Raw genomic sequence first — 72089 nt, 5'->3', positions numbered from 1 at the left:
CCAAGGTATTTACAATTGGCATCAAGGGAATTCATTTTTAACTACCTCCTAAGCATCTTCGCCCCTTAGTGAGTAGACCCCTGACTTTTGCCAATTTATAGTTAAACTAGACAATTCTTGAAATTGAGATAGGAGGTCTTTAAAGTCGGCTGCTTCTTCTCTAGTAGCCCTACCCAGAAGAAGGACATCATCTACAAACATAAGATGGGTAACGGGTGGGGCCTCCCTTCCTATTTTGATACTTAGGAATTTGCCATCTATGTTTGCTTTCAAGTTTAGCCTAGAGAGGCCCTCTATGGCAATAACAAACTAGTAGGGAGATAGGGGATTTCTTTGTCTTAATCCCCTAGTAGGAGTGAAAAGACCTTCCGCAGTCCCATTAATAAGAGCAGAGAATTGAACTGAGGAAATACAAATTTTGACCGAACCACACCAACTTTCTGAGAAGCCCAAGGATAGGAGGACCCACTCAAGGTAATTCCATTCCAAGGAGTCAAACGCCTTTGATATATCTAGCTTGAATGCCATGTGGTTTTTCCTTGACCTCTTGGTTTTTAGATTGTGAAAAAATTCTTGTGCCAGAATAATATTATCTTGATCTTAAATAAGGCCCCCTTTAACAAACGTAGCTTGGTGGGGGTTTCAAGCAGAGGCTTCATTCTATTGGCCAATAGCTTTGAAATTATTTTGTAAATTATATTATAGAGACTGATTAGCCTATAATGATTGACTTTAAAGGGAGATTTAGTTTTGGGAATAAGGGCTATGAATGTGTGATTTATACAATCAACAAACCTTTTGTTTTGGAAGAAGTCATAGATAAACCCATAGGTTTCTTTTCCCATAATGTCCCAAAACCTTTGATAGATAATGGCTAGGAATCCGTCTAGACCCAGAGCTTTTAGACTTCCTAATGAGAAGACTACCTCTTTGACCATACTCATTGTTGGAAAAGCAAGGAAAGCAACATTTTCCTCATTTGTGGTTATTTTTTCAAAAAGACCCTCTAGTTTAGTGAAATAATTTTGCCTCCTGCTTTGATAATGCTTTTCAAAAAATTCCACATAAGCTTTAGCAATCCCTTCTTGGTTTGATACCCAAACTTCATATCTCTTTGTATCCAAGAAATTTGATTCATTTGTCTTCTAAAGTTCATAGCTTTGTGAAAGTAGCTTGTGTTTTTGTCTCATTCTTTAAGCCAAATTTGTCTAGATTTTTGTCTCTAGAAGGATTCCTACTAAGGTTGTCCACGGTTCGGTTAACCGAACCATGGCCTTTTTTTTTGTAAACTGAACTGGTGGTATCAGTTTTTCTATTTTTCCAAACTAATACCACCAGTTAATCAGTCCGTCAATTTTGGTTTTTGAACGATTCAGTTCTTCGGTTTTTCGGTTTTTTATATTTATAATATATATTATATAAATATATGTATAATGTTATATTAAAAATAATAAATGATATATAATATATTATAAATATTTTAAAAATATATAATATATTTATTAGTAGATCATTATAAATATAATATAAGTATATATTTATATATATAATGAGTATATATTTATATATAAAATATAGAAAATATAATACGTGACATATATATAAAATATACATATAAATATATATACCAGTTGGTTCGGTTAACCGCCAATTTTTTTGTAGGTTAACCAAAAGCCGAACCGATCCTTTGATTTTTCAAAAATTCTGAACCGAAATCAAATCAATCGATTCGGTTAATCGCATTTTGCAGTTCGGTTTGAGTTTTTTGATTTTTCGGTTTTTCATGGACACCCCTAATTCTTGTTGGGCAAGAAGTTATTCCCGAGTTACGACTAAAGCTTTTATTTGGTGGGCTAAGTCATCATTTTCAGGTTTAGCTTCTAGTGATTTGATTCTCTCATTTAAATCCTTCACCCTTTTTACTCACATCTCCAAAGATTTGTCTATTCCAAACCCTTAGTTTCCCTTTGATTTTGTTGAGCTTCCTAGTTATTCTAAAACTAGCATAACCAGTAGTGGGTTAAGACCATTCCTTTTGGACTATGCTATTGCATTCTGACTCCATCAACTACCCTTTGAAAAATTTGAATGGTTTCAATTTTTGAATTGATTCAAGATTGAAAATGACCTAAATGGGCTTGTGGTTTGACCCCCATTTAGGGCATGTTTGGCCTTTTATATTCTTGAGCATGCTAATACATTCTATTGAGACAAATAAACAATCAAGTTTCTTTTCCCTTCTACCCAAACCTCATTGACTGTTTGACCTAATTTTGTTTCCTCTAGCAATGTTAACTTCCTGAAGTTGAAAATAGTATATGAAGTTAACAAAACTTTTGGCCTGATTTCAACCTACTAAAGCTAAGTTGGTAATATCTTCATTATTGCAATCATAATCCAAATCTAAGTTGAAGTCTCCAACTATAGCTATAGGGGTTGTGTCTTTAGCAAGCTTGAAAAGTTTTACTTTAAGAGAGGACCGGAATTCAGCTTTTTAGATGTTTGGCTCTCCGTAGAGGAAACAAATTATCCACGGGCAATCTGGGGGATATGACTTGATATAGGATAAGATAAATCCGTTGAACTTTTTCAGAATTTCAACACTTATATTATCTTTCCAAAAGAGGGCTAATCCCCCTGTCAACCCCTCAACTTTAATAAAACAAGAATTGGGGTATCCTTTTTTTTTTTTGGAGAAAGGTGATTTTTTTTCATTTTGAACTTTTGTTTCAGACAAGAAAATCATATCAGAAGCATTCTTTTTAACAAAATCCACAAAATAGTCTAAAGGATTTTTTACATATACCACAATAATTCTAGATAAAGATCTTGAAACCATTTTTCAAAAAAAAGTTTTAAAGTACCTCATCAAAGTCCCTCTGAGTACTAGGTCCTACTATGCCTTCCATGATTACAAATTTAACAACATCTTCAACATTATTGTGTTCTTCAATGTTTTGTCTGGCAGCTGAAAGGGGGATTTGTTCTTCCATTAAGTCAAAAGGGACAAGAGCACTCGAGGAGGGGGAACCCTGGATTTGAAGGTAGAGAAATCCTCTTCTAAAATTCATGTGGGTCTTTTGTAACCTAAATTCGAACTGCACTACGACTAGGAGCACTTTGAGAAGAAATTAGGTCTGCACTTTCTAGAAAGGGCTAATTCAGGTTTTTGGGCTAGTCACTTGCTAATATGGTTAAGGGCCCCAACCTTATGCCACCCATAGCCCTCTTGAAACGCTTGAGGATTCATTGAGCCTAAGCAAAAGGGGAGTCATGATTAGCAATTGTCACAATAGAACTATTCATATTCAGACTTCTAAATCTTTATGAGTGAACAAATTGGTTCTTAGAACCTACCCTCCTCAGACTACTATCAACTCTACTACTAGAGGAGTCTTTTGAACCCAAGGACTCCCCTCTCTCCCAACATTTGTTACCCCATTCATCTCTAGGGTGGTTAAGGACTCTATTCCTAGCTTCTTCCTCCTGTTGACGTCTAACCTTCTCTTGCCTAATGAATTCGCTGAAGTCTGGCAGTTTCCATTCCGTTTGCATAGGGGCCTCTTCTCTAAGCCAGGGTTCCGGGAAACTCATAGGATGAGCACTGTGGAAGTTTTCAAGTCTAGCAAGTTGATAGGGAGAATACGTGCATCTACACTGCCCAAGACCCACCCAACCATAGAGATAGCACACTCTCGGCAGACTCTCATATCAACAAATGGCCTAGATTGTGGGACTCACAAAGCAACCAACCTTTTGGGGTTTGTTAGTGTCTATTATCACTATAAGACGGAGAAAGCTTCCATGGGTCTCAACAGTTTTATAGGCTAAAAAGGATTTACCTATTTGCTGACCTCTATCCATGTTCACCATTTTGAAAGGAAGATTATGAACTTGTAACCAAATCTCAGCATGGGTTATGGTGGATTCCCTTCGGTCCCTACCCTCTCTCCATTCAATCAATAGAATCCATTAATCGAAAACATACCAAGGTCCATTATTCTAGACATTATCATAGTTATTTTGATACCTAAATTGGAATTTGTAATAACCTCTATTGAGAGGTCAAACAAGCAAATTGTTTTCATTCACTCCCTAGCTTCCATAGACTCGACTAATCAAGTCTTGCATGGGTATGGTGGCCCTAGGAAAAACTCTCCCTATCAAACAAAGTTTCCATATTGATCTTGTTTCCTTAGAGGTGTTACTTGTGAAATCGAATATGTCCACGTTTAGATTGTCATTATATTGGAGAAGCTGGGTGAAAGCTATACCTAAATCCTGATGTTCTTCCTAATCTTCTTCTTCTTGACGATTTTGATCTTCAGAACTTATCCTAGAAGGAAAAAAAAGGAGATAAGAAACCCTCAAAGGAGGTTAAAGCCCCAAGAAAATGGGTGAATAAAGACTTACCCGAAAGACTCAAGATGCAAAGAAGGTGAAGAGAGAATCCAAGGTAGGAAGAAAAAACTCAAGACATGTGAGGAAACCACTCTAGAAACAACTAAGAGGGTGACACCAAATCTAACAAGCGAAATGCTAAACTAACGTAGATACGACTTAAGGATAGCCTCCATTAGTGAAGTGCAAAAAGCAGAGAAAGAGGAAATCTAAAGCATTCCAAATAAGTAACAAAGAAAAGGCCAAAGCTTATTACGACATAAAGATTAATAGGAGAGTGAAGATGCTTCCCTTTGGTGTTTAGATCCATGTATATTTCATGCCTCCTCCATTTCTTGTTGTCGTCGTCTTACAATGGGGAGGTGAAGACATTAGACACTGCATTCCAAAATCTCTTTTTTTAGGGGTCATTTACTAAAGTACCACCTATAGTTTCACATACTTACTAAAGCTACCCTATAGATTGCATTTTAATTAAACACCCCCTAAAATTTACAACCAATTTACCTAATAGACCTTTTGTTAAGTGTGAACAACTATTTCTATTGCCATTTGGATATGGTTACATGACCACTTCAACCTTAACCAAGTAGAAAATGTTTAAGGGCATTGACTCATGGTTTTTATACCAAAAATACCCCTACCACTTCATATCAAGTTTGTAGAAAGAAAACAAGAGAATTGGTTGGAGATGTTAAGTGCATCTAATTGATGCTTCACCTTTTAGGTTGGTGCCCAATTTTTAGCCCAATATTTTGTCTAGTAATAATAGATTTAGAGTGTGACTAATGTTACAACCTAATTTAAGATGAAGGGATGTCTTTTTCTTTTTTTTTTTTTAGGTCTCAAAGAACAAGAGATATCAATTATGGTGATTTTATCCTTCACATGGTACATGTTTACAAGCTGAAGTTGTTTTGCATCAATTGGATCTGTAATCTTGTTGTGACGATGGACATCTATTTTGCATATTTTTATTGATGTGGTAAGAGAGTTTGGGCATATTTTACCAAAGGGCAAGAACAGCATTTTCATTTGATTAAATTTGTTCAAACAGACATTGGAATTAAAATTATAATTTTCTACTTAAGCAAACCAATTTCAAACTATAAGGGTGTTATAATAAATGACCTTTCTTTTTAATGTTTTTCGAGCATTTTTTAGCCTTAATCTTCTATCTAGCATAATGTATAATTGGGTATAGATTTGTAATTTGTGTTATTTTCTTCATTTTTTAGGATTTTCTATTTTTTTATAAATTCTCTATGTGTTTCTTTGTTTTTTATAATTTATATTATTTTCTTCATTTTATGTGTTTTTTCATAATTATTTTGCAATAACATATATATAATGGGAAAAATAGAAAGTTGAGGGTAAAGTTGGAAAGTAAAATTAGAGTGTTTTTACCAAACCAATTGCACCATTCTCATTTTTCAATATGATTTATAAGTTTCTATGAATTTTTACATTTTTTTGTAAATTTTCAATGTATTTCTTTGTTTTTTGTAATTTATATTGTTTTCTTCATTGTATGTTTTTCATAATTATTTTGTAGTGACAATATATAATGGAAAAAATAGAAAGTTGAGGGTAAAGTTGGAAAGTAAAATTAGAGTGTTTTTACCAAACCAATTGCACCATTCTCATTTTTCAATATGATTTATAAGTTTCTATGAATTTTTACATTTTTTTTGTAAATTTTCAATGTATTTCTTTGTTTTTTGTAATTTATATTGTTTTCTTCATTGTATGTTTTTCATAATTATTTTGTAGTGACAATATATAATGGAAAAAATAGAAAGTTGAGGGTAAAGTTGGAAAGTAAAACCAGGGTGTTTTGACCAAACCAATTGCAACATTCTCATTTTTTAGTATATAAGATATACATGGTATATAAATTTTTATGATTTTCTATATTTTTTTGTAAATTTTTTGTGTATTTCGCATTCTTATTTTTTAGCATGGTATAGAAAATTTTATTATTTTCTTTTTTATTTGTAAATGCTTGTGTATTTCTTTGTTTTTTTTTGTTATTTATATTATTTTCTTTATTTTGAGGAGAAAAGTGCATAGGATAAAGAGAAACCATTTCTATTTCCTCCTTCCTATTGTGAAGTAGGGGGATTGGATAAGATATACACTATACAAAGAGGGGTTTAAAGGAGAGAAATGGGGTTTTAGAATTTATTTCTTCGCTTCATGTGTGAATGATAATATTTGGCATTTTGCCTCATGTTGTTCTGCTTGTCAATGGTAGGGTTGTTATTTGCATAACTAATAGCTAGCATTTGAATATAGGTTTATCTTGATTCGTTTATATTCGGATTTGAATTGAACATCCGTCCGATTTTTGTAGAAGAGTCTGGATCTCCTACGAACAAAACACATTCCAAACCCCTACAACCCTACCAAGTACCAAACCCCTACAGTATTACGTTGGTAGGGTGTTAGATTATTGGACTGGCTTGATGATCGTCGAGAACAAAACACCCTAAAACAAATCTATATAATGAACATGAAAGCATTTCTCGATCCAATACAACTTATTATGTTAACGGAGACAATCAAAATAGAGGGGAAATGGGAAAAATACCTGAAAAAAATAGGGAGAAAACCAAAAAAGGCTTCATTTAATCATCTAATTGATTGTTCGATGATGAAAATAGAGAGGTCAAAAAAATCCATTCCTCCCTTCAATTTGAATTCATGGGTTTTGGGCAAACCATCCGATACTTGACACATGTTAGCTCTAATCAATGAAGAGGTTCATCGGGTAGGCCTAACGGGAGTAGGCCTACCAATGATACCCGAAAATCTGAGGCCTAATTCGACATCCAATCTGATTATCTTGGATTCATATTATGTATTTATGTAAACATATCAAATTCGAATGTTACAATCTACATCCAATTAATAATCAAATCGGATTTGGATTTGACCCAACATGATTTGATTAAAATTTGAATATGATTATATTATATTAGTTATTAATTTTAATATATAAATTCTATATAATTATATTAAAATTTATAAAAATATATTTTAAATATTATATTATATTATATATGAATTTATATATAATAAATTTATTATGTTATATTTTATATTAATTTATTAATATAAAAGTTAAAAATAAATAATTTTTTAATTTTACTTGTATTTTAGGGAATTTAAAGTAGAGTCGGATTAAACCTGAATCCGATATGAGTTTGTTAGGATTCAAATTCGAATCCAAGTCTTTAAATCAAATCAAATTTTGGATCAAATTTGAATGTAGGCTCTTAATATTCGAATCGGATGCGGATTTTGCTACATCCAATCAGAATCTGATCCGATTGCAGCTCTATTGGGGAAAAGATCAAATAAGGCCTAAGGGGAGAGAGAGGAGTAGGTTCCATAGCGGTTTTATTATTATTTTATTTGTTACAAGCGTGAACTGTTGATTGAATAAAAATGGAAAAATAAAAAAAAACTATTATTATTTTATTTGTTTTATCAAATTACAAGTGTTAACTGTTAATTAAATAAGATTAGAAAACTAAAGAGGTAAAAATGAAAATTGAAAATCAAGCTTTTTCACAAAACATTGTCACCATCCTCATTTTTATAAATGGTACAGATAGACAACATTCTCATTTTTTAGTAATGTATAGAAATTTTTATGATTTTTTATATTTTTGTAATTTTTTTTTGCATATTTATTTGTTTTTTTTTTTGTAATTTATATTGTTGTCTTCATTTTGAGGAAAAATGTACATAGGATAAGAGAGAGATGCCATTTTTGCTTCCTCCTTCCTACTATAAAGTAAGGGGAGTGGATAAGATATACACTATTGTAACGTAGGATAAGAGATATTGTTTTCTTCATTTTTGCTTCCTCCTCCGAGCCATGCCTTCCTAATTTCCAAGGGGTGGCTTGGAGCACCGTTTTCTATGGAAAAACGGCTCCAAACAGATGGTTGTTTCTTGGAGCATTGTTTTTTCTTACATGGTGCTTATGTGGCACCATTTTCTGGAGCAACAACAACAATTCCAAACAGACGCACAATGAACCTAAGAGCATTTCCTGATCCAATACAACTTATTACATTAAGAGAGACAATTGAAAAAAAAAATAGGGAGAAAACATAAAAAAGAGCTTCATTTAATCATTTGATTGTTCCTTGATGAAAAGAGAGATGTTGAAAAAATCTATTCTTCCCTTCAATTCACATTTGTGGTTTGGGCAAACCATCCGATACTTGACATGTGTTAGCTCTAATCAATGAAGATGTTCATTAATTAATTAGGTGCTTCAGGAGAATATCAGATAAGGCGAGAAATAGGTTCCAGAGTAGTCTTATTGTTATTTTATTTGTTTTATCCAATTACAAGTGTTAACCGTTAATTAAATAAAATTGAAAAGTAAAAAACATATCAAAGAGTAAAAATGGAAAATGAAAATCAAGCTTTAAAATAAAAAACGTGATAAAGGGTAAAAATAGAAAATGAAAATTAGGCTTTTTAACAAAACATTGTCACCATCCTCATTTTTATAAATGTTGAGATACAGAGATTATCCAATTATAAGTGTTAATTGTTAATTAAATAAAATTAGAAAAATAAAAAACATAATAAAGGGTAAAAATGAAAAGTGAAAATCATGATTTAAAATAAAAAACATGATAAAGGGTAAAAATGAAAAGTAAAAAATCAGGCTTTTTGACGGAACATTGTCACCATCCTTATTTTTATAAATGGTACAGATATAGATATATTTATATTATATATTGTATAAATAAATAAATAAGGGTGTTGGAAATATAAAATCAACATTTTAAGAGGGGATAGGATTGAAAACATGAAATCAAAGAGGAATAGAATTGAAAATGTAAAATCAGGGTGTTGGATGTAGGACGCTCATCCATCTCTGTTTTTATAATTGGGTAAGATATAGGCTTGTAACTACAAGCATTTAGCATTGTTTGGATTCTACAAGAGTCCCGATCACCTGTCAATAAAACACGTTCCAACTCTTTTATTAACATAATCTTACACCACATATCTCATATATGATAGATCCCAATTTTATAGTAAGTCTCAGTCAGATGCTGAAATATAAATGTTACGTTAAGTTGGTAGAAGGTTGGAATGAATTCATCAATTCGTTCTATAACTATATTTGTGGTGGAAGCTGTAAGAAAGCTTGTCTCAACTGTTAGTTAAATGTGATTGGTTTTACCAAATTTATAGTACTTAGTGAAGTGATATGTGTCCATTCCAGTTAACAAAACAGGTTTAATTAGGGAAGGATTAAAGAATTTTGTTGGGAGGGTTGGAATGAAGATGAAATTGACAAGGCACCTAAATTTGATGCTTCCACGTGGGCCTTGTGTCGGTCGCCTTTACTCACTCTTCCTTTTTCTGCCTGCTAGCCTAAGGGATGGAGTATGGAACATGGGACTATTACCATCATCATTTGTCCGTATTGATATCATCGTGTCATCGGCTTATAAGCTTCTAACTTCTAACCAGCTACTATTATTTAATCCACTTCCATTATTATTTATACAAGGTCAACCGTAGAGGATTAATTATTGTTTTATGTCTAATATAAGTACCATGCTAATCTCTCATGATCATGATCTTGTATGAAAAATTATTATCATTTTTTTTCATCGCAAAATTTATGATGCATCCATCTTATCTTGTACAAAGGATATGATTAATTAGTTGAAATAAAAATATGTTTTATAAAACATGAATCAATAAAATATAAACATAGAATTTAATATAATTGATTGAGATCTAGAATTAAGACATAAGATACAAACAATATTAGTAAATAATGCAATGTAATTAAGTTAAACTCTTTTTGTTGTTGTTCATAGTTGTAGGCAACATCTCTGTTAGTTTAGTTATGTGGAAGTTTAGTCACTCATGGCACATGACTTACAATACTTGAAATTAGTGGAAGTTTGTTTTCTCTAATATTTATATAAATTTTCAAGTATTTTACACATCCTTTCATATACATATTATTCCTAATGATGATATAATATTTATGGGTTGTGTGATTTCCTATCTAATTAAATTAAAACCTTTTATATCAATTATTACACCCTAAAAGACTGAGCCATCTCTAAATTTTTCTTTTTCTTTGTTTGGTAATTCTACTAAAATTCATCAATTCGAGTAAAAAAATACAACTTAGCAAATTTCATTTTAAAATTATCTGCCCATTTACAATTTTTTTTATTTAATTTCATCATTACATGCTTTCAATTTATAATTTATTTAATATTTATCCACATGATATAAAAAAAAACATATGTAATTGACATGTATAAAATGTATATTATTTAGTATGGGATACACATTAAATTGTTGTAGTGGGTTCATGCGTATTTCGGGTTTAAATGTAAATATTTTATATGAATTGTGTTAAGTAGAGTGCAAGCTTTTTTTTTTTTTTTTTTGTGTGTGTGTGTGTGTAAAACCTATGAATTATTGTTATTTGATTGCAATGTATTAATAGTTCACAGTTCACACAAACTGTCATAATAATATGCTTCTCTTCTGTATTCAATTTAATACATTAATATTCAAAGCAATTGGGGGCCACAAAATTAGTGTTATTAATTAATTCATTATCAATGAGCTTCCTTAACTTATCCACTATATTTTAACTTCTCCATTTCCCAAGAACATCCCGTTCCTTGTTCCTTCCCTCTTGAAAGTTGAAATTTCCTTTGAACCCCTTGATTCTCGCTTGCTTGCCAGACTGGCCTCTTCTAAATGGAAGTTATCGTTGATGGCATTATTGTCATTTTGTATGTGCCCAATTGTCAACTTCTTACCCTGGTCTTTATTTTACTTTTATCAAAAGCAAAGGCTTGAGTTTGGTTCGGGTTCAACCCGATTCTCCGCCCCTTCAAAGTCCAAACCCACCTCTTACTGGGGCAGCCAATCACCCGATGTCGGCAGCACGGAAATTGCCTCACTAAGTCTCTATTTAGGATGCAGCCCACGCAGGTACACCAATATTTCGAATTCGACCCAAATCCATCCGTGTGGGGACGGGACGGAGCAGGTTACCCGATTAACCCGTCTGTGGTTATGAATCATGATAACGGATATCCCCACATCCTGGACTGGACTGGAGCCAAAAGGTAAGCTGAGAGGAAGTGACGATAGTCGGTTGTTTTCTTAGTGTGGTTTATTGAGATTTTGGTTGATTAGTTGATTGCCCTTATGGAAAGTGGTGGAAAAGCTTTTGGGTCCTGTTCATCTTCAATTGTTTTCAGGGGGATTTTCTTCTTTCCTGAGAATAAATGTTGAAGAAGAAGATGAGATTCAATTGGAAGCACCAAATGCCCCTTCACAAGCACAACCATGTTTTTGTCAAGTTCTTTGTCTTGATCCTTCTACTGGGTCTTGCTTTTCGCCTCTTTTTCTCTCATTCCACCAGTTTTCCTCCTGTTACTGAAGCTCCTTTTCTAGAGAAAGCAGTGTCTATCCAGTCACACGCTCCTGCTGAGACGCCGGTTTCCGTAGATGCCTCGGAGGTTGATGATCAGACACCTCAGAAAGGTACGGCATTTCGGAGGTTTCTTTTGTTTTTTTTTTCTTTTTTTATATAATAATGCAAGAACGGAAGAAACAAATCAGAGAAGTTGGGTTTCTAGAAAGTTATACAAAATACCATATTTTCTGTCTGTCTGTTGTTTCATTTTTTAATTTTTGAAACAAGTCTGTTGTTTCATTTATTGGATGGTATTATTTGATTTTTTTTTTTAATTTAGATAAACTTTTCTGGATGTTTTGAGAACCAGATTGGTATGGTACAGTTCAATCTCTGAGATAAATCTAGTAATTTCTTGTTTTAAAGATTGGTAGAAAGAAGTTGGTTCAGCTTCAGTTTGAACCTAAGTTTTATCTGAAAGACAAAATAAAAAAAAAAAAAAGGAAATGAAGAGAAAGCTTTTCTTTTCTTCATTTAGAACAATAGAAAGAAATTCGTGATTTCTGTTGGAAATAGCCTCATACTTCAGTTTGTTTCGCCAGTAAGTGTACTTCAGATTCGATTTTGATTTTGTTTGCTTCAGTTTAATCGATCTGCAATAGCATTCGTTCATTTATTTTGTTGCTACTAGCCTCATACTTCAGTTTGATTCGCTTCAATTTATTTTTATTGGGTTCCCCTTTTACAATGCATCCATTTGATTTATGTTCTAGTCTAATTATTCTGCAATGGCACAGGTTTAATTCCAGAAAAATGCGATCTCTTCACTGGAGATTGGATCCCAAACCCATCGGGTCCAGTTTACACAAATGAGAGCTGCAGTTTCATAGAAGAGCATCAAAATTGCATGAGGAATGGTCGCCCTGATTCAGAGTATCTTTACTGGAGGTGGAGCCCCCGGGATTGTGAGTTGCAACAGTTTAATGCAGAGAAATTTCTTGAGTTGATGAGGAATAAAACATGGGCATTGATTGGTGATTCAATTTCTCGCAACCATGTGCAGTCACTGCTTTGCGTTCTCTCCAAGGTGCATACATCTTATGCTTGCTGTGTCTAGTTTAGTGTAAGCTTGGGTCCTCTAAATTGGGATTCAAGTTGGTCTTTTCCTTGTGTTGGCCTTTTCTTTTAAGAAATGACTACATATTTTTTGCTGTTTTCATTGCTTTGTACACCTGGGAGAAAAAATTTTCTATTTTCCATGGAGAAAACCATCCAATTTATGTATCATGGTTGCAGTACTTCGTAAAAAAGGAAGAAACATCACAAACTGGTACTAAGAGGTGACAATTAAAAAGCTATCCTAATGATCAAGCTACTATGACAATTTCATCCTGTGATACTTGGTGGGCTGTTTCCATCTTACAGTGGTTACTTTGACTATTCTAGTCGATTTTAGTTCTTATGAGCTAGAATCTTGAAGTCATGTAAAACTTTAATAAGCTTTCAGTATCTTTAATCGTATTTTGCACCTTCCCTCTATATATTCATAGGATTTCCAAGAGGATGATACACTAAAAGATCTAAACTTCTCTCTAAATGGAGACTGATTATGTATTCATGCTTCCAGTCCCCATGAACATCACCCATTCTGTACCAAAGATATCAATCATAATTTAATGTCAATCCATGTTCTCCCGGTTACACTCCTGTTAATGTATGTTCCAAATGGTGTTTTGCCTATAAATGCATTCATTTTATGTTTCTGACTGATAACATAGTGGCTGTTTAGAAATTGTCCCAACTCTTGGATAATTTTCAGATGGAATTGTCAGTTTGATGAGAGTTTAACGAGTGTTTATGAATGATTAGTCTAAACTATGTTACTTGTTGCTTCATGTATTTATTTCTATTCAATGTTTAAATTTTAATAACTGTTAGTAACAATATCTTGCTCATTTTTCCATTTTGGGGTTATTGTATTTCATCTCCCAGGCTTGTGTCCACTGGACTGAAATATTTCTCCCATAACCCCTGTCAGTTAATTTCAGATCATATTTGTTTGTCCTTCTCTGTTGGAACATATTGTTTGAAATGAAGTCCTCTATATTTGGGTATTTATTTACTTTTTATTTAAAACGAAATTTGATTACATGTTTTTAATGATAGCTTGTGTGTGGGAGTTCAACTCTTTTATCTTGGAGGAATTTTGGCCATCCTAACATTACACATTGAACAGTTTATCTATTATGTATTTACACTAGTGTCTCTCACAGAATCCTTGTATACATTGTTAGAACATATATTCTTGCAGATAGGAATAACTCAATATGGTCAGTCTGCACAACCAAGAAGTATCAGACTAACACCATGACTATGAGGACCATTATGCCTCATTATGTCTATATCCAACATCACCACTGCTACTGCTGTTACTGCCACCATCTTTAGAACCATTGCACCTAATGGTATTATTACACTACTCCCACCATCACTGACATTACTACGTCTATCTGCCAAGACCCTCCCGTTGCTACCATTTCTAGTACAACCACTGTGTGCAACCATAATTACCACAAAAGCCATACCATCTGCTACTGCAATTAAGAATGTAAACCATAGATATAACCTAACAAAATAATTACTACCTCTTGGTCATTGCCCTTCTCTGTTTACTTCCCATGAAAGATATCTGTGTATTCTCTGTTTACTTCTTTTAATAAGTGTCATATGAGGGAAGGGGGGGTGGGGGGGGGGGACTTTCCACCAGTTGATTGGTGTTAGATGGCATGTGGTCTAAACAACATGGAGATTGGCTTAAAAAACAGTTTCCTTTCATGTGAGGTCCCTTATTGAATTGCCTTCGAAGACCTTATTTATTTATTATAAATAACACATTTTCGGAAGGTGTCAACAAATAATGCAGTATCATTTTTGAGTCAATAGGTGCTCTTTGTTTCAATTTAATCTGTAGTTTGCAGAACTTTACCTGTCAAAGTTCAAAAAGGGGTTATGGGAGGATCTACTGAATCTCTTATCTTTACTTATAATGCCGATACTCGCCTTGGCTTCACATCCAGGCGGTAAAAGTTAGATTAGAATATTTTAATAGCATTCTATAATTTTAGTTCTTACAAAGGGTAGTTATCCAAATATTTTAATATCTAAGTCTGATAAAGGAATTAAGGCATTTAAAGTACAGCGGAAATTTTTCAAAATATGAACTCTTTTCATTGTTTTGCCCATTCATTTTCACTTGTAATTGTAATTCACACTCCACAAGTCTTTATATTTATATTCCAGAAGTGGTTTTACAATTTTAACACCTTATATCTAGTCATGCTTTCTTGTTTTCTGCATCATCATGTTCTGTTTTGTATTCTTGTTGCTAACTTACTATAAATTGAATAAATGTAATACAGAAACCTTGTTTGGAAGCTGACATTTGTTTACAACACAGGTAGAAAAAGCTGTACAAGTCTATCATGATGAAGAATACAGATCCCGAACATGGCACTTCCCATCCTACAACTTCACTCTCTCGGTGATTTGGTCACCTTTCCTTGTAAAAGCTGCCATTTTTGAAGACATTAACGGAATCTCAACATCTGAAATCCAGCTTTATCTCGACAAACTTGAAAAGAATTGGACAGACCAATACCAAAGTCTAAATTACATGATAATTTCTGGAGGACAATGGTTCCTCAAGTCCGCGGTCTACCATGAGAATGACACTATTGTGGGTTGCCACTACTGCTCAGACAAGAGCTTAACTGAGCTTGGATTTGGCTATGCTTATCGCAAAGCCCTTCATCTGGTACTTAACTATATCGCAACATCCAATCACAAGGGGCTGATTTTGTTCAGGACATCAACACCGGATCATTTTGAGAATGGAGAATGGCACAATGGTGGGACTTGCGATAGAAAGAGACCATTTAAAGAAGGGGAGATTGAAGCGAGATTGGCTGAAAGGGTATTGCGTGAGATTGAGTTAGATGAATTTGCAAAAGTAGAGAGCATAGCATCTGAAAATGGGGTGAAACTGAAACTTTTTGACACAACCCAGCTTTCTTTATTAAGGCCTGATGGGCACCCAGGTCCATACAGACATTTCCAGCCATTTGCAGAGGGTAAAAATGCAAAAGCTCAATATGACTGCCTGCATTGGTGTTTGCCTGGGCCCATAGACTCCTGGAACGATTTGTTGATGGAATTGGTTGTAAATGGCTGAAACCCTTCTGGGTTCTTCTGAATTTAACATTGTTATTATTTCCTTGACATCTAAGGGGATTTTGAGGTCTTTGGATCGCGATTATTGGAGAGATTGGAGGGGTTGATTCTGCCCTGCCTTGTCGTGTATCACCATATATTTCTTTCCAAATGTCTGTCTCTATTGGTGGGATGTGACCACCATCCGTCGTCGAGTCGGGCCGATGACTGGTCTTTCTTTGTGTATTGTCTTTTTCTTTGGGCCTTCGTGGGGATGGGGATGGAGCTGGAATGAAGGTAGCCATGGCATTTGGAATGATAATTGTATTCTACAAAGTTATTCCATATTTTTATCTGCATTTATTAGCAGGCTGTACTGTCATGGTAAAAATAATAAAATATTAATCAAAGAAAGAAATTTTCATCCGACCCGATTATTAGAACTTGCATCTGAATCTGATTGAAGATCCAATTAATGGACCTCATATTCCATTTTGAATTTTAATTGGAGTCGGGTCAGATTTGGATTTAATAACTTTTTACAAAAGTTGATTAAAATCAAATATGTTAAAAAAAATTGTAAAAACAGTGAACATGACAAAAAAAATTTAATCTTTTTGGATCAAATTGTCCTTTTAAAATTTCCACAACTTGAACGTACTGTTCATTACCTCCCTCCTTGGAACACCACTATTCATTCAAACGAATCTGATTTTGTCAAATGGACATACTTCATCATTTTTAATGTAAAAAGCCCTTCTTTATGTAAGCGATTAAGCCTTAATGTTCGATGACATCGGTGAGAATTCATGTATCAGGCAAATTCGCGTCACACATTAAGTGGTTATTAAGTACTTATGGGTGTTTGATAAAAAAAAGTGGGAAAAAAGTATTTTTTTTAAAGAAGTACTTCTTCGAAAAAATGACTTCAAGTTGTTTTTTTTTTTTTTTTTTAAAGTATTTCTCCAAAATATTAGGACGAACCAATCCCTAGCAAATTTGTATAATGACTAAAATACACCCGCGAGGTTATACCTCCCCCTTCTCCACTCATTTGACCCTCAAACCCTAGCAATAGCGGTGCACCAGTTGCAGGTCCACCAACAACGATCAGCAGTGAGGAACCGTGGCCAACAGACCTACCGTTTGGCCTCTTTCCTCTGTTTTGAAGTCAGATCTCTAAAACATAGCTCATAGCTTGATCTTAGATCTCTGAAACAGATGAACATTGTCTTGTTCATGGAGAGGAACCAGACGATGAACAGTGTCTCTGAAACAGGAACCAGTCCCTGACAAATCGGGTGTCAAAAAACCGAAAGAGAGACATTCAGCCGCTGTTGGTTCTCTTTTGGAGAGGAAGATGAACAGTGTCTTGTTCGTGGTTCAGTGGTTATAGAAGAACAAAAACAAATGAGAAGAAGAAGAAAAGGAGAGATAGAGAGAGGGGGAGAGAAAGACTAAAGAGAGGTTGTCAATGCTCTCTGTCGCTCGAAGGGAGAATAGGGGAGTTGCAGCGGCAACAACCTCCCCCCTATTCATCGTCTTATTATTATTATTATTATTATTAGTTGTTATTATTATTATTATTATTATTATTATTATCATTATGATTATGATTATTATTATTATGATTATTTATTATGATTATTGAAAAGTATTGTATATATGTATGAGAGAAGTCATGGCTAAAATTGTCATTTGTATAAATATAAGCACTTAAGGGGGAAAGTAGCTTACTAAACATTCCCACCCCAATAAGTACTTAAAAACATAATAAGTGATTTGAAAAAGTGGGTTACCAAACAACCTAAGAAGTACTTATTCTTTTAACAAGTACTTAATCATCAAACAGTCCTAAGTCTAGAAGCATTGGCACCACTTCTAAATGCCGATGCCATTGGATCCAAGATGCTTTGCTTTGTAATTGTACTATGAAGAGGCCAAAGCCCAGGATTGCTCGGCCAATTTGGCAAATATGTTTTTTGTTTCTCCAATTAAAGGGTGTTCTGTAATGTGGATAAAAAATTGGCAGGTGTGGACTGGTCCACACCACACCTTGTGGTAGAGACCAATCCACACCACATCATAGTTGATAAGAACCCACTAGATGACCTGCTCTAGAAACTCTTGAGTCAAGTTGTTATGCGCAGCTAGAAGTTAGAAAACAAGTTGTAGTTGATCAGATTAGAACCTTAATGAAACTAAGTCCTTAAAGAATCCAATCTTGAAAATGCCACAAAGGTTGATCACTCCCTTGATAAGTCAAGATATTGTATTCTACCAAGAACACAAGAAGACAAAGCTAAGTTTGCTTAATATACCACTATATTGTTGAGGATTTCGTTTTACATAGTTATAGCCTTTATATAGGCATGTACACATCATTATCTTATAAGGAAACTCCTAATCTTATAAGGAAACTCCTAACTAATGATTATCTTATCAGGAAACACCTAACTGATGAGCATTTAATTTAGGAAAACAAATCTACTTTGAAATAGGAATCCTTCTAAAAGACTACAACTAATGACAACTAAGCATAGAAAAGTCAAAGTAATAAAACAAGATAAAAACAAGCCCAACAAGACAAAACAAGCCCATCAATACATCTTTGCATGCAAATTGGGCATTTTCTTATCATGTCAATGCGCCAAGCCCATCAAACTTTGTTCTTCAAGTTCTAAGCCTTGCACATCGTCTTGCACATAAAGATATGTGACTATCCTTTGTGAAGCTTTGGAAACTGGTAGAATAGTCTTAGAATCTTCTAAAGCAGCCTCTTTGTCATGCACTTCCCTAATGAAGCCTTGTAGAGCATCTTTTATCCTCTTTGTTCTTGCTCTAGCCATTGGACTACTAATTCTTTGCAAAGGATCTTGAGAATATTTGGGAATATTAGCTTGAGCCATTTGGCCAGTACCTCGATCTCCATTATTCCCTCATTCCTCAAAAGGATTCGTCCTCAAATCCTTGTTATTTTGTTAATGACTCAGTAGTCCACACACATATGCCATGTTCCTTCTTTCTTTGGGACTAAGATGACAAGAACCGAACATGGGCTAAGACTCTCCCTTACAAAGCCCTTTTGCACCAACTCATCCACTTGCCTTTGTATCTCCTTTGTTTCCTCGGAATTAGCTCTATAAGTAGGTCGATTTGGTATGGTGGAACCAGGTATGAAGTCTATTTGATGCTCAATACCTCTCAAGGGAGGTAATCCATAGGGAATCTCCTCGGGAAATAGGTCCTCAAACTACTGCAATAAAGATACAACAACACTAAGCAAAGAGGGGTTAAGGTCATTAGTAGAAAAGTAAACATTATCGTACATAAGTACAAGTAGTTGTTGCCATGCAATCATGATACTCTTAACCTCATTTTTTCACTCATTCCCTTGCTTTTCTCTCCTTTTTGTACATTTTTCTCCCCAATTTTCCTCTCAGCCTCACTCTTTCCACCTGCACCTTTCCTCTCGGTCTCATTTGCTCTCTTTGCTTTTGCTTGTTCATTTTCTTTCTTTTTCTTTTCCTCTCGCTCATACTTTTGTTCTTCTCTCATTTTGCACTCTTTTGCTATCATAATCTGATCTTCATAAGCTTGCAAAGGTTTGAGAGTGGTTAGTACAATAGTTCGGTTATTCATTACAAAAGAATAACGGTTTTTATACCCATCATGTGTAACCTTCCTATCAAACTTCCATGGTCGGCCAAGCAATATATGACCAACATGCATTGGTGCCACATCACATAGAACATCATCCTCATATTTGGCAATTGAAAAGGAAATCAGAACTTGCTTGGTTACCCTCACTTCTCCACATTCATTCAACCATTGCAATTTGTACGATTTAGGATGCTTTATGATATGCAAATTCAGCTTATCTACCAACAACGTACTAGCAACATTAGTACAACTTCCACTATCAATAAGCATAGTACATACCTTATCATTCACATGGCATCTTGTGTGAAAGATATGCTCACGTTGCTCCTCATCACCATCATCCTTGGCACCTAAAACACTTAACTTCAGGTGACTTAGAAGAAGTTTTAGTGTTGGTATTACCCTTATGAATAGCAACCGAACCCTTTTGTTTTGCTTCCTCTTTTGTTTTTGAGGCAGCTTTGTTGTCCTTCCAATTAGGCTTTCATGAAGAGCCAGATCTGAACCCTTTTGCTTTGATTTGCTTCTCCACTTTAATGGCTTTGTGCAACAGCTCCTCCATCTCCACATAGTGTTGTAAATCAACCACATCAGCAATCTCCTTGTTCAAGCCGCCAATAAATCTAGCCATTGTTGCTTCTCAGTCCTCCTCTATGTTTGCTCTAATCATGGCTATCTCCATCTCTTTGTAATAGTCCTCTACACTCAAGGAACATTGAACTAGCCCTTACGACTTTCTATGCAAATCTCTATAGTAATAGATAGGTATAAATCTCTTGCGCATTACCAATTTCATTTCTTCCCATGACCGAATTGGCCTCTCTCCATTCTTACACCTATTGATCACCAATTGATCTTACCATATGCTTGCATAATCTGTGAACTCCATGGCTGCTAATTTTACTTTCTTCTTCTTGGAGTAATCATGGCAATCAAATACGTTCTCAAACTTTTTTTCCCACTCCAAGTATAGTTCATGATCATTATTTCCTTGAAATGTAGGAATCTTCATCTTTATGTTGCCCAAATTGCTATATCTCTTGGAAACAACATTCTTGACTCGTCTAGAACTTGATTCCTCCAATTCTGAATCATCTTCTTCTTCTTCAAACACACATTTTCTAGTGGACTTAGAAATAGATGGGTATTGCAAATCATCCAACCTCGCATTCAACTTTCTAAATTGTTCATTGCAGCCCTTATGAATAACTTCATGTCAATCTCTTGTGGTTTTCCTTCAACACTCATGTTTATAACTTGCAAAAACTCGCTGGAAATAAAAGAAATTTTGTTCCTCTCCTCTCTTTGCCTTTTTTTTTTTGGTTCCTCACACACTCCCTCATGTGTTTGCACTCATATCAGATTGTTATCACTATTTGACTTTTCTTGATGATGATCTCATATCTCTTTGCCTCTTTTTTTTTTCCACTCAAACCAGCCCCCTTTATGTTCTTAACAAAATCAAGATCAACAAATCTCAAGGAGAAATCGATTAGATGGTGGAAAATCTCAAAATTAGAACTTTAAAATCTTAGTTGAAGCAAACGGTAGAAATAAGGAAGGAAAAATCAATTATAGGAGCAAAATAAAAAAAGAAAAAAGAAAACTTCAAAAGGAAACAAAAGACATGCAAAATAAATCACTAGAATATGGAGCATGAAATTAAATTAATTTAGACACAAGAATCCTTATTTGATAAGGATTCATACTAATTAATATAGTAAGACAATTGTTTAAGGAAAATAAATCAAGTTCAAAAAGGATTATACAGCTGGCTCTTGAATTAGTCAACTAGTCAAACCCAAAAAAGGAAATATGATCTTCCAATTCAAGAAATCCCATTTATGCTAGGAAAATGATTAAAAATCAGATCTGCAATCTAACTCCTTCTCCTTCTTGTTTTTTTTTTCAAATTGGATGTTCTTTTTTGTCTCTTTTTTTTTCTCTTATTTTCTTCTTCTTCTTCTTTTTTTTTTTTTGTCAAACTAAACACACAAAACAGAATTGACTCTATTCAAAAAAACACAAAGAAGTCGAATGGAAGAATTCAAAGAAAACTATGCAAGGACAACACAAGAAACACGTGTTGAGTGGGCCGATTTATGTTTAATTTGTTTTCTTTTAAATTAAGAAGTCGTTGGGCCTTGGGCCCATTAGTTTTTATTTTTAAAAGAATTGTAAGTACTTAGTTTAAGTTGCCGCCCTACTAAGGGCATCTTTGTAATATCTCATATTTAAGTTAATTATAAATAGAATGAGGGGCTGGCGGCTAGGGTTATGAATCACTATCCTAGTTGACCTTCTTCTCCTTTTCTTCCCTTTCCTTTGTCTATTGCTAAAACCCCCAACTTTCTCCTCTTCCTTTCATAAGAAGCTTGGCCAAATCAGCACATAAGGCTTTTTACTTGGTATCAGAGCAGGTTGAAGGTCCTTGAAGAGATTCACTCCTACAGCCTTAGATCAGCCAACTACATGGAGATTTAAGAGGTTCATTGAAGCTCTCAGGTAAGCCCAATTTTTGGATTTTTCTTGATGGATCTGTATGCCCTATAGCTGGTATAGGGTTTCTCATCCGAATTAGGAAAAACTGGAGAAAGGGGAAGAGTCTTGATTTTGTTGGACTCTTCAATTTTGACCTAGGTAGTGGTGCCCTAATTTTTTAGGGTTCCTTTGGGTTTTTTGTAAGGGGCGGTTCAAGTTCTATGAGGTTTGGAGGCTTCTAGAGAGGGTGGTTGCTTTTTCTCTCTCTTCTCCCATCCCATAGAAAAGGAATCTTTTGTGAGAAGAAAGTCTAGGACACCAAAGGAGTGTTGTTGGTTCCAGAAGGTATTCTGTTTGTTCTTGCTACATTTTTTTTGTTATTTTCTATACATCTTTTGAGAAACATGGAGGGACATAGAGTTGAATATAAGCCCGGGAATGAAATGTGACCAGTGGGAGGAGGTGCTGGAGACCCCTTCGGAGTTGGGACCATTACTACACTTAGGTTGGATGGTACAAACTGCTTTGAATGGTCCCAATCTACAAAGATGGCCATTGGGGATCATGGAAAATTGGGGTATATTACTGGTGAAGAGGTGAAACCCGAAACTGGCAACTCCCAATGGGTGCAGGAAAATTATATGGTAATGACATGGTTGTGTAATTCTATGTTGCCACATATAAGTAAATTTTTTTTATGGGCAAACACTGCTAAGGAGATATGGGATGGGGTTGCAGAAACCTATTCACAAAGGGAGAATGTTGCTAGGGCTTATTAACTGAGAAATCAAATTATTGCCACAAGGCAAGGAGATAGATCTGTTGTAGCCTATTTTTCAGTCCTTAAGACCCTGTGGCAGGAGATCGACCATCTAGAGACCTTTGCTTGGGAAACCACCAAGGATGCAACTACCTATTAAAGACATTTAGAGAAGTATAGGGTGTTCGAATTCCTTGCTAGCCTTAACCCTGAGTATGACATTGCACAACAACATCTTCTTTCTAGGGACAATGTCACTCTCTCCCAAGCATATGCCTTTGTGTCAAGAGAGGAGTGCAGGAGGGATGTAATGATGAAAAATTTCAGTTCTGATCAATCTGCTATGGTAAGTGCTGTGAAATCTAAACAAAATGTCAATGAAAACAAAAGGGCAGACAAAAGGGACTTGGTCTGTGACTATTGTAAGAAGCCTAAGCATACAAGAGATACTTATTGGAAGCTTCACCCACATCTTGCGCCGACCAGATTGAAGAATAAGAAAGGAAATGTGCACATGGTAGTTACTGGTGATACTCCGACCCCCCTACTACAGCTGCTTTGGAGTCCGTTGCAGCTGTTGCAGTAAGGGCCGAGCTTGAGAGGTTTGGGTTACTTCTGAATCAGAGGGATACAGCTAGTTCCAGTTCAGCCGTAAGCGGACAACAAGGTACAGGTAGCACAGGTGGAACTCACTCTACCTCCTTTACCCACATAGGTAGTTCACATGTCATTGCAAACTATGTTTCTGCTTCAGGTAAGGAGAGATCTCCTTGGATTATAGACTCTGGAGCCTCAGAGCATATGACCCATTGTTCCACTATTTTCTCCGCTTATCAGCTCTGTTCTGACAGAGATAGGGTCTCCACAGCTAATGGATCCCATGTTCCTATTGCTGGGAAGGGATCTGTCAAGATTAATGATTCTATTTGTTTACCCTTTGTCCTCCATGTTCCTAGATTGAGCACTAATTTGTTATCTGTTAGTAGTTTGACTAAAAATTTGAACTGCTCAGTACATTTTTCTCCTGGACGCTGTATTTTGCAAGATCTGGATTCAAAGAAGATGATTGGGAATAGTCGTGAAGTGAATGGAATCTACCTCCTGGATGCTCCTCCTCTTCACCAAAGCCATCATGTTTGCAAAGATAGACAAAATATGTGGGTCAGATTATGCTTTGGCACAACCGTCTAGGTCATTTATCATTTTCTTCTTTGAGTTATTTGTTTTCAAAATTGTTTGAGTCTGTGAGTCTGTCAAGTTTGAAGTGTGAGGGTTGTGAACTTGGAAAGCATTGTAGACACACTTTTATACCTAGTAATAAAAGATGTTCTTCTCCCTTTGAAATTATTCATTCGGATGTGTGGGGCCCTTATCATGTTCCCTCTATGGGCAGTTATCGCTATTTTCTCCTATTTGTGGATGATTTCTCTCGATATTCCTGAATTTACCTGATGAAATCACGCGATGAAGTACCATCTTTGGTGAGGCAATTCCACCAGATAGTACTAACACAGTTTGGGACGAGAACAAAGATGTTCAGATCTAACAATGATAGGGAATATTTTGAGAGACATCTTGCCTCATATCTGTTGGAGTATGGTGTTGTCCATCATAGTAGTTGCTCCTATAGTCCACAACAGAATGGTGTTGCAGAGAGGAAGAATGGACACATCGTTGAGACAACAAGAAGCATGATTATCACAGCCACAGTTTCGGTTCATTTTTGGGGTGATGCAGTTCTCACGACAGTATATTTGATTAACAAGGTGCCTTCTCGTGTACTCGGATTCAGCACTCCATTCAACCTTCTTTTTCCTTAGGGGGAGATGTTTCATATTCCTCTAAGGGTGTTTGGATGTGTCTGCTTTGCGCATATTCTTGGCCCTTACCATTCAAAACTTGATCCAAGGCAAAGAAATGTGTTATCCTTTGATATGTAGAGAATCAGAAAGGGTACTGCTGCTATGATCCAGTTTCTAGGAACCAATATGTTACTATGGATGTTACCTTTTTTGAATCTATGTACTTCTCAAAGGATCATTCTTAAGGGGAGTGTTTTGAGGAAGTAAGTCAATAGTCTATACCTCTCCCAGTTCCAGTCCCTATGTCTACTCCTATGCTTGACCACCATCCGATGTCACCCACCTTGTGACCTCCTTTGGGTTCCACTTCACAGCATTGCTCACGACAAAGACTCCATAAGGCGGTTGATTCCACTACAGCAGAACTCACACCACTTTCTGTCGATCCCTTGGAGACTCCAAATTCGGCTGATACAGATTCAAGTATTCCTCTTGATCCCACTACTTTTTCAATTCCCATTGATCCTACTGACACTGTTACAGATAACCTTGATCTCTCTATTGCTCTTAGAAAAGGGAAGAGAAAGTGCACTGCTCATTGTATCTCATAGTACCTATCTTACAGTGGACTTTCTCTTTCCTACTGTGCTTTTCTCTCTTCTCTTGATTCAATGTTTATACCCAAGGATGTTAGTGAGGCACTTTCCAAACCTGAGTGGAAGACAGCTATGTAGGAAGAGATGGAGGCTTTGATTAAGAATCAGAAATGGGAGATTGTGGACCTACCAGAAGGCAAGGAGACAGTTGGATGCAGATGGGTTTACACAGTAAAGTATAAGGCAGATGGAAGTATAAAGAGGTACAAGGCAAGACTTATTGCAAAAGGATACACATAGACTTATGGCATTGATTATCTAGAGACATTTGAGCCAGTTACAAAGATGACCTCTGTTCGGATACTCCTTTCTCTTGTTACCTCATACTCTTGGCCCTTGTTTCAACTGGATGTAAAGAATGCTTTCCTAAATGGGGATCTGGAAGAAGAGGTGTATATCTTCTAGCTGGTTTTTATGATAATGTTGAAAAGGGAAAGGTATGCAAGTTGAAGAAGTCACTATATGGCTTGAAACAATCTCCTAGAGCATGGTTTGACAGATTCAAAAAGGCCCTGATTGTTTTTGGCTACACTCAAACTCAATCTGATCACACCTTGTTTGTGAAACACAGGGGATCTTTGGTGTCAATCCTAATTGTTTTTGTGGATGATATTGTTGTCACTAGAAATGATATGAGTGAGATTGATAGTCTAAAGAGGAAACTGCATAAGGAATTTGAGATTAAGGATCTTGGAGAACTAAGATACTTCTTAGGCATCGAAGTTGCAAGATCGAAACATGGAATTTTTATCTCTCAAAGGAAGTATGTCTTGGACCATCTCCGAGAGACAGGGAAGCTTAGAACAAAGGCAACTAGCACCCTTATTGATCAGAACCATAAAATCAGTGCATTAGAAGGTGAACCAGTAAAGGACCTTGGGAGATACCAAAGACTTGTGGGTCGGCTACTATACTTATGCATGACAAGATCGGACATCTCCTATGCAGTAAGTGTAGTGAGTCAATACATGCTTGCTCCACGAGACCAACACTAGAAGGCAGTTGACAGGATCCTTGCTTATTTGAAGGGACATCCAGGCAGAGGCATATTGTTTACTGATCATGGACAGCTGAAGCTAGAGACCTATACAGATGCAGATTGGGCAGGATGCCTTGATGACAAAAAATCAACTTCAGGAGTGTGCACCCTAGTTGGGGGTAACATAGTCTCATGGAAGGGTAAAAAACAAACAGTTGTGGCAATATCAAGTGCAGAAGCGGAATATAGGGCCATGGCACATGGAGTTTCAAAACTTCTCTGGATCCATTCTCTGTTAGAAGAAATCAGTGTACAGGCAAAAGAACCTATGATGATATACTGTGATAACCAGGCAGCAATCAATATTGCCCATAATCCAGTCTAGCATGACCGAACTAACCAGGCAGAAGAACCTATGATGATCCGTTCTTCTGATCTGCAGTTTGCTGATGTTCTTACAAAATGTGTTGCAAAGAATAAGTTGGAACATGATCTACACAAGTTGGGAATGTGTGACATCTATTCCCAACTTGAGGGGGAGTGATGAGTGGGCCGATTTATGTTTAGTTTGTTTTCTTTTAAATTAAGAAGTCATTGGGCCTTGGGCCCATTAGTTTTTACTATTAAAAGAATTGTAAATACTTAGTTTGAGTTGCCGCCCTACTAAGGGCATCTTTATAATATCTCATATTTAAGTTAATTATAAATAGAATGAGGGGCTAGCGGCTAAGGTTATGAATCACTATCCTAGTTGACATTCTTCTCATTTTCTTCCCTTTCCTCTGCCTATTGCTAAAACCCCCAACTTTCTCCTCTTCCTTTCACAAGAAGTTTGGCCGAATCAGCACATAAGGCTTTCTACTACATGCAAAGATCAAAGAAAAACACAATACAAGGATAAGCAAAGGATAAGTAACATGTTTCTAGAAACAAGGCTCTGATATCAAATGATAAGAACCCACTAGACGACCTGCTCTAGGAACTCTTGAATCAAGTTGTTATGCGCACCCAGAAGCTAGAAAACAAGCTATAGTTGATCAGATTAGAACCTTAAGGAAACTAAGTCCTTAAAGAATCTAATCATGAAGACGCCACAAAGGTTGATCACTCCATTGATAAGTCAATATATTGTATTCTACCAAGAACACAAGAAGGCAAAGCTAAGCTTGCTGAAAATACCACTGTATTATTGATGATTTTGTTTTACATGGTTATAGCCTTTATATAGGCATGTACGCATCATTATCTTATAAGGAAACTCCTAACTAATAATTATCTTATCAGGAAACACCTAACTGATGAGGATCCCTTTAATTTAGGAAAACAAATCTGCTTTGAAATAGGAATCATTCTAAAAGACTACAACTAATGACAACTAAGCATAGAAAAGTCAAAGTAAACAAAACAAGATAAAAACAATCCCAACAAGACAAAGCAAGCCCATCAATACATCTTTGCATGCGAATTGGGCATTTTCTTATCATGTCCATGCACCAAGCCCATCAAGCTTTGTTCTTCAAGTTTTAAGCTTTGCACATCGTCTTGCACATAAAGATAGATGATTATCCTTGGTGAAGTTTTGGAAACTGGTAGAATAGTCTTAGAATCTTCTAGAACAGTCTCTTTGTCATGCACTTCCCTAATGAAGCCTTGTAGAACCTCTTTCATCATCTTTGTTCTTGCCCTAGTCATTGAATCGCCGATTCCTTACAAAGGATCTTGAGAATATTTGGGAATATTAGCTTGAGCCATTTGGCTAGCACCTCGATCTCCATTATTCCACAACTGTTTTGAACTGTGGATAGATTGTGTGGATCAAACCAGTCCACACCCATGGTGGCATTTTGTAGGTGTGGTGTGGACTGGTCCACAACTAGACCTATTCATGGGCAGGGTAGTCCGACGGCCCGGCCCGGCCCGACCTGCACCCTGATCGGGCTTGGGCATGTAATTAGGCTTGCGAGCCTGACCTCGGGCCTAAAACACCAAGCCCGATTTTGTGTCGGGTCAGGCTTGGGATTTGTCAAAAAAGCCAAGCCCGACTCATTTATATAATATAAAATATATAATATGTATATTAATAATTTAATATATACATTTTTTTATTTTTTCTTTATAATTTCTCTCTCTCTCTCTCTCTCTCTTCAGCCGCTTTAGCAGTGGCATGAGCTATATACTTCAGGCTTTTTATGAGGGTTGGGCTCGGGCCCAAGTTGTAGTCCCAATGGTCGGGTTGAGCTTGAGCTCGGGCCTTAAAAAAATATGTTAATGCAGAGTGAAAGCCTGACTCGAGCTCGGCCCGACCCGACCCGACCCATGAACAGGTTTATCGACAACACACTTTTTGATTCCATGTATCTCATATATATTTTATGGGAGGTTTGCATAGTCGATCATAAATGTCTAATTTTTGCATTTTATATGGTAAATAAATTGAAAAAAATGCATCAATATATAGACAACAATTGCATTTTTAAATAATTAAAAAATATTATTTTAAATATTATTTTATTGATAAAAATATTACAAATTAATATTTAAATAATGAAAAATGAGTTGAAAAAGAGAACCACTAGACTTGTGCTAGAATTAACATTGAAAATTATTATTTTATTGATAAAATATTAAAAATTTTAAAATTATTAAAAGATTAAATAAAACGAGAGCAATTGGACCAATGTAACGCAGGTGTGTTATACTAAAATATTCCCACAAACTATCCACACCATAGTATGAACCATCCACGAGAAAATACTATGCACATTAAATTAGGGTGTGGCTCATCCATGTCCACGCTTTACTAAAGATGCTGAAGTCATGGTCTTTGTCTTTTCTCTGTCGAATGACGCTTTACTGCTTATGAGATGTTAGTCAATGAATAGTGGTGATGAACAAGAGTTTGGGGCATTTTAGTCTAGAAAAAAAAAGCAAAACCTCTCCCACTCAATTTTTTGGTTATTTTTCTTAAAAATGTATTTGATTTTGTTAGATTGTCGTACTTCATCCCTTTAGTCTACTTTAATTTTTGAAATATAAAAAATTTAAAAATTAATTACTTTTCAATTTTTATATATAATAAATTAATGTAAAATATATTAAATTTATTATATATATTCATATATAATATAATATATAAACATATATATTTATAATTTTAAATATAATTATATAAAATTTATATATTAAAATCAATAAATATTATAATATAATCAGATTTTGATTTTAATCGGATCGGATGGAATTAAATTCAAAACTTCGAATCCAAGTAATCAATAATTGGATAGGAGAATCAGGATGCGGATTTTGTGCTACCATTAATACACTTAATTGGCCCAATAACATGGAAAGGATAGGGGCTGATTGCGTGGTCACATCTGCGCCCCACTATGCCCCACAGCACATCCCCACTTTGTATTGAGAACGTCTACCATGATGTTTCATCATCTCCCACACTATTATCGGTAGATGTGATATTCCCAATACAGGGTGGAGATGTGTGTGGGCATCGTGGGGCGCAGATGTGAGTATTATCCAACGGCCAACATGCAATCAATCTCTTGGCTACTTGTCCTTTCATGAACTCGAATGGGGGGGGGGGGCATGGGATGGAATATGGGACAACCAGGTTTGCTCCCTGTGGAAAGGAGCTAAGGCTCTTTTCAACGGCCCATGTTCTCTTTGTCAATAGGGATTGATTCCGGTTCCGGTCCGGATGTGTCGGCTGTAGCCTGTAGCGTCTCCGGATCTGTTATCTAGGATACTCTACAGTCGTGCATTGGAAACATCTTTTCATTTCTATCCACGTGAGATGTTTCCGATGTCCGGAGTCCATCCCATCCGGACTGCATTTGCGCTTCGACGAGACGATGGGTGCCTAAAGTAAAAGCAGTAAAAAGCATAAAGGAGCGGAGGACGGGTTCAGATCTGCGCCTAGATAAGAGAGAAGCACCCTCCACGTTGACTTGGGCCAACGCTATATTTCGCCGTTACACTTGTGCCAACGGTATAACGAATCTGAAATATAGGGTCATTTGAATTTGAAAAATGTAACCGTTGGGAACCTCCTGTTTTTCATTTATAAGCTCCCTTGCAGGCTCTATATCTCTCATTTTCATCTTTATCTGTTTCTCTCTCTCTCTCTCTTTCCTTTTTGTGTGTTCGTGCAGCCATGTCTACTACTGCTATTATGCCCATGGATTCAGGCCTCGTACCTGCAAAGAAAGGAAGGAGTAAAAGAGCAGCGAAGCCCAAAAACTCATCGGAAAATGACGCCAATATCAACATCTCCCACGCTCCTTCATCATCAGCAGTGTGTGACGCCACTACTGTTGCTGAGATGCAGGTGGACACTGACTCTGTTCCCTCCAAGAAAGGAAGGAACCGAAGGGCCTTGAAGCCGAAGAACGCAACGGCAAATGAGGCCAACATCTTAGCGGGAAAGATCTCTCAAGCCTCTCCTTCCCCCTTACCACCGCTCCAAGATGCTGAGAAGGAGAATCATGAAACCCTTTCCCTTCCTCGCTCGCCCAAGAAAACCAAAGCTGCTTCAAAGAAGAAAGAGTCCAAGATGTCTTTCGAGAAAGAGTTGGAAGAACTGCAAGGGAAACTTGAACAGATGCGCCTTGAAAAGGAGAAGACTGAACAACTCCTAAAGGCTCGAGATGACATGTTGAAGCAAAAACAAGAAGAACTGGAAAATCGTGGCAAGGAGCAGGAGAAGCTTCAACTGGAGCTGAAGAAGTTGCAGAAGCTAAAAGAGTTCAAGCCAACCATGGTTTGTCTTCTTGGCCTCTTTTCCTTTTTCCCCTGTTTTCCTGGTTTGGGGTTCGTTCTTGATCGTGCTTTTCTTTTACTCCTCGATTGTAGAGTTTTCCCATTGTTGTTCAATCTCTGAGAGAAAAGGAAGAGAACAAGAAAAAGAAGAACGCATGCCCGGAAAAGAAAAGGCCGTCTCCAGCTTATGTCTTGTGGTGCAAGGACCAGTGGAATGAGGTAAGACGGCGAAAATATTTCAAACTCCGGAATTTTCGTTTCAATCCCGTTCGAAATTTTTTATGCTTTGGCCTTTCTGTTTTATAGGCCAAGAAAAATAACCCAGACGCGGGTTTCAAAGAGATCTCGAACATATTGGGCGCTAAATGGAAGAGCCTCAGCTCAGAAGAGAAAAAGCCCTACGAGGAACGGTACCAGGCTGACAAGGAAGCTTATCTACAGATAATCGGTAAGGAGAAGCGCGAGAATGAAGCAATGAAGCTTCTCGAGGAGGAACAGAAACAGAAAACGGCAATGGAGTTGCTCGAGCAATATCTTCAGTTCAAACAGGTTAGAATTGGTCCATCCTCAGTCTGAGTACCTGGAAAATCTCTCTTGGCATTAAAGAACCTGACATTTTTTAACTTAAATGTGTAACAGGAATTGGATAAAGAGAACAACAAAGCAAAGTAAATCCCGTTCAGCTTTTTGGCCTTTCTGTTTCTTAGCTCTGCTTGTAAAGGCATTTACAGCTTGCCTGTTTTTTCATTTCAACTATTGCAGGAAAGAACGGGATCCACTGAAGCCCAAGAAGCCTCTCTCAGCCTTCTTCATTTTCTCAAAGGATCGAAGGGCAACTCTGCTCGCAGAGAACACCAACATTCTGGAGGTAGTAGGTGGACCCTATATCATCTGAATGAAGCTTTGTCTTTCTTTGTTCATTAACATTTTTGAATGCTGGGTAGATTGCGAAGATTGCTGGAGAGGAGTGGAAGAACATGACAGAAGAACAGCGAGGACCTTATGAAAAGGTTGATAATCTCATTGGAGAGACTTGCTTGTGCAGATTCTGCATCTTAATCTTCTCGAGTGCTTTTTGTTTTAATTTCTCTTGGAATCTTCTAGATTGCAAAGGAGCAGAAGGAAGAATATCTGCGACAAATGGAACTTTACAAACAGAGGAAGGAGGAGGAAGCTGAAGCTCTTAAACAGGAAGAGGAGCAGCAGATGAAAATTCAGAAACATGAGGCGCTCCAGCTACTGAAGAAGAAAGAGAAAACAGAAAATTTGATCAAGGTTTGCGAATTGTCATTGCATCACATTGAGCTATGGATTTTATTTATTTGTTTATTTTGGGTAAAGTAAATTTTGGTTTCTTGCTCACAGAAAACAAAAGAAAACCGACAGAAGAAAAAGAAACAAAAAGAAGAACAGAATGGGGACCCCAAGAAGCCAAAGAAACCAGCTTCGTCATTCCTTCTCTTCAGGTCCCTTCTATGATACATGATTTCCTTTTGTCAAGTTTAATCGCCAAATGCAGTTGGAGCTCTTTCATTTCTAACTTAGTTTTGTATTTTTGGGTAAATGCAGCAAAGAAGCGAGGAAGAATTTGTTACAGGAAAGACCGGGCATTAACAATTCTACCCTTAATGCTCTGATTTCAGTGAAATGGAATGAATTTAGTGAAGCTGATAAACAGATATGGAATGCTAAAGCCGCAGAGGCCATGGAGGCTTACAAAAAGGAACTGGAAGAATACAACAAATCTAGAGCAGCAACCATTGATTCAGAGCCACAAAAATGAAAGCCCATAGGAATTTCTCATCATGTTCAAGTGATTACACGTTGAACAAAGTCTGCTTTTGATTTGTTTTGGTTGTTTTTGAGAAAAAAGCAAATTTCTTTTGAATCCATGTACTTGGGATTATTCCAAGAGCTTGACGTTTCATCTCTGAAACTGGTTCCTGGTTAATAGAAATACTGGGATTTCAAATTGAAAAATATTCCTACTTCTGTGAACAACTCTTACATTGAATTTGAAATTTAGATTGAAAAATATTCCCCTCTAAAAGTCTAAACACATGAGGATGATAAGTGAAATAGTAAGAAATATAACATTTAGAATTGGGCTGGTCAAATCTAAAGAACAGGCAGAGACAAGGCCCATTCAGGCTCATGCCTCTCCATGCAGGTAGATGGGTGAAATAGTAAGAGATGTAGCATTTAGAATTTTGTCTTCGGGAAGTGTTATTCTTCAGCTTAGAAAATTTCTATGGAATCACATGCCAAGATGAATGCCAGGTGTCAAAAGATCAGGTTTGGATCGGAACCAATCTAAATTAAAACCAATTTAAACAGATCTAACAGACATTGAATTGGGCTGGCCCAAAAAGTCCTAAGTACATCGGATTGTAGACCCTGACCTATCTGTGATGGATTTCTATTAGACCGGATCCAATTAGACCAAATTTTGTCAAATTGACGCCCCTAGATAAAAACAGTTGAACTGAGGGTGTTTTGGTAAAGTCAACTAGGGCAATTTTGAATTTGAAATTATTTAGGGTAAAGTGCCTCCATGAAGTTTGTTACCATGAAACCTCTCATCAAGTTTTTTATTTTTATTTTTTTTTATTTCTGAGGAAAGAAAAAACAAAATAATACAAACTTTATCAATTGTTCAGTCGACCCCAGAAATTTGAGGTGGAGTGCAGTCTACTTATCCCTAAAAACAAATAGAACTTAAAAGTTGGAAAAATAAACATTTTTGTCAAAATTAATTGCATTGGTATTTTGAAGTTAAGGGGAAGTGATTCAATTGTCAAATTTTAAAGAAAGGTTTCAACAACAATAAGGAACTAGAGTGGAGGTTTCAACAATTTATCCAAATATTCAAGAGGATCAGTCCAGGTCAGAATTTTGAACCCCACTGTACAGGAGGATAAATCCTGACCATATATTGATGCTAAATTCACGGACAGGATGCAGTTTACATAGGAGGGCTACTAATATGGGGGGACTGTCATGAATTCTCACCATCGAAATCTTTTATCTTTGGTGGGCAAATAGAGTAAATGTAAGTGGGCCATCAAATGTAAATGGGCCTTCAGAAATAAGGTTTATTGGAAAAAGAGTTAGTTCCTTGTGAAATGAAATGTGGATCATATTATCACAGTCCTTGAATGTTGGTGCTCATGCCGGTGGTCGATCTTCATTCATTCTTCCCCGGTGAATGATGCTACGTTTGTTTTACGTTACCCCCGGTAATGTGTTCACCAATACTCTCAATGGACCCCATTGTAGCAGCGGCCCAACACGGAATTATTGCAATTCCGTAGGATCGACCCACATAATTCGGAATGGATACCGGCTTGCTTAGTAAAGTCTCTCCTGCATGGATCAAATCTGACTTTTGGGCTACCGGAAGAGACATCCAACAAAATGGACCTAATATTTAGGTTCCGTAAAATCCATCCGGTACATCACATGTGATGAAGGAAGATTTGGTCCGACCTCTTTATTATGAGACACGTGGCAAAAACGACAGTTCGGTAAAAGGGGCCAAGCCTAGGCAGGAACAAGGGGACACACTTCGCCGAACTAACCCACCTTGTAACAGCTCGGGATAGACTTCGCCGAACTGCCACCTTGTAACAGCTCGGGATAGACTTCGCCGAACTGCCACCTTGTAACAGCTCGGGATAGACTTCGCCGAACTGCTACCTTGTAACAGCTCGGGATACACTTCGCTCAGCACTTCGCATCATCTTCTGGGCACCAAAGCCAAACAAGTCGTACCATGCCTGACACCAGGGAAGTCCGTGCCCGAGGGCGCCTCGCCTGACTGACTTGGGGATCTGACGTTTGGCAGCAACACTCCAAACGGCCACCTGCCACCGCCACTGACGCCGCCATCTCCGGTTAGACGGTTAGGCAGTGACGGTTCTGTCTCAGCAGAAGGGATGACAGCCGAGTTGACAAGCGCAAGGGTAATCATACCCGATCTGACAAGGGCCTCGGGACGAGTACACAAAGTGACTATAAGAGCCCCCTGCCCCCCGGCAACGGAGGTATGCAAACTTGGCGCTATCTAGTGTTACCTTGCTTTTGAAGGATTCTAACTTGAGTTTTGGAGCCTCTACACCGGATTCCCCCCGGAGCTTTCCCATCTCTTCCGTTTCAGGTTCCCTGCTACCCCGAATTCAGAAGCAAGACAGCGGACAGCTAAGACTAGCCGGATCGCGCTCCATGAACATGGATCTTCATGGATAAAGGGATGAACCATGAAAGTGGAGTATGGTGTGATTTATTTTAATTTCATCCCTACTACACTATCTGTTGGCTAGGATCAACCTCTGCATTTTATGGGCTACGGCCCACCCATCAGGCAACTTCAATCTGACAGTCTAAATCAATTGTTATGTGAAAAAATTCCTTCCTTTCCTTTTAATTTTTCTGGATTTTTAGGAGAAAATCTTCTTGAATGGGAAATAATAATAAAAAAATACAAGTTTATCTTAAATTGTAGAGGTACTTTCTGCAATTATTTAGGCTTAGTTCAGAACAAGTACAAATAGAAATATGTAAAGAACAAATGCATATAAAAAAAATACAAAATACAATAATTTGCACTATACATATTTATATTTGTATTCCTTCCAAATAGGTGAAGTTTTGCCTTCACATATACATAATTTTTTTTAGAAAAATCCATGGAATGGAGTGGAATTCTCTAAGTACATAATATCACGGCATTCATAGTTACACCAATTACACATCTTTTTCAAATGAAACCATATATAGCAATACCATCGTATAAGGCTTACCACTTAATTTCTAACTACATTACTATTCATGAAAGGAAAGGGATATAAGATCTTGGGATAGACCAAAAGGATATGGATAGAAGTAGTAAGGAATAATTTAACTATGGATATGACATTAAATAGAATGGATCGTTGAAACAAAATTCATGTAGCTGATCCCATGTTGTAGGAATAAGGTATGGATGATGACGATTATTGAAGAAAAGCACAAGACTGCTATTTTCAATAATTTAAGCACAATAATTTAACCATGGATATGACATTAAATAGAACGGATTGGTGAAACAAAATTCATGTACCTGATCCCATGTAGGGATAAGGTATGGATGATGACGATTATTGAAGAAAAACACAGGACTGCTATTTTCAATGTTGGTAACAAAATAAATCTATAAAATATTAGGTCTGCTCAGTTCATACTTTATAGCTTATGAAAACAAGTTCAGCAACCCCACACGGCCCTCATAGCCCTTACAGCTGTGCATTGGAAACATCTCCATACTTCATGTTTTAGTCAAGTTCACATTTGCGCCCCACGTCTCATAGCACATCCCTGCCGTGTATTGGAAACATTTCCTGATGATGACATCACTATTTCTGGTACTATCATCGGAGATATTCCCAATACATGGCTCACAATGTCTCACAGCACATTCCCGCCATTTATTGGGAACATTTATTGACGATGACATCATCATTTCTAATACTATCATCGGGAGATGTTCCCAATACATGACGGGGATGTGTTGTGGGGCACCCCCACTGCACCACGGCTGTAAAGGCTGTAACGACATTTTGAGGATGAAATCCAGATTCTATAAAAAGCAATAAGAGGCAAGTGGTTGCCTCCTTATTTCCCAGTAAAATCGGGACCCAGAGAGCATTCCAGTATTTACTCGGGTCTGAGTCTTAAAACACTGCTCAAAGGCAAATTTGTCAATCCAATCTTTTTCTAAGCCAATTTTTGTTGATCCAATTTGGTAATATAATTACTGGTTTTCTTTAATATCCTTGTCCTTAAAAATAGGAAAAATTCCCCATGAATTTTTGGTAAATACCACATAATTACTCATCGGTACTTGTATTTCTATATACTGGTTGATTCGTAGACTTGATCATGGGCTGGGTTTTATCAATTTTCAACGGGAAATGTCTAGGTCTGAGCCCAATGTATGTTATGCAATTATACACCTAAGTTCAAAAAAAAAAACACACACAAATACAAAAGGCAAAATAGTAATATAAATTATTACCTAATACTTATTACTAATATATATATTTATTATTTATACTATTGTTGGGCCAGACTTACTTAACAAGTAAGCCCAGCCCCAAAAAAAGAACCAGGCTGGGTCTTCAAGTCCCTGGGCCTCAAAATGGGCCTAAAACGGGTCAGCCAGGCAAGCTTGTGCGGCTGCTCGGCGTATGATCAATAATTGGTTACAAGTTTTTCTAGAAACATAGTCGAACTTTAAAAAATAAAACATAAAATATGAATTTATTTATTTATTAGAATAATAATTGATCTTCCTCGTAAAAATAAACATTAAAAGCTTGCTTTATCATCTCTCTTCAAATTCCAAACAAAAAATTGTTGAATAACTATGATTTAATGGGCCGAAATACTAGAAAAAAAAAATACACTTACTTTACAAGAGAAAGGGAGGTTTCTGATTGGCTGAATCCTGATCTTCTCCTCTGAACAAGGAAAAGTGGAATGGAAAGTTGGGGTTGCTAATGGGCCTGGGCCCAAGCTATTCTCCCAAAATGCATTTGGCACAACCCAATTTGCATGGTTCGGATTTGCTTTCACTCAGCGTGTAAAAAACGCAAGCAAACGCTAGAAGTGTAGAACCTTTAAGCATTCAAAACATTTGTCCATCATTATCGCAATCCAAAGTGTTCTTCTCAATTACGTAACTTGTTGATTGACACTTACAGGCTTGCTCTCAATGTCAAAGGATGTTCCAGAATATATATATATATATTATTTTATAACTTATTAATTAAACAACATAAAGGAAACACAAGAATTGAAGACCCGGGTCCAGATCTATTGGTCTATTCCTAAATTCCTAATAGAGCAGGCGCTATTGCATCAATGCACAGGATCCCCATCAGATTCACTTCTCATAGATCTCTCTTCGTACCAACGTCACAACACATTCCAGCCACATAACGACATTTCCTATATTTGTGTGTTGTTATTCATAATGAAATGCTCCTAATAAAGTTTTTTAAATCAAATCAGACAGGGAGCTGTATCAAGGTTTGGTTCTTGGATCGAACTGTCCAACCTTTTGAATTGAATGGATGGTTCATTCTGAAAAAAATAAAAAATAATAGAAAAGTAAGAAAATAGTTAAAAATCGTTGTCCTATAGACAGTTCAACAGTTTGATCGCCCAGTTCAGCGGTTTATTGACCAAATCAACGGTTTTTGACCAATAAATGATTCTGAACTGAAACAGAACTAGTCAGATAACTGATTCTCAATTTTCTGATCTGACCATCCAGTCTAATTTGGTTTTGAAAACATTGGTTACCAATATATGGTGAGATGTTTAGTGTGGTATTGATGTCAGAGTGAAATGAGTTGTATGAGGAGCAAATCTCAATTCCAGAAAAGGAGGAGGAACCAACCACATCCCCTCATCCACCAAAGATAAGTTTTAGAAGCTAAACAGTGTGCCTAGCCTACTGGAGGACCTATTGACATAACATAGTCCATAGAAAGATAAAAGAGACACCGCATCATCATCAAAAAATCACAAGACCAAGCAAAAGACGAAAAAACTCCATTTAAGGCTGAGACGACCAAGGAATAATTTCTCATTTATGCTTACAATTTGATTCCAACATAGGCCAACAAAATGATGCTTTTAGAAAAAAAAAAAAAAAAAGAGCATATATTCTCTTTTTTGATTGATAAGAATATATTCTCTTAGCTTTGTGGAATGTTATGAAATAGGATGGTGAAGCGGTTGGAATACATATCTCAATTTTTGAAATATGGAATCTTACCATTTTAGTGGGAAATTATGGTGAAACTTGTTTCAAATTTAATTGGAAAAAGTACACACATTTGTAGTATTTTTAGGAGTTAATATAAGATCCATGACCGATTAAAAATTTATTAATCAATTAAAAATAATTGAATAATTAATAATAAAACATTAAAATTATTAATTAAGTTATAATTATTACTAAAATAAAATATTAATTAATGATAACAATGAATAATATAAAAATGATAAATGTATAAATAATTATTTAATAATTAACAACAAAATAGTTATTGGTTAATTAACTAATTAATTAATGAATAGTTAAATAATTTTTATTATAAATTTAATTCATAGTTAAAGAAAAAAATAAAAAAGTGCTAATTAATTAAAAATAATTAATAACACTAAATAAAATCAGTAATTATTTCATAATAAATATTAATAAATTAACAATTGCACATCTCTATAAACCTTTCCCCCTCTTATTTTTAGAGAATTCGATTAATAGTGAAAGAAGAGGAAGAATAGAGGAGCTAGCGACTGGTCTTACTACATTGGAGATGGCGGTCGGCAGTGGCTAACTTGGATGGAGGAAGGCGTATGAAATGTTGAGGACTTGCTCGATTAGGGCTTTGGATTGAAGTGGAATTTTTTGGTCAAATAAATATAGGAAGGAAAGGGAAGCGAAATGGAAATCGCATTCAGGGGGCTGGAATTATCATTCCCCCATATGGGGGAATCCTATTCCAACTAGAATGGGAATGAGAATCCCATTTCGATCAACCAAATGGCCAGATTATGATATCAGCAGGCATCTATTCCTGCAAACCTAACGGATGGGATCGGTCTACACCTTAATCGACCATACCTTAGCTAAAGTTTGATGGCCAACATTTTGGGCTAACTACCTCGTCATTTGGTCTGCTTCCAAGTGGTCGATGATTCAGGCCGAAGTGGAGAACTTTGCCTGCTTAACTACCTGTGAGGTGTCGATCTGCCTATAAGGTACCGAATTGACCAGGTGCAGGGCTGCCTATGAGGTGCCAAGCTGCCCAGGTGTAGGGCTGCCTATGAGGTGCCGAGCTGAATTGATGAGCTTTGTTGCTCTTTAGAGACTTGCAAGGGACCAAATGTCAGAGGACCCAGGGTGACTAACCCGATGAGGTCGCTCCGATGCTTAAGTCAGTACTCTCATAGTAGACTGCGAGCTAAAAATCACAAAGTCTGAGACTTGCTTGCTTGCCCCTGGGGTTGGTGCCTTTATATAGACATTGTTTGGCGTGGGCTTCATGCACCATATCCGAGATTTCTGCGAGGTCGTTTAAGTGGTTCGAGATTTCTGGAGGTAACTGCCATGCACGTTGATCACCCTCCAGATCGTTCGGCACATGGGCCAACTTCCAAGGATCGTGGGAGTGTTAGGATATGCATGCCGAATTCGTCGACGAGCATGTCTTACAAGTCACCAGGCGTATGTGCCAAGTCGCCAGGTTGCGTCTGGGACAGGCCGCCAGGTCGGTGCCTATGCCAAGCTGCCAGGTCGCACCTATACCAGGCTGCCAGGTTGTGCATGGGCCAAGCCACCAGGTCGGTGCCTGTGCCAGGCCGCCAGGTCGGTGCTTGTGCCAGGCCACCAAGTCGTACATATGCTAGGCTGCTAGGTCGGTGCCTGTGCCAAGTTGCCAAGTTGGTGCCTGTGCCAGGCCACCAGGTCGTACATGTGCTAGGTTGCTAGGTCGGTGCCTACGCCAAGCTGCCAGGTCGGTGCCTATTCCAGGCCACCAGGTTGTACATGTGCTAGGCTCGATGCCTGTGCCAAGCTGCCAGGTCGTGCTTGTGCTGGGCTGCCAGCTCCCGCCAGGCCACCAGGTCGGTGCCTGTGCCAGGCCACCAGGTCGTGCATGTGCTAGGCTGCCAGCTCGCGCCAGGCCACGCCTGTGCTAGACCGCGCTTGGGCCGCCAAGTGGGACACCATCAACTTGGCTAAGGCAACTTGTTGCCAAAGTGGTTCCGGATGTCACCTAGTTGTTATGAGGTGACATGTGTCACAGTATCACTAGAGGACCAAATCCGCCCTCATCAATATCCACTGTTTTCAAAACCGGACCGGACCAAACGGTCGGGTAGGAAAAAATGGGAACCGGTCACCTGACCCGTTCCATTTTCCTCCAAAACTGTTTTTACCTCAAAACCGTTGATTTTGGTCAGCAAACCGTTGAACCGGTTGATTATCCGTTCGAACCAGTAATCGGACCCCTGACTAGTTCGGTCACTGATTTGTTTTTAAAAACCATGGTAATATCTCTATAATATTGACTTGGTCTACACCTCCTTATTTTCTCAAGCCTGTATTTATGAAGGATTTGATGCAATGAATTAACATACTAGGTTTTCCTTCCAAAAAAAAAAAAAAAGAATGGGATAAGTTAAAAAATACTGAGTTGATGTATGCATTCTTAAAACATGAAAAAATGCCTTACGAAAAAAAAATGAAAAATTATCATATCTTTTCCATTGTATTTTCCAATGAATTATCATATCTCGAATTTTAAAATGCGTCAATTTAGTACTCAAACATTCAAAACGTGTCAATTTAGTACCTACCGTAAACCAATTGTTAACCGGCCGTTAAGTGGCATTTAGAAAAAACACAAATGCCCATCAAGTGTTATCTAATTTTCTTTATCAACCATCCAAACATTGACAATAAATTAACAATCTCAAATTCTTGCTTCTTCTATTCAAGAAAAATGGGGGCATGTCTAAGTGGACATTATGGATCCCAACTTTCTTGAATAAAAGAGGCAATGACTTAGGATTGTTAATTTTTTGTCAATGTTTGAATCATTGATAAAGAAAATTAAAAGAGCATTTATATATTTTTCAAAGGAATTTAACGGATGATTAATAATAGGTACTAAATTGACACGTTTTAAAATTTTGAATACTAAATTATCGCATTTTAATGTTCAGGGCCAAAGTGGCACTTAACCCGAAGTACAGCTATTAATTGAAAAATTTTCCTTCTCTTTTTATTCGGACAGAAAACATGGATGATTTAGGTTCACAGTCTAAACGTCTGGACTGGACTTCCTGGGTTTTCTCTTTAGTATTTAGGAAATAGATGATGGATTGGTGGTATTGGCAATAAAGCTTAAATTTCAGAAAATATCTAACACTGCATATCTTACCATGAGACCCACCATGTATTAAATATACGGTGTGAGATCATATTAGTAAAGAATTGAAATATATTTTGTTCACAGGAAATCTGGAATTGCATGTGGGGCGTTGATGTGATCTCAATTTGGGTTAAAGTCAGGCCAATTATATCCTCTAATGTAATTATTTTGGATTTTGTTGAATATTAATAGAATTTAAGGTAGTCGCCCCTTCCTTAAATTGACAACAGACTAGATAGAATTAATTGACAATAGACCACTCATTGTTTGGGTTCTACCACATGGATTTTAAGCACCACCTAAAAGAGTTGGACAGGAAAGTCAAATCTCACATTATGTATTGACAACATCTCCCATGATTAAAAGCATACAGGTGCCCTCCCATTCAAAAGGGGACCCCTGTCCATATACCAACCTCACTCCCAGATCTGATCTCATAGTATATTCCAATCACACATTGGAAATATCTCTCATTCTTATTTGTTATATTTCATTGGAGATCGATGTTCTCAACATACATGACTGTGAGTAGTGTGAGGAGTCCAGGGGGGATCCAAGGGAGCCATACCCCCCATGGTCCAGAAATCCCCCACTATTAATACAAATTTTCATGTAAATTCTCCCTTCCCCCACTCCCCAATCCAATGGTTGGTCTCCCTATGGGTCCGCTTCCCTAATCCACTACTTTAGGTTTTGCCCCCCCCCCAGATAAAATTTCCATGCTCCATCCCTAGATCCCAGTTACTCACTCCCTGTTTTGCAAAGAACTTTATGGAGATCCATCTCAATTTTTTTTTTTTAAATTCAAAAAATGGTTATCCAAGCTATGATCATTCTATAAGATCCCAATTCCTTACAGTTCATTCTCATATCATAAGGTTTCCAGTTTCAGGCCATTGGTTAAGGCCAGGTTTGGGAGTGCATTTAATAACTCTTTATTTGAATAAGCATTTCTTTTGAGCCAGACCACGCCAATAAATATTTATTCATGTTTAGGAAATAACTCTAAAATAAGCGCTTATTTAATAAATCCAAAACAATCTCCGATGTCTTTTCAAAATGCTAAGATTACCCTTTGCTCAAAAAACATAGGGGTTTCCTCTATTCAATGATGATGTTTTTACTCCACTCTTCTTCTCACTTGAGAGACGACTCCATAGTTTTGGAAAACTTCCTTGTTGTAGAGTAAACTCAGTTCGATGAATTCTTCTTCTTCACTGTCTTTGGCAGGAGACCTTCTAGCTCCAGACGACAATGAGCCTTTGATGCAGTATAGGAGAAGGCCGATAAATTCTATGCAAGTTGAGACCATTCCGAGACATATAAGAAGCAGAAATGACGCCACTGGCCCATCTTATTAAATATTTGCCGATATAACATTATCACAGGATTTCTATCTTAGTATGTTTTTACCAAATTGGCACGATCTTAGAGTTTCCATCTTAGTTCATTTGTACCAAGATAGCATTATTTCGAATTTATATTCAATTAGGACTTTCCTTTTGAAGGATTTTAGTAGGATTCTATTTTGGAGTGTTTTCTTGGATTAGGACTTTATTTTTAAAGAGTTTTAGTAAGATTCTATTATAGAGTGTTTTCATATTAGAATTAGGAGACATAAGTGTGTATGCCTATATAAAGAGTAGCTAAGGGAAGGCTAAGGCAGTTCTCTTGTTATCAATTATCTTAATTGTTTAATGAATAGTTTTTCTTCCTAAAATTTGACTTTTGCTCTTTTCTTTGAAACTTTTTTCACGTGTTTCGTTTTCATACTACGCTAGTTGCTATCAGATCTCAAGTTGATATTCTTCGGATTATGTCTCTTAAGAAGAAACTAGTAACTCACCTTATGGAGCAGCAACTCAACAACAAAACACAAGAAGAGATGGCAGAGCTGAGAAGACAAGTCGAGGCACTTGCTGAGGAGGTGAGATTGCTGCATTCCTGGTCAGAAACAAGGGACAGTGACTCCAATGCAAGTATCTCCACACATTCCCTTTCATCATCAAGGCAAGCAACCAGATCGGCTGTAGTTGTGGGTGGTGATCAGAGACGGTGGCAAGCAGATATCAATGTTGAGATCCCAAAATTCCAATGAGGCATGACTCCAGAAGAATTCATGGATTGGCTCTTCGTGGTAGAAGAAACCCTTGAATTCAAGGAAGTTCCGGAAAATAAAATTGTATCCTTAATAACCACTTAGTTTAGAGGACGAGCAGTAGCATGGTGGCATCAATTGAATGTCATGTGGTAGAGAAGATGCAAAGAAAAGATTAAGACATGGGAGAAACTCAAGGCAAAGATGATGTTAGAATTTCTACCCCATAATTATATTCATTTACTTTATCAAGAATTGCAAAATCTAAAATAATGAACTGATACAGTAGATGAATATAGAAAGAAGTTTCATTTGTTAGTGGCCCGGAATGAGTTACCTAAAACCGAAGACCAATTAGTGGCTAGGTATATAGGTGGGTTGAGACCAAATATTCGGGATATATTAGACCTATTTAATTACTGTGATGTTTCTATGTCACATCAACATGCTTTGACCATAGAAAAAAAAAGCAGCCACCTAACCAATTAGGTTGGACCCAAACTCATGGTGGCTAAAATCATCAAAGAGCTTCACAATGAAGGACATTTTGGGCTAGACGAAACAATTCATCCCATCTTAGCAAGTTATTTTTGACCCAAGATGACAAGAAACATCACAAGGTTTGTGGAGTGTTGTCACATATGCCAAGTTTCTAAGGGAATAATAACCAATGTTGAATTATGCATGCCCTTTCCAATTTCTAAAGGAGCTTGGGTAGATATATCTATGTACTTCGTTCTTCGGGTTGCCATGTACCCAACGATAGGTAGATTCTATAATGGTGGTCGTAAACCGATTTTCAAAAATGGCTCAATTCGTGGCATGTGGGAAGACAATGGATGCCTCACTTATTGATGGTTTATTCCTCAAGGAGATTGTCAAACTCCATGGCCTACCATCTTTGATTACATTAGATAGAGACTCTAAGTTCATATCACACTTTTAGAAAAGTCTTTGGAGGCTAATGGGTACCTCATTACAATTCAACAATTCATATCATCCTCAAATAGATGAACAAACCAAAGTAATCAATAGGAGTTTGGGGAATCTTTTAAAAACTCTTGTAATTAGCCATGAACGACAATGGGATCTCTTATTAGCACAGACTGAGTTCACCTTCAATATGTCCAAAAACAAAAGTACCGGATATAGCCCATTTGAAGTAGTATATGGGACCAACCCTCTAGCGTCATTGACCTTGCTACTAGTACTTAGCCAGGCTTAATTCATGACAAAGATGATGATATGGTACAGAAGCTTAAGAACCTCCAAGAAGAAGTCCACAACAAGCTAGAGGTAGCAAATGCTAAGTACAAACAATATGTTGATGGAAAAATGAGGAAAGTAGTATTTGATACGAGATATTATATTTGGGCCATTTTAATAGAGGACCGCCTACAAATTGGGCAACGTGGAAAGCTAGCGCCAAGGGAGGTTGAACCATGCAAGATAGTTGAAGTCATCAATGAGAATGCGTATAGACTAAACCTACCCAGCCATATACGTACCCATGATGTTTTCAATGTCAAACATTTAGTACTTTATATTGGCATTCAGTCAGATGATGATTTGAATCCGATGACGGATTCTCTCCAACCCGGGTAGGATGATGCAATACAGGAGAAGACCGATAAGTTCTATGCAAGTTGGGACCGTTCCAAGACACATTAAAAGCATAAATAATGATATTGGCCCATTTTAGTAAATATTTACCGATACAACATCATCACAGGAATTCTATCTTAGTACGTTTTTACCAAGTTGGTGCCATCTCAAAGTTTCCATCTTAGTTTGTTTTTACCAAGATAGCATTATTTCGAATTTATATTCAATTAGAACCTTTCTTTTGAAGAATTTTCGTAGGACTTTATTTTGGAGTATTTTCTTAGATTAGGATTTTAGTAGGATTCTATTATAGAGTGAGTTTTAGTAGGATTCTATATGAAGAGTAGTTAGGGGAAGGCTAAGGCACTTCTCTTGTTATCAATTTTCTGTTTATTGTTTAGTGGAGAATTTTTCTTCTTAAAATTCAACTTCTACTATTTTATTTAAAGCTTTTCTCATGCATTTCATTTCCATACTACACCAGCCTTGGCTCGTAGAAACTCCAACAAACAAATTAAGAAGGTTCTTTGGGCAAAGACAATTGTGATCCCTCCACTTCTTTGAACGTCATGGAACCTGATCTTGGTTTTAGGAGTTTTGGAGCTTAATTTGGCAAAAAGGATATCAACATTGCTTGATGCTCTGATTAGGGATTTTGATTGCAAAGATGAAAATACACTTAAAAGCCAAGATCGGGTAGTTTACAAGAGGTATTGTTCAATCAAATATTGTTATCCGTTTTTAGTTCGTGCGTTGAAATATGAGTTTCTGTTCCAATGACTCATGGAGAGTAACTTGGATGTGGATTTGACACATTCTTCTTGTGCATGATACGTGGCCAGGAACACAAAAGTCCTTTTTGGATAAATTTGTCATAAAATTGAGGGGTAAAATTGTCTTTTTAAATGAATAAGTGCTTATTGGAGAAAAAACCAAATAAGTGCTTATTTAAAAAATAATCACTTGAAAAGGCAGCACTTGTTTTTAAGAGAGAGAGAGGAGCTAGCGGTAAGAAAGAGAGAGGGATAATGAAGGGGGAATGGAGACAAGATATATCAAAAATGATTGCCAGAGTTCGTGTTTCTGTGTTCAAGAGGGACTTATGAACCAAAGTAGAACAAAATCACTGGAATAAAATAACTATATGGCATTTAATTGATAAATGTTGTGTGAATAACTCCATGGGGTACAGAGTCATCCTCAAACCCATAAACCCCCAAACCCATAAATATAGTTTTAAGAATTATGGTAATTATTAATTTTAGTTATTTATTTAAATAATTAAAAAATTTATAAATTAATTTTCATTAAATTAAATTACAAAATTCAGTAATTTTTAGTAAGTAGTTAGAAAAAAATTTAAAGACCACTGACATGAATAAAATGATTTTCTGAAAATAATTATTATCATTTTTAGATAATAATAGTAATATTTAATTAATTTCATATAATAATAAAAAATCATATTGAAAATTCTCATTAATATTTCATAGATAATATCCATAAATTACTACAAAAATAATTTAGTAATTTGGATTAAAGAATTTATTTTAATTAATTTTATTTATGATGACTATCCCCTTAAAAACACCCAATTACAATGACATTCAAGGAAAAATATAATGAAGTGGAGCAAGCTCCAATGTGGTCATATATTGAGAAAGATGTAGGAAACTGACGATGGCATATAAAATGGCAATGCATTTTTAGTTTTATTAAATTGTTTATAATTTTTGTTAAATTTCTAATTAATTATATTAATTGTTATTAATTTTTTGTTATTTCTAAATAGAGTTATGGGATTTAAATTAATAATAATTAAATATAGAAGTAATAATTTTTGTTACTTCTTAATTTTTATGTTATAAATTCATAGTGGTATTTATTGTTGTCTCAATGATATCTTCTAATCTTTGCACAAAATTTCTACCCACAAACTTTGAATTTGGAGATTAATATCCAAAGTCCAAAAACGTGAAGAAGATAGAATTTTGGTGAACCAAACTTAACCTTTTGTCCATCAATTAAACCAGTAAATTAGAGCCATGTTAAATAAGAGTACTTGTGTCGATTCATAATTCACATATTTACACCAACAAAAAGTTCAGGAGAATATACTATAATACCCAATTGCTTAAAAGCGAAAAGTCATATGGAACCTATCTGCAGCCGTGTCTCTTTCAATCCTCAGTTTTGGCTAGCCCTCCAGGGAGTTCAACATATGGTGGTAGAGATATTTAGTATTTGGCTCTAGTTTGTGGGATGTGGTAAGTGGTAACTGAAATTTCACATGGTGCACATAGGACGGATGTTTTTTCTTTAGTAGAACACCTACCTACCTCTGCTCTAGCAAACCAGCCAGTGCTTGGTCCCACATTTTGCTTTCAATGAATCCCAACTCCACATGAAAACATGAATCAGAATCGGCTTTAGAGCAAGAGAAAACATGACACTTACTTTGCCTAAGTAGGGGAAGGGAAAGAAAGAGAAAGAGTGAATGAAAGAGGTAGAAAGGGAAAAGGGAGAAATGAAAGAGGTTTAAAGAAAGAAGAGAGAAGGGGGAACCAAAGAAAGAGAGGGTTATTGATGTGGAAGCAATCGGGTATGACCTGGCAGGAGCATCAGCTCGGCACAGCGACATAGCCATATCCCCAAAAGTAACTCATGCTTCCTAGGAGGTAGAACCCGAGCTTTTCCTAGAAATCCCGAGTCTTACAAGGAACCCCGCGAAGGGAGAAGCCCGGACTGACCCACCTCGGGTCAGTCTGGGCCACACTCCTACCCAAACTCAAGGCTTCACCTCATGCACCACCCCGGCACTTTGGCTCCAGGTCGCAGGACTGAATAACCATACTTGACAAAGAAGTCCGTACTCTGAGGCGGCGCACCTGACTGATCAGGGATTTGACAAATGACAACCACACTCCAACGGCCACCTGCTACCACCATCTCAGTTGTTGTAGAGACGACCCTGACAGAGAAGACAGTGGCGGCTATGCCTGCCCCCCACAGAGCGGTTACACCTGATCTGGTAGAGGCTTGGGAGTGAGTGCACCAAGGTGGTCATAAAAGACCCTCTTCCCCTAGAATAAAGGTAAGTGATACTTTCGCGCCTTCTGGTCTTAGAATCTCTCATCTTCCTTGCTTTCTTAAGAGTGCTAACTTGAGCATTGGAGCATTCCCACCGGGTTCCTTCCCCGGGGATCTCTCGTTTTCTCATTGTTTCAGGCATCTCCCACTCCATCAGAGGCAAGATCACTGACAGCTAAGACCGACCAGATCGTGCATCATCAAATACTAAATCTAAGGTTGAAATAACCACAAGTCCTACAAACAACAAAGGATCTAGTAGATAACTGGTGTTTATCACGACGCCGCTGTTGTTTCTCAATTTTATAGTGTAACAAGTTTCTACAATAATATTGGTGGAGTGGAGGGCGATGATGATTTGATCAATAAGGCCGGGCTGGTATATTTGATCCAGAGAGGAGAGAGTTGGGTGACCAATCAACGAGCAGTTGAGGATGGTGCATTCATGGGATTCATGAATCTAATATGAATAGAATGAGATGGAGCATCCCTGGTTCACTACTTATATAGAATTGGCAGTGTTACAAGAACCATTAGATATCTTGTAGGATGTTGTTACAAAACATCAGAGGATGAATAGTGAAGTAGGGGGATACCATATTGAATCCAAGTTTTAACACTATTTGTAGAATTAAAGAAGAAGGGTTGTAAATCCAAAGAGGAACGTTAATCAACTAAGCCTATAACACCATTACATAAATCCTCAAAGGATGAATAAAGGCTATCACCTATTGTATATTTGTATTCCACTTTGAGGAGTAAGGTTTATGTCCCCCTAGTTTTCATTAATACAACTTTTGTTTTGCTTTAAAAAAAAAAAGGATGACGCCATTAATGGTAACAACTGATGAGAAGGAATACATGGCAACTAGGGGGATACAGGGTGTAGATTGATGGTGGCGAGTCTGGAAATGGTTCTGTTTTCATATTTCCTTGTAACAAACCATGAAAACAACAATGGTTCTGTTTTCATGATTCAACAAACATTAGATGGCTGACTTTATATATTATATGGTCAATTAATTCCTTGGTATTCAAATTTTAGATGTTTGGTTTATGGGTTGGGGATTGGAAATAGGGAATATTCTAAAAAGATTTCTTTTTTCCTTGTTTGTTTTGAGGGAAATATGCGATAAGATGGGAAAATTGTGGGATGCGGGATCCAAAAAATAAGAATGCAGGATCGCATCAAATCAATGCAACCCCACTGAGAAAGGAAGAGTTGAGTATATATCTCTTGTCTTCTCCATCTACCTTCAGAGGTGTTGCAACAGTCATATATCTTAGGCTACTTTTCTGGTGTTTTCAAGTAATGGTAAGACCGGACTCATCTTCTACTCGTGTTAGGGAGCCTTTTTTTCAACAAAAATATCTACACCCCCTCCGTTTCCCGCTTCACCTTCTTCCCTGATTTTTACTTGGGTTCTAATACCTCCAAAATGAAATACATTTTTAGAGTTCAGAATCTCTTCCTCCTTCTTTGGATTTTGCCTTATGGAAGGCCCTTAGCACTGCTTTTTCCATTTTTGTTTGCATTTCTCGTGCAATCTTCACGTAACGAAATTACCCCGTCTCTGCATCTTCTGTAAATTTGCATTTCTCTACATTGGTTGTATCTTGATAGATTTCTTTTTTCTCTTTCATTTATTCTCATGTTCATTCATTTTGTGCTTGTCTCCTTATAGGTAGTTCACTGTATTACTGCAACTTTTATGTTTTAGAATTTTTTTATTATGCTTTTCAAAATATTTTGAGTCCTTTCATTTGTTGGCTTGTTTCCCCAATACTTGCTTTTCCTTTTCTTTTTGGGTTTGTGCTTTTCTTAATATCTTCCACACTCATCATTCTACTTTTAGAGGTGACAATCAGGGGGTTTCGACCCTCCTTTTCTTCTTTTGTTGAAAATGTGCAACAAGGTTTTCATATCTTCTTCCTGTTATGAATAAGAAATTGAGGGTTTTTGCTTCTTCATGAAAATCCGAAGCCCTATTCTTGCATTTATTTTTTAGCAAGATCTGTTTATTTCCTCAGCTCTTTACTTGCAAATATTGAATAATAAAGTTGATTGACAGTATTTATTTAGTATGTATAAAATTGTAAAAAATGCTTGTTGTTAATTGTTTTAATTTTTTTTTTTACTTGTTTTAATCGCTTCCATTGTTTTAAGTTCATTTGAATATGACATAAGACGCTTATATGTGTTAATGTCAACATGCATTTTATGTGATTTGTGAATTGTGAATTTCAATTGATCTATGTACTGATGTCTTATACAAGTGCTGATGATACTTCAGTTTTATGTTGAAATGTGGTAGTTATATTCTTAGAAATTGAAATAATGAAAGCCCAATTTTTCAGATTTTTGGAATATTCACAACTTTTTTTGTTTATTTATTTTCAATTATATTTAGTAATTAAAATCCATGCTTGTTTGGTTATGTCTTAGTTGGTGGACTGCCTCACTTCACGCCAATGTTGCATATACCACTTATAGAATCTTAATTAAAAAATTTATTGGCACAATTGCGTCTTGAGAAACTTTGAATCTTTTGAGTGATGATGAAGAATGGTGACTTGACTTCTCACCATGCTTGGACCCTTTTATTGATTATATCTCCAAATCAAGGGCAAAGGATTATTCCATTACATTTTTTATAAACAATGACAACCAAAGAGGTTGATGTCTACATTTATGCTTGTGAGAGAATAAAACCTATTCAAGGAACTTAACAACTTAAGCTTTTAGGTTAAATGGTTTTCTAAGATGATATTAGAGTCACTTTGACCAAGTGGTTTAATGTTCATTTCACGTCACTCCCATTATAAATGATACTTTCTTTTTTGGTGCATGACAGAAACTTTATGTTAAGACGAATTAAATATCACTAAATATTGTGCTGACTTTTAGATGCTAAATGAGTTGTTTAGAGAGGACATTAAACAACACAGGACTTATAGAGGGAAGTATAGTTTCCAAAGCTTCATGTGTTTATCTTTTCATGGTCCATGTCCAAACACTCCCCTGCCCAACTTTAGATTTAAAATAAAAATTTCAGCAATTAACATAATTTGATAAAAGCCAGATATCAAGGTTTTTAAAAATGACTCAGAGAACGAACCAATTAGGGGGTCCGATTCCCAGGCCTAACGGTCTGATCGTTTAAATCAAATGACCAGCCCGTTCTGACAAAAAAAATAAAAATAAATAAAAAATGATCAAAAATTTTCGAACGATTAATCATCCGGGTCAGCGGTTTGTTGATCAAAATCAACAGTTTTTAGTAAAAGTCCGGTTTTAAAGAAAAGCAGAACCGATCACTTGACCAATTCCCAATTTTTCTGGTCTGACCATCTGATCTGGTCCGATTTTGAAAACCATGCCAGATATGGAACTGATGTGAAACGAAGGTTTCACTCCTGGACAGCCGAGAGAGTCAATATTTGTAGAATTGAACTCTCAACATGGCTGAAATAGTTGTCAAATGAAACTACTCATGTTAATTGTAGCAAATATGCTTAGTTGTCGTTTACTCCTCTTTAGGCTGATCAAAAGAGAAAGTGTAAACCATGAAATCTAGATCCACTGGGTAACCTTCCAAAGTGATAAACTGCGGGCAGGTTACATTGCACCCCATTTATAAAGAAAATATAAGTTGATGTTTTTAAACTTCATGGTAATATTGGGAAAAGATACCATTGATGATGTTACGTGACTCTTGTTATTACATAATTATATCGTTTATTTTACTAGTATTTGACTTTCAAAGGAACTTTAACAATTGAATTCAAGCATAACCACCTCTTGATATTTTGAGAGTTAATGACAATATATATAATCACCTCTTTAGGTGTTTGCTATGTTTCTTGTGTTACCGGAAGACTTGGCATTAAAGAATGTAGTAGAAATCTATGACAAACCTACAACAAATTCGTGGACTATACGTTGATTTATTGAATTCAACTTTTCTCATTTAGGATTAGGCTTTATCCCTTTATCTCAAGAAAGATTATGTAATCTTCTTAGCAGGTTTTGGGATGAATTTTTGAAGCAATTAAGCGTCAAACTTCTAAGTTGATAGTAACCATAGTCAACCCTATTCTTTGCTTTGCATGGTTAACGCATATAAAAAATTATATCTATTGTCCCATCAAATTCTTATCACTTACAGAGCTTTGAATTTGGAGTTCGATTTTGATAAGATTGCCTTGTTAAACTCCTAATTAAGAGGCTTCCTGATTTTCCTGATTTTCTAATTACATATAAATTCAGTTGGACAGGTGCATATAACAAGGGGCTCAGGCTAATTAAAACCTTAACCCTAAGCCAAAGCTCAGCTCAAGTTCAACTGAAATTTCACCTTGCTTGAAGCCCAACTAGAGTTCAGCTAAGTGTTCACCCGAACATGCTTGAAGCCTAACCAGAGCTCAGCTAAGCTTCCACCCCAACATGCTTCAAACCCAACTAGAGCTCGACTCAAGCTTTTACCTTACTTGAAGCCCAACATGGTAGTTCCAACTTACGAAAAATCTTAACAAGGTCATGTCATGTTGTGTTAAAATTTAGTTCAACTCTAATGATTTTCCCACAAAACAAACATGAGAAAAGTAATTTTCCCACTATTTTCTCTTGCACAACCAAACGATGGAACATGAAAAATTCACACTTTTTCATCCATATTCTTATCCCATCCCACCCAAATCTTCCCACAAACCAAATGGAACATTAGGCTGTTAATAGAGTCGAAATCAATGGAAATATATTATCCATCAATTCTCTTTGTGATGTAATCAAATACGACCCTATGAATTCAAGGATTATAGAGGTTTCAATAACAATAAGTATGCTAAAGAAGAGAACCCTAGGAGATGTATCCTCGCTCTCTTGTTCGTTGCATGTGAGAGGTGGGGCAACTTTTCAAATAAAGTTAAAGAAAGGCAAAGGGAGCATAGAGTGTCAATATTGGGCTTAAGAAAAATTCAGCTACACTAAATGTCATATGAAAATGGTCCTAACTTGAATTACTAGCACAGGAGACTTTGTCCGATGAATCTTAGCCCCTATTTGGTATCACTTATTTTAGGTACTTAAAGTAAGTAGTGGGACCACGCAATGAGTGGCAAATAAGCACTTATTTGCATTTGGTGAAACAGGAGCAAATAAGTGCTTATTTACGAAATAAGTACTTGAAAAAAAGCAACTTAGGGGCTATTTATTTTAAGCACTCTTTCAATAAGTACTCATTCCAATGTTTTGGGGCAAAACTGTTCCATTGTCTTCTCCATGTGAGCTCCAACACGAACCAGCAATGGTGACACACAACTCTAGGCAGAGAAGTCGTTCTAAGTACATGAATCTCCACCCTTTTTCTCCATTTTGGGCAATTATTCATGGTTATAATTGTCATTTTCACAAATATAAGTACTTATTGGTTAAGTGGCTCATTAAACACTATAACCCAAATAAGTACTTAAAATAAGTTTAAGGTTGCATTTGAATGTGGTTTAAAAGTATAATTACACCGATGGAGTTGTACACTGATCGGTTTAAAATTATGTTCCGTTGTAAATGGAAAGTGGGATTATCAATGTAAATGTGTACGTCGTAGTTTACATCATTTTTTGGTGTTAAATTATACTTCATCCAAATGGCTACAAAACCGGACTGGAGTGTTTAATTACACAGGTCCGATATTTACACCGCAAATAAACACAACTTAAGTGATTTGAGAAAGGACCTACCAAACACTAATAAGTACTTAAAGATAAATATATACTATTATAAAAAGTACAAATGAGGGTGTGGAACTTTCATTGACTAAAATGTATATATTTGTGTATTTAGTCAATTTCTAATTATGAGGGTTGAAAATGTAAGTTCAATTAATACTTTTCACCTCGTTTAATCCCTTCTCATTAAGTCTTATATTTAAGGTATTAACTCACATTCTCTCTTATTAAATCTTATATTTAAGTAAATGCTACTAATTAGATCTTTCTCCAATACTTTTAACAATATAAAAACACACAACCACACACACACACACACACACATTTTAACCCCCCTAAAGTTTTTAGTTGTTGATGAAACCTCTCTTGAAGTTTCATAATTACAATTACATCCCTTGAACTTTCTGATATAGTTGCATGTGTAGATCCCCTTGTAGCTTTGTTAGAATCTTCTTATCTAGGACTGTCAATAGTATTCGAAAATCCGATTTCGAAATCAAGATTCGGCATAATTGAATCAAATTCGAGTATTTAATTAGTCAAATTCAGATATCTTATTCATATCGATTAGCTAATTGGATTTGAATTTGGATATGACATGATTCAATTCGATAAATATCCAAACCCGAACGACTATTTAATTCTTATATATAATATATAAAATATTTAAATGTTTTATATAATTTATCTATATAATAATTAAATTGTATAAATAATTTATGTGTTTATATACTTTATATAAATAAAATATTTATTTTATATATTAATTTACTACCTAAAATAATTAATTGGTCAAATTTGAAACGAATCAAATATTCAAATATTTAATCAAATTCGAATTCGAATATTAATTTTTCAATATCCGTTGGATATCAAATTGAATTCGGATATCGAATTTTCTAATTGAATTCAAATTCGAATATTGCCTTATTTGATTTGAATTCAATATGTTTACACCCCTATTCATATCAACCATTCAAAGGAAAAATTGCAACTTTAAATTCTCTATTTTTTGTTGTTTATAAAATTTGTATTGCTTTTCTATAGAAACCAGCCTTAATAATTATTGCATGGGTATTTTGGACATTTTTGTGCCTCTTTTGGAAGATTCTAAAAAAGGGGGTCTACTTGCAATTGTATCAAAGAGTTCAAGGGAGGTGATAACAATTATCAAACTTCAAGGGAGGTTTCATCAATTTACCCTCAAAACTTACTCAAAAACAAAACCACTCTTTATCTAAGTAATTGGTTCCGTTTATGTTTATTGAATAAACGTTTGTACTTTATTTGTTGGTAAAACCAAGAAATGCAATAATTGCAACTGTTCATGACAACTAGGTGCCACTTCAACGAAACAATGAATAAACGCCTGTCCGCTTGTGGAAGCTTCAAAAAATAACTTCTACAAAGGGTTGGCATTAACATAAACCAAAGTTCATTTTTACATTTTCGATGTATGTAGAGACTCTGGATCTCTTGCCCATGCCTACCCACAATACACCACCCCCCGTGAATTGGGAACATCTCCCCCTGCATAATACTATGCAGAGGATTAGATGTTCTCCATGTATGGCTGCGATAAACGTGGACAGGAGATCCGGGCTCGTATGCAGAAGAGCAAGAGAGAGAAAATGCTGAGATGGCACCTATGTGGCACCATCAGTAATCCTTTACTAAATAAACGTAAACGGAACCAAACAACTTGTAAGCTATTCAACCATTAGAATCAAATTGGTCAACCTATGAAATCATAGTTAATAAAATTTTTAAATAAAATACATATAGAAAATTACAAAAATATAGAAAAATTAGACACATTTATGATATTTTTATTTAATCAAATTAAAAAAAATAAGTGTAATAAACAAGATTTGTTTTATTGATGATGAAAATGAAATACATAATGTAAAACCAACCAAAAATGAAATTATTTTCCTATTTGGCAATGATCAATAGTTCAAATTTTGGGTCAAATTTGTCAACCTTTAATGTCATAATTAAATAATAAAAAATAATAAAACATAAAAACACAAAAATGAAAAATAAATAAATAAATTTTACAAAAAGCATTTGGGCACATGTGTAATATCAATATTTATCATATTAAACAAAAAAAAAGTGTACATAACAGAATTATTTTTACACATATAGAAATAAAAAAAGTTATAGATAAAATTAAACACATCTATAAATCTATATTTACACTACTATTAAAAATATGAAAAAAAATTATGGAACATTCTTTTGACTAAAATGCCCATCATTTGAATTTAATCTCTATTTAATTGTGAGGTTTAAAATATAATTTGAATTACTACTTTTCACATCATTCAATTCCATATCTTTATATCTTACATTTTTTTTGATAAATGAACAAAAAAGATAGAATAAAAACTAAAAAGATCAAACATCATAAAAAGAAGATTTTAGGCTTGTAAATGATACCCAAAACTTTGCAGCACAATATGAGATGTTTACATAATTGGATTCAGATTTTGCAATTTGCATCCGATTAATAAGAAAAAATATAAAATATAAAAAAAATTGAATATATTATTACAATCATTATCATTATCTAGTATTTATGAAATAAGTATTTATTTCTCTACCCGTTTATTTGCAAAATATAGCGTTAGTACATCTTGAAAAGAGATAAGAGGTTTAGTATCTTTGAGACACGTTGAGGGAGATTTAAGTTTTTTTTAAAAAAAAAAAAAAAAAAGGTCTTTTGCCCTTGTATTTAATAGGGAGAGAAATGACAATATTTGAAATCCCCGATAATTGGAATGTGTTTTAGAATTTTTTTTCTTGGGATTCACGTGGAATGCTATTTTTCACTTGTATTTAATAGGGAGATAATAAATGGAAAATTTGGAAATATTTCACAATTATTGCTATAAATGATGGTAATTAATGGGCTCAATTTGAAAATTGAAAAAGACCATAATAAATAGGGCATTAAAAAGTGGCTAAAAGCATAACGAGTAAGAAATGGGATTTAATGAAACGAATCGGTCCAATTAATGAAGAATTATTACATTTGAATTTAAAACAACGCATATGTATCCACCGACTGATATTACCACAGTACAAACAAAAGACATTGTAACCGGTGAAATTGTGTCAATATCAAATCATTCCACTTGCACCGGTTTTAGAAGTTGATCCCTCTAAAAACTTATATGATATACTCTCTGTAAGAGAAGTATCGTATCAATGGTGATGGTTAATATAAATGTTTGTTGTTAGGAATCGTGTCCCATGCAGATGTTCTTGACAGGAAAGGGAAAGAAGGAAGATTCCAGTCCGACGGTTTTGGTTGAGCTAGATCCTCTGTGGTGTCCTGTGTAAAACCACTCCAGAGAGATCCTAGTCCGCCGGCTCTGGTTGTGAAACCTCACTGAACGATCCCTGAATTCTTTTAGATCATGCTGACGGCATCATATGGCAATAAATGGGGGTTTATGTTTTTCCATAAAAAGAGTTAAAGAAACCAACAACCAATCAACAATCATGGAAGGAGGTGGTGATATGATTACACAAGGCTTACGTTAGAATTGACATCATCGTTACTCTCCGCGCAGCGCCACACCAGTGGGTCCGGCGACTCCTGATTTTTCTCTTTTTTTGTTTTTTGTGACTCCGGTCCAGTCTGGTGAGGTGCAGAGTTCAAGTGAGCTTTCAGCCTTCAGAGTTCAGCCATCGTCATACGTCACGCACCCCTAATGTAATATTATAATATTATCAAGAAAAGAAAAAGTCCTTGATTCCAATTGTGCGGTTTCAATCTTCTCCCCACTTTAGGCACGACGTTCCCTTTAAATCATTGATTCACGGACACCTATCAAACTTAGCATTCTAGAAGCCTACCCATTTTTAAAGTAGACCCACCCAGGCCCAGAACTAAACTATGACCACAACCCCAGTGAAGTGTGAACCAACCAACATCTACATAATTTAATTATTAATTCAAAAAATAAATCAATAAAAGGAATTTTACGGAAAAACAAGTGGAGAGAAGGAACGAAAGACGAAAAAAATAGAGAGTGGAGAGAACCTCTACGCTCTACCTATGACCTATCTATCAATCTGTCTGTCTCTCCATCTGTCGTCTATCTATGCATCTATCCTATAAAAGCACTTTTTATTTGTTTGAGCCCATATCTTTTGTCCTAACACGGTAGCCACCCTTCAGTTTCAGGCTTTCCTCCGCCTCCTCCGCCTGCCTCATCTGATATAAAACACCACCGCACAAGCCAATCGCAGAGGAGGAAGCATCTATCCCCACCCATGGAGCAACCGCAACGAACTCCCCACATAATCATCGTTCCGACACCGGGGATGGGCCACCTCATTCCGCTGATCGAGTTCGCCAAGCGACTCGTCCACCACCACCACTTTACAGTCACATTCGTCGTTCCCACCGATGGTCCCCCTTCCAAAGCCCAAACCTCCGTTCTCGACTCCCTCCCCAAAACCATCTCCTCCCTCTTCCTCCCTCCCGTTAACTTCGATGACCTCCCCGACGATGCTAAGATCGAAACCCGTATCTCCCTCACCGTAGTTCGTTCCCTCCCTTCTCTCCGCGACGCCTTGAAGACCTTGGTATACACCACTCGTCTCGTCGCCTTGGTCGCTGATCTCTTCGGCACCGACGCCTTCGACGTTGCCAAGGAATTCAAGCTTCCGCCTTACATCTTCTTCCCTTCCACGGCCACGACTTTGAATTTGTTCTTCCACCTACTCGAGCTGGACCAGAGATACTCCTGTGAGTACAGAGACCTGCAAGAACCGGTGGAATTGCCGGGGTGCCTACCCATTCCCGGGAGCGAACTCTTGGACCCGGTTCAAGACAAGAAGAATGAGGCCTACAAATGGCTTCTGCACCACACAAAGCGATATTTGCTGGCTGAGGGTGTTATGGTGAATAGCTTCATGGATTTGGAACCGGGACCTCTGAAGGCTCTCAGGCAGGATATTCCGGGCAGACCTCCGGTGTACCCGGTTGGGCCGCTGATACGGACAAGTTCTTCCGATGCTGGGGCGGCGGAGAGGCCCCACTGCTTGAAGTGGTTGGACGATCAGCCCAGTGGATCGGTCCTATTTGTGAGCTTCGGGAGTGGTGGAACGCTTTCACATGAGCAGCTAACGGAACTGGCATTGGGATTGGAGATGAGCGAGCAAAGATTTTTGTGGGTTGTAAGGAGCCCAAGTCAAAAAGCAGCCAACGCCACTTACTTCAGCGTTCACGGCGTAAGCGACCCTTTTGATTTCCTACCGAAAGGATTCTTGGAGAGGACCAAGGGGTTGGGGCTGGTGGTATCCTCCTGGGCTCCTCAAACAGAAATCCTCAGTCATGGCTCCACCGGTGGCTTCCTCACTCACTGTGGCTGGAACTCCACCCTGGAGAGCGTCGTATATGGCGTGCCTTTGATCGCATGGCCGCTTTACGCCGAGCAAAAGATGAACGCGTTTATGCTTTCCGAGGATCTGAAGGTGTCACTAAGGGCCAAAGTGAACGAAGATGGGTTGGTGGGTCGAGCAGAAATTGCCACCGTTGTGAAGGGGCTCATGGAAGGGGAAGAAGGGAAGAGAATTCGGTCTAGGATGAAAGATCTCAAGGACGCAGCTGCCAGAGTGCTGAGCGAAGATGGGTCTTCTACAAAGGCACTCTCGGAGGTGGTAAACAGATGGATTAACTAAAACGATTTTATAAAAAATTTAAAAAAAAAAATGAAAATGTAGACGATTGTATGTAAGACATATAGTTTGCTTTCGTTTTCTGGCCATAATCCATTAATCCTTCCTTCTGTACCTAGCAGACTCTATATAGATATCTGCAATCCATCTTCTTAGCGTTTCGATTTCTTTCATTTTTGTCAGAGTAATTGGTCTTTGCTACCTCTACAATTAGATTAGGGCTAATTGTAAGTAATCTTCAGTCGAATTTGAACCGGTTCAGATTCATAACACACAAAAAGATCAGTTTAAATGGAATCTTAGGTAGAGAGAGTTGGATTGTTTGGTGAAGGAACTCAAATAGGGAAGCAGAATTGACACTTGGCAGTGACAGTGCAACTCGACCTGTTTGAATTAGGATTGGGAATTGAGGAATTGCCTTGAATTGAATCTCTTGATCATGAACAAATTTAGCTTAATTACCTTTCCTTAATAGTTCTAACTTATTGTTTAAACAGAGAAAATGGTTGTGCGCATATTACAAATTCACAGTTCACAATCAGGTCTCAAATCCACTTGCCAAAATGTAACAAGTGTTCTCTTTGCCACGCCTTCAAGTGCCAATCACCATGCCTACAACCACCACTCTAGCATCCAAGTGTCTGCCATGGGTGGTTTATGCATGTACTTTTGTATGGGGAATTGCCAATGACACTATTGTAATATTGTAATATTCTTTTTCACCTTTTTTATGTTTCTTATTGTCATTCCCCCAAAAGCTTAACGTACTCTTTGAGGGGAGGTAAGTAGTCGAGTGAGTTCATAAGCGTGTAAAGGTTAAGCACAAGATCCCCTCGACACTGTATTGCGTGCTTGTGCTTGCCACTAACTAATGCAATACAAATAGCCTTTTGCTAATTCGTGTTCCATCTTGTTGCCCTTTTGTGTGTGTTTGCTTTGTTGCGTAGGCTTACTCGCCCCTTTCGAGTGCCGCACGGGGCCCCAGCAATTATCCCCGTGACAGTTGGTATCAGAGCAGGAGCTCCTCTTAAGCCATTCGGCCCGCGACGTGAGTGATAGCATGAAGCATAACAAGGACATCGTGGTGGAGATCAAGCATGGACTCTCTACAACACATGAGGCCGATGATGTGCCCGCCGATGACATCGGCAAGGACAAGGAACCGAAGCCCAGCAAAAGTGAGAAATCTTCCAACAAGCATGCAGCTGTTGAGTTGCGCATGCTACGTTGTGAAGCCACCGTAGGTGAGATGCGAGACTCGATAGACGAGCTGCATCAAAACATGGAAGCCATGGACAACACACTGGTCGAAATTGAAGGTCGCTTGAATGGAGTCGTGGATGAGGTCCGAGACATAATCAATGGCACGCTCAAGCAAATTTGCAGCACTGCGCACCAACAAGAAGCAAGCTCCTCCAACTCGTAGGTCCAAGACAGGTTTGATAGTTTTCAAATCCAGGTCGATGAGATGAAGAACGAGTGGGCAACGTGGAGAAGAAGCACCTCCACATCAATGGCCGTCCAGGCCCAGCTAGATGAGATGAAAGCGGAGTGGGCCTCAATGAAGTCCGTCGCATGTTCCTCCTCCGACACCCAAGCTCAATTAGAGGAGCTTAAAGTAGAATGTGCAATCCTGAAGTGGGCCATCTCTAATCCAACCAGCACTTCTTTTACACATACTCCCTCCCACATCAAGATTAGGGAGCCAACCCCCTATTCGGGAACCTGCAATGCAAAAGAGCTTGACAACTTTCTGTGGCAAATGGAACAGTACCTCGTTGCCGCCAATGTGACTAATGAAATGACTCAGGTACGTACCGCTACTATGTATTTGACTGATGTCGCTATGTTGTGGTGGCGCAGAAGGTGTGTTGATATAGAACGTGGTATGTGTGTTATCTGTACCTGGGCTGACTTTAAAAGAGAGCTGAAGAGACAATTCTACCCAGAGAATGTGGAATACCTCGCTCGTCGCAAGATGAAGACTCTCAAGCACGACAACTCCCTCCATGACTATGTCAAAGAGTTTTCAACCCTCATATTAGAAGTCACCGATATGTCAGACAATGACTTATTGTTTAACTTCATGGATGGTCTAAAGCCCTGGGCCGAGCTTGAGCTCCAACGACGCAATGTTCAGGACCTTGCCTCCACCATGGCCATTGCCGAACAACTTAGTGAACAAAGATTGTCGGATGACGAAGGAAGCAGACCAGCCAGCCCGCGTACCACACATTTGAGTGGGGGAGATAGACAACCCAGTCCCCCGAAAGAGAAGCCACCCTTCAACCACAAACCAGTCAGTCGAGCACCACAAGGGGAAGCAGCCACAAGGAAGTCAAAGCTACTACAACAACAAATATCAAGGGAGACCAAGCCGTCCTCCCATTTGCTACATTTGTGGGGAGGAGCACTTCACTAGGAATTGCCCAAAGCGAACAAAACTGAATGCCCTCATTGCCAAGCTAAGTGATGGGGAACGGAGTACCCAAGCGCCAAGAGTGGGTGCCCTCCAACTTTTCAATGCCATGAAGAAGAAAGGGGCTACCTCTAAACAACCCTCCTCAGTCAAAAGAGGACTGAGGTATGTTGAAGTAACCATTAGCGGGAGGCCAACCAGGGCCCTAGTTGACATAGGGGCCACTCACAACTTCATATCCATTGCAGAGGCCAAGAGACTAAACTTGGCCATTTCCAAAGAGCCTATCTGGCTCAAAGCAGTTAACACAGGTGCCAAAACTATTGAAGGCATGGCCCGCCGAGTAAGACTACAACTCGGTACCTGGGAAGGAGAGATTGACCTCTCTATCGTCCACATAGATGATTTCAATATTGTCATTGGAATGGACTTCATGATACAGGCCAAAGCTGCACTGGCGCCTCACCTCGACACCCTGATGATCTTGGACGAGCAGTCACCTTGCATGGTTAACATGATCGGCACCGCCAGCACCAAGAAGAAGCACGTCTCTGCCTTACAACTCCAACACCACCCCTCCACCATTGTTAGCCAAGAGATCTACAACTACCACCATTGCAACAAGAAGTGATCGCAGCAACTCTGGGAAGAAGTCAGTGTCAGTGCCAGTGCCGCCACAACAATAGCAGTGAAAGCCACTGTTGCAGCCGAAGCCGCACACACCCACAACTGGTGGGCCCAACAAAATACCCAAGGCCGCATCAAACTTTGCCCATGCCTACTACCACAACCATCGGGGAGAACGAATGCCACCTGAGCCATTTAGGGACCTCATTCACATCATCCCTTAAGATAAATTTTGTAGTAGCCTTGTGAGTCACCCTTCGGGAAAAATGCATGGGAACCAACACCCTAACAATCCAAAATACCATTTTGACCCAACCTTGGCCACCAACTTTCCTACCACCATCAGGAACAAGTCAAAATCCTACCTTGAAGCAGCCAAGCAGGGACATAACTTAGGAACTGGCCATAGGTTTTTCCACCATCAAGAACATCCACTAGCAATCTACCCAACCTACTATCAGGGCTTTGGAAGAAACCCGGTTCGTAGAGCAGTCGAAGAACCTTCTTTCACCAACAACAAGTTCAAGCCTCAAACAGAAGATAGTCTTCGAGGACGAAGACTGAATTGAGTGGGGGAGACTGTAACAAGTGTTCTCTTTGTCGCGCCTTCAAATGCCAATCACCATGCCTACAGCCGCCACTCCAGCGTCCAAGTGTGTGCCATGGATGGTCTATGCATGTACTTTTGTATGGGGGATTGCCAATGGTACTATTGTAATATTGTAGTATTCTTTTTCACCTTTTTGATGTTTTTTATTGTCACTCCCCCAAAAGCTTAACGTACTCTTTGAGGGAAGGTAGGTAGTCGAGTGAGTTCATAAGCGTGTAAAGGTTAAGCACTAGATCCCCTCGACACTGTATTGTGTGCTTGTGCTTGCCACTGACTAATGCAATACAAATAGCCTTTTGCTAATTAGTGTTCATTTTGTTGCTTTTTTGTGTGTGTTTGTTTTATTGCGTAAGCTTACTCGCCCCTTTCGAATGCCGCACGGGGCCCAGCAATTATCCCCGTGACAAAAAGGCATGGACAAAGAGGAATTGTCAATGCACATATCTGACTTCGGATCTCCTGCCCGTGTTTATCCACAACACAGTACCCCATAAATTGGGAACATCTCCCCGGCAAAGAATAAATATTCTTCATTTGTGGCTGCGTTAAATATGAACAGAATTCCTATGAACCACATACGTGTTTGAACCACATACAAAGAGGCCCCACCAACCCCAAATAATAATAAAAAAAAACCTTAGTATTATATTATTCATAAGTTGCTTCCATATCAGATTGAGAACATCGATCAACCACCCATTTGAGCTAATGAGGCACCCAGCAACTCAACTATATTTCATTAACATGAATCCGTTACATTGCATCTCAATAATGGAATTGCAGGCCAAGTAAATATTTTAAAATAGTTGGGGCCTATTGTACAAAAGCGAATCTAGCACCAGTTCCCACAACTAGACAGGAAAATAATTAGGATAAGTATTACACCAGGTAGGTAGTAGGTATCTACCAAGATAATTAATAGTGGAATCTGCAATTGTGTTATATCGAGCCAAAGCCTAGGCTTAGTGGACCTCTAAGAACACATGGGCTCCAACATGGGATGGCAGCCCATTAACTTCCCCACTTATCCATCATTGTACGGGTCATAAACTATGATAATTATATCTAAATCACCTAAATAGGAAAAATCCGGAATGGACAGAAGGTTTGTGCCCATTTCATTGGATGGTATGGAGAGGCACTGTTACAACTAAAAAAGAAACTCCCCACAGATTTCAGGTAGTAGACATCATCCATGTTTGACAATCTTTACTAGGAACTCTTCTTACTGTCCTAATCTTTTACAAATTTGCCTACTCTGTTTTCTAAATGACTGATGAACCGTCTGGCTTTTAGAATTTCATATGTAAGCGGAAAAAAAATAGAAATCCAAAGGGGCTTCTCATGGCCCAGGGCCCATCTATGGTAGTTGCATATGTGGACTGTGGTACTCATTTTCCACTTTCCTCCCTCCATTAGTCTAATAGGAAATCACTTGGATTAGGGACCAGATTATGTTTACTAATGAGTCATATCATTCTCAAACCTTGACCCAACTATATGCGTGAGCTACATGAATCTGTGTCACCATTCTCTTCTATACAGTGCCATATCCATTATTAAATTATTGGTACTTAATTCATTTTTAACTACTTTCACCTAAGTCCTTTTTCTATTCTGTCTGATTTGAGTTGGTCCTGTGGACCCATCTCTTGCTGAACCATTTTCTAAGAATCTTTTTAGGTAGGTGGGTCATGGGTTTGCTAACAAAAAGGAGTAATCACTCACCACTCACCATAACTATGGTGGAGATTGAAGACTAGCAGGTCTATAGCTCTTATCCCACACTGAGGCCCAGACCAAACTGCATTACAACAAGCACAGGTTTCAGAAACACAGTTGGAAAGTTAATGATCATTCTAGCACCCGCTTCTCAGTTCTCACCTTCAGGCTCCCAGTCCACCTTTTGTGCCTTCTGCTGTCTAATCTGATCAGTGGGCCCCAAGCGAAGAAATGTGAAACACTCCATGGCCCATGGCTCATGCCAAACTGGGCTTTGCTTACCTCACTGCGACCCCAAAAAGTTGACCCTTTAGGACCCATATAATTTAACCTCACCTTTTGGAGGGTAAGATCTGAGTATACAATCAAAAAGACCATCCATCACATATAATGACTTAGTCTGTTGGTCATAAAGTGTGTGACATAAAGCAACGGAGATGTGGGCAACTAATCATTCTTCTTTTAACCCTACCCCAAGAGGCCCCCAATATATATGAGAGTACTTGGTAGCCCAACTTCAATCATTTTTCTTATCCAATTCTGTAGGTAGGCGCTTTTATAGACCTCCATTCCCAACTGTGTCTTCCTTTATTTTCTTCTAACTTTCCTCAATCCTTTTTCTTATTTATTTTCCATTAAGAATGCTGATATTGATTATAATCCAAGGTAGGGACAGAGCAGGGTGGACATGAGGCCCGTTGGCCATACCACAGAGAGTCTGTATATCTGGGAGTTTGATCCATGGCTCCTGCTTTGGTGGGATACCAACTCTGACCAATCTCTTCTACTGGTTACTGGGTCATGGGGAGCAATACTTCGCGTTCGGGCCCATTAATAATCGTCCACAAACGTCCTCTCTTACCACGAAGCATTCACACGTGGTGGATCATCGTAGACTTTGTTTATTTATCTACTTGTTCGTTTGTCTGTTTATGTTATTACCTGCCGGATGAAACATCTTCTATGTGACTGACTGTCTGGTGTAAAAGAAAAAAATGAAAGATTACAACTAACTACAAACAAACAACAAAAGAGCCAGAGTCCGTGTTTTTCTTTTTCCCTTGAACGTGAACGTCGGTGGGCAAGTTCATCAGCCGACCTCTGGACTCTGGAGTAGTCTTGATCTCATCGACATGGGGGGTTCACACTTCACATGTTCTAGGCGTTCCATGTCTGACTAAGACAAAGAAATAGCAACCAACAACCATTGGCTTCCAATTCTGAACTTTGAGTCATCCTACGGACTACGGAGGAGAGAGGGACCCACCCCCACCCCCACCCCCAGACCCTATTTCTCTGGACTTGGCCTCTCTTCTTTAGTTCTTTATTTTCCTAAACCCCAGTTGGAAATTAATTTTCTTATCAAACCCCATTCTGGATTAAGAGATCATATCCCCCAACGGACCACTTCCATCTCAGACTCTAACACTATTGAACGTAATGGACCCTCACCCACTCGACATCATCTCAGACCAAAGGCAAAGGCTGATTATGGCTGATGCAAGCAAGACATTGATGGACCACACGTCCACATAAAAAAAGCTTATAATGAGATCATGGCTCCGGATTTTTGCCTAATGCGCCCTTGCGTTTTTGGCTAACGATGAAAACCTAGATAGACTCCTCCCGAAGCTCCCAACTAAGCTGAGTGTAAACAACTAGAACTAAGCCCAGCAGTAGCCGGTAGGTGTCCATTTGAGTTGAGCCTTAAGGTTATGTTTGGTTGGAAGGAAAAAGTAGAGAAAGGAAGGGAAAGGTGAGAAAACCTTTACAAAGTTTGTATAAAACCTTTTCTTTCCTTTCCCTACTTTTTCCTTCAAACCAAACACAGTCTAAAGGAGCAGAATTGATCAATGGAAAACTTAACTCAACCCAGATACTGTTCAACTGTTGTAGGGTTGTAATGTGGGCCACCTGCAAGGCTGCATTGTTGTCACGGTCTGATGCAGGCTTAGCTTTGCCCATGCTTGGCGGGTTTACGTTAAAAGACATCATCGTCATTTTCGCCTGTAAGATTTTTGGGAGAATTGATGTCATCTTCAGCCAAACCTCTAAAAGCTTAATGTACTCTTTGAGCATGGGTGGTCGACCTCCTTGGGTGCCTGACCTCGGCACTCTTAGACCAACTTCTCTTGCGGGGTGGCCCTAATTAATGGCTAGCATGGCTACCAGGGTTTCTCATGGGCGCACACATGCCTATGGGGATAGTACCGGCATGACGCCACTACCATGGTGGGGAGGCTTTGCACGTGAGTCTGGCCTAAGCATGTCCCTACACCTTGCCAGTCCTGTGTCTGAGTTGATCGAGCTACCCCGTTGCCCATAGCGCATAGGTGTGTTCTGGCCCAACGAGCCCAACGATTGCCTATCAACATGGCACACAGGTGCCCATCATCATCAGCATACAGGAGTCCCTTCACATTGGCACCAAGTCACCTCTCATCATGGCTATCCCCCTTTAGCACGTAAGTGGTGCCTCCCATGGACCGGCAAGAGCCAGTAGAGTGCCCTAGCCATGAGCCTTGAGGTCATGATCCAGTGCTACTGACCTTGCTGGAGCCATCTCATCGGGCAACTCCTAGCCCTGAGCACACATCAGGCTTGTCCTAGCCTGCCTTGACGTTGCACGAGTTTCTTCCACTGTAGAACTACCCTTGTGACAGTTGGTATCAGAGCGAAAGCACACAGAGCCAGTTGAAGCGGTCATCTCGACAAGCAGCACATTGTAGGGTGCAGTCCCTCGGCACTTCCACTCGAGTTCAAGCAAGCAACTGACATCGGGCCTGGTAAGAGGCCATTCTTTGTGTCCCCATTCCAATGACCCGAAAGCAACGCCCTTGTGGGGGTAGACGCATTGGGCATTGTGCTCATGCGAGGGCAAACGCATGAGCCATTTCATGGAAGGCACTTTGTGGTGGTTTGAATGGGGGAGTGCCATGCTTCATCATGGACATCAGTTGTTGTTCATTTTGGTGAGGTGTGGGCGGTGCGCCTACATCTTGCTTTCATAACGGATGAGTCATTGTTCCGTAGCTTTGTTTGATACACTACTAAGGCGAGGGCAGCAGTCCGAAATTGCTTGGTGTCGATAGTTGGTCAAGGAATTTCACTGAAGTGACAGTTTTGCACCTAAAAGGGTATTCGGTTGAAGCCACAATATTGGAATGATAGGAATGTGGGTACACTGGCCGTTGGAGCATGGCGGCCCTACACTAGCAATGCATCGGAGGACATGCTCAGCTCATTACACAGGCAGAACATTCGTAGCAATCATCACACATCACAAGGCGAGTGCATGTTCAGCAACATCATGGGTAAAAAATGCTACCACTCACGCACATTGCGGCCAGATCTCCTTGAGGCAGCAGCACATTAGGGCCCCCTCGGAGCATAGAGGTAGCCCGAGTCAGCGTGGTGAAGTGTAGTTTCGAGGGCTAAAAGAGCATAAGCCATGGACTAGGTTTGAGTAACCCGCATACGACGAGGTGAAGTCTGCAGGCCAGTATGGTCAAAGGGTACCCAAGACAAATCGCTAATAGTAGGAGTAGACCTATCACATTGTGTTCGGTAGCACCATCGAAAAGCTACCAAGAATACGGTCGATCCTTGAGGTAAAGATGATACATGGGGCGAACCTCCGCGAAGCATCACACACACAATTTCTTCAAGGGCCCTTCTCACACACTTTCAACAGTATAGCCATCGCGTGGTTTGAGTAATCTCAACACAAGGGGTGAAGTCTAGGTAGACCGGCATGGTGAAATGGTTCTATCCCCATAAATGGACACTAACATAGGCGAGACACGGGTTGGCCAGGTGAGCCTAGGAACTGGCACACAAGTGGATGGTGCGGGACACAGACGCCCATTCACAGAAGGAGCCATTGTCGATGACGACAATGGATTGAGTGGGGGAGCCTGTCACGGTTTGACACTGGCTTAGCATTGCCTATGCTTGGCGGGTTTATGTTAAGGAACACCATCTCATCGTCATTTTCACTAGTAAGATTTTTGGGAGAATTGATGTCATCTTCAGGCAAACCTCTAAAATCTTAGCATACTCTTTGAGGAGGGGTGGTCGACCTCCTTGGGTGCCTGACCTTGGCACTCTTAAACCAACTTCCCTTGCGGGGCGGCCTTGGTTAATGGCTAGCATGGCTACCAAGGTTCCTCATGGGTGCACACATGCCTATGGGGACAGTGCATGGGCTGGCATTGCGCCACTTCCATGGTGGGGAGGCTCTGCACGTGGGTCTGGCCTAAGCATGTCTCTACACCTCGCTAGCCTCATGTCTTAGCTGATCGAGCTACCCCGTAGCCCATAGAGCACAGGTATGGTCTGGCCCAACGGTTGCCTATCAATATGGCACACAGGTGCCCATCATCATTGGCATATAGGAGTCCCTTCACATCTGTGTCAAGTCGCCCCTCATCATGGCTATCCCCCTTTAGCACGTAAGTGGTGCCTTCCATGGACCGGCAAGAGCCAGTAGAGTGCCCCGGCCATGAGCCTTGTGGTCATGATCCAGTTCTACTGACCTTAGTGGAGCTGAGGCTAAGAACACATCAGGCTTGTCTTGGCTTGCCTTGGCCTAGACGTTGCACAGGTTTCTTCCACTATAGAACTACCCCCGTGACATTGTGGCGGGCTATGCTGCCTATCATGAATTCCCCAAAAAGGAAGTTTGGCCCAACTAGCGGGTTAGGCCAATATGATTTTTTAAGAAATTTATTAAAATTAAAATTAATTAACAAGATAGATAACCATTTGAAAAAAAAAAAGTTAATTTTTTTTGGAAGGCAAAAAACTTAAAAATTTTATTTCATATGAACTTTGATGCATACAATGGTTTATAAAATGTTGGTCATGCTCTAGCTATAGTTTAACTTTTTAAGCAAGCAGAATTATACATCATACAATAAATCTAAATGGTAAGCACACTTTAAATTGACGGCCCAAGTTAGGTAAAAATAGGTTTGATATAGTTTAGACTTTGGTTGACTTGATGAGTTGATCCTGGACTTGAGTTAGGTTTGGTTAATTCTTCTATTTTTTCTTTTTTTTTTGTGTGTGTGTGTGTGTGTGAAAGTTTAAGGCCGTGTTTGGCAAGTCTTTCTGTGTGGATTTTGGGCTGTTTAAAAGCTTGGAAGCTTGAATTCTGGGTTTTTCCCGTTTGGTAATAGAAAGATCTATTGGCAAAAAGCTTCAACCCATAAAAGATGCCAACAACCCTAATTTAGGCTTTTTCAAGAAGCTTCAAATGAAACTTTTACAATCTTTTAGCACCCCCCATCTTCTTCGAACGTGTGGCATGATGCACACGCTTAGGAGAAAATGGGTTATCTTTTAACAAAAAAACTATTTGAATGTGTAAATGGGACATAGCAATAGTATGTGGAGCCCACATTGGAAAATGTATGTGGGGCCCACTTAGGTATTATGTGGGACCCACCTTGAAAAATGTATGTGGGACATATATGTCCACACATGATCCACATGCATGTCCAAACATAGACCCCACTTACATGTCCACCAATGGTATATGGGACCCACCTTGAAAAATGTATGTGGGCCCCACATACATGTCCACACATGGACCCCACATGCATGTCCACCAATAGTATGTCGGGTCCACCTTATAAAATGTATGTGGGCCCCACACATATCCACCAATGGTATGTGGGGCCCACCTTGAAAAATGTATGTTGACTCCACATACATGTCCACACACGGACCCCACATGCATGTCCACCAATGGTATGTGGGATCCACCTTGAAAAATGTATGTAGGCATACATACATGTCCACATGGACCCCACATGCATGCCCACCAATGGTGTGTGGGGCCCACCTTGAAAAATGTATGTGAGCCACACATACATGTCCACCAATGGTATGTGGAGTTCACCTTAGAAAATGTATGTGAGTCCCACGTGTTAAATGAAAGGTTCCTTGACCCAAACACATATTTTCATGATATTACCAAACAGCCTTTAGCTATTATTGGCTTTTATGAGATTTATGAAAAACATTTCAACTAAATGGTCTTTGGTCTTCCAAGATCTATTTACAAAAGCTTACCCTTTCCTTTATTTAATAGATCTTCTAGAAAAGACTTGCCAAATAGGCAATAATTCTTCTATCAAGATTCAAGAATAGAGCTTGGATCTTCTTGACGAGTTCACATCTGCGCCCCACAGCACATCTCTGTCATGTATTAGGAACATCTCTCAATAATATACCAAAAATGATGATGTCATCATCAAGAAATATTGCTAATACACGACGGGGATGTGCTGTGAGACGTTGTGGGGCACAGATCTAAACTCCTT

At 37.9% G+C, this 72089-nt stretch overlaps 3 protein-coding genes across 3 annotated transcripts; all 3 read left to right on the top strand.

The window, feature by feature from the left end:
* Window positions 1-11425: 11425 nt before the first annotated feature.
* On the top strand, window positions 11426-16483 carry LOC148864515 (protein trichome birefringence-like 23). Its single transcript, XM_088978301.1, has 3 exons — window positions 11426-11973; window positions 12643-12932; window positions 15303-16483. Exons 1-3 carry the CDS (start codon window positions 11715-11717, stop codon window positions 16074-16076), a joined length of 1323 nt encoding a protein of 440 aa, XP_088834427.1. The 5' UTR covers window positions 11426-11714; the 3' UTR covers window positions 16077-16483.
* Window positions 16484-30359: 13876 nt separating this feature from the next.
* On the top strand, window positions 30360-33148 carry LOC148864514 (high mobility group B protein 6-like). Its single transcript, XM_088978267.1, has 9 exons — window positions 30360-31169; window positions 31262-31387; window positions 31475-31717; window positions 31808-31836; window positions 31931-32036; window positions 32113-32178; window positions 32273-32443; window positions 32534-32634; window positions 32738-33148. Exons 1-9 carry the CDS (start codon window positions 30564-30566, stop codon window positions 32949-32951), a joined length of 1662 nt encoding a protein of 553 aa, XP_088834393.1. The 5' UTR covers window positions 30360-30563; the 3' UTR covers window positions 32952-33148.
* Window positions 33149-58678: 25530 nt separating this feature from the next.
* LOC148864513 (hydroquinone glucosyltransferase-like) lies at window positions 58679-60552 on the top strand. The gene has a single exon (XM_088977237.1). It carries the CDS (start codon window positions 58970-58972, stop codon window positions 60380-60382), a length of 1413 nt encoding a protein of 470 aa, XP_088833363.1. The 5' UTR covers window positions 58679-58969; the 3' UTR covers window positions 60383-60552.
* The last annotated feature ends 11537 nt before the right edge of the window (window positions 60553-72089 follow it).

This window comes from Nelumbo lutea, chromosome 3 (assembly GCF_056320005.1).
Source record: "Nelumbo lutea isolate HS-2025 chromosome 3, American lotus-T2T, whole genome shotgun sequence".
Taxonomy (NCBI): Eukaryota; Viridiplantae; Streptophyta; class Magnoliopsida; order Proteales; family Nelumbonaceae; genus Nelumbo; species Nelumbo lutea.
Note: the sequence above shows the minus strand (reverse complement) of the source record. Positions and strands in the feature narration are given on the sequence as shown.

What these genes read in the sequence shown, in the direction of transcription:
- LOC148864515 (XM_088978301.1), top strand. Translation starts at nt 11,715, where the DNA reads ATGTTGAAGAAGAAGATGAGATTCAATTGGAAGCACCAAATGCCCCTT. An exon ending in TGATCAGACACCTCAGAAAG is followed by an intron (nt 11,974 to 12,642) that starts GTACGGCATTTC and finishes GCAATGGCACAG; the next exon opens with GTTTAATTCCAGAAAAATGC. An exon ending in TGCTTTGCGTTCTCTCCAAG is followed by an intron (nt 12,933 to 15,302) that starts GTGCATACATCT and finishes TTTACAACACAG; the next exon opens with GTAGAAAAAGCTGTACAAGT.
- LOC148864513 (XM_088977237.1), top strand. Translation starts at nt 58,970, where the DNA reads ATGGAGCAACCGCAACGAACTCCCCACATAATCATCGTTCCGACACCG.
- LOC148864514 (XM_088978267.1), top strand. Translation starts at nt 30,564, where the DNA reads ATGTCTACTACTGCTATTATGCCCATGGATTCAGGCCTCGTACCTGCA. An exon ending in GCAAGGACCAGTGGAATGAG is followed by an intron (nt 31,388 to 31,474) that starts GTAAGACGGCGA and finishes TCTGTTTTATAG; the next exon opens with GCCAAGAAAAATAACCCAGA. An exon ending in AATATCTTCAGTTCAAACAG is followed by an intron (nt 31,718 to 31,807) that starts GTTAGAATTGGT and finishes AATGTGTAACAG; the next exon opens with GAATTGGATAAAGAGAACAA.